At 44.9% G+C, this 68,931-nt stretch overlaps 8 protein-coding genes across 9 annotated transcripts in view; 5 read left to right on the top strand and 3 right to left on the bottom strand.

Moving 5' to 3' along the window:
* The first annotated feature begins 810 nt into the window (after positions 1-810).
* Positions 811-18,606, top strand: atg2b (autophagy related 2B). Its single transcript, XM_080012565.1, has 43 exons — positions 811-915; positions 1,538-1,908; positions 1,999-2,161; positions 2,294-2,446; positions 2,541-2,643; positions 2,733-2,895; positions 3,062-3,241; positions 3,375-3,471; positions 3,584-3,748; positions 4,244-4,389; positions 4,604-4,715; positions 4,872-5,115; positions 5,237-5,402; positions 5,532-5,624; positions 5,743-5,931; positions 6,532-6,805; positions 6,890-6,998; positions 7,088-7,289; positions 7,540-7,682; positions 7,760-7,917; positions 8,059-8,234; positions 8,355-8,505; positions 8,641-8,843; positions 9,577-9,657; positions 9,785-9,891; positions 10,015-10,107; positions 10,195-10,265; positions 10,355-10,431; positions 10,528-10,698; positions 11,129-11,261; positions 12,134-12,333; positions 12,432-12,661; positions 12,766-12,883; positions 13,426-13,617; positions 13,868-13,969; positions 14,127-14,205; positions 14,678-14,882; positions 14,970-15,039; positions 15,140-15,222; positions 16,330-16,451; positions 16,610-16,764; positions 16,854-16,988; positions 17,077-18,606. Exons 2-43 carry the CDS (start codon positions 1,747-1,749, stop codon positions 17,305-17,307), a joined length of 6,207 nt encoding a protein of 2,068 aa, XP_079868691.1. The 5' UTR covers positions 811-915; positions 1,538-1,746; the 3' UTR covers positions 17,308-18,606.
* Positions 18,607-25,947: 7,341 nt separating this feature from the next.
* Positions 25,948-28,485, top strand: tmed8 (transmembrane p24 trafficking protein 8). The gene is made up of 5 exons (XM_080011841.1): positions 25,948-26,003; positions 26,109-26,202; positions 26,399-26,686; positions 26,917-27,045; positions 27,802-28,485. Exons 1-5 carry the CDS (start codon positions 25,959-25,961, stop codon positions 27,903-27,905), a joined length of 660 nt encoding a protein of 219 aa, XP_079867967.1. The 5' UTR covers positions 25,948-25,958; the 3' UTR covers positions 27,906-28,485.
* A 964-nt stretch (positions 28,486-29,449) lies between these two features.
* Positions 29,450-33,555, top strand: LOC307238868 (uncharacterized protein; the record flags this gene model as incomplete). The annotated part of the gene is made up of 11 exons (XM_080012022.1): positions 29,450-29,511; positions 29,656-29,826; positions 30,388-30,481; positions 30,622-30,721; positions 31,463-31,585; positions 31,980-32,167; positions 32,313-32,509; positions 32,592-32,683; positions 32,765-32,819; positions 33,047-33,144; positions 33,332-33,555. The coding sequence occupies 11 exons, from the start codon at positions 29,450-29,452 to the stop codon at positions 33,553-33,555; spliced, it is 1,404 nt and encodes a 467-aa protein (XP_079868148.1).
* A 400-nt stretch (positions 33,556-33,955) lies between these two features.
* Positions 33,956-37,328, bottom strand: gstz1 (glutathione S-transferase zeta 1). Of its 2 annotated transcripts, none has more exons than XM_080012929.1 (9): positions 36,973-37,328; positions 36,635-36,686; positions 36,471-36,538; positions 36,293-36,373; positions 36,066-36,191; positions 34,931-35,006; positions 34,780-34,832; positions 34,252-34,301; positions 33,956-34,133 (listed from the first exon to the last, which is right to left on the bottom strand). In XM_080012929.1, the coding sequence occupies exons 1-9, from the start codon at positions 37,000-37,002 to the stop codon at positions 34,007-34,009; spliced, it is 663 nt and encodes a 220-aa protein (XP_079869055.1). In that variant the 5' UTR covers positions 37,003-37,328; the 3' UTR covers positions 33,956-34,006. The 2 variants fall into 2 exon arrangements, with proteins under 2 accessions (XP_079869055.1, XP_079869056.1); XM_080012930.1 differs by lacking the exon at positions 36,973-37,328 and adding an exon at positions 36,772-36,964.
* A 106-nt stretch (positions 37,329-37,434) lies between these two features.
* On the top strand, positions 37,435-43,685 carry aldh6a1 (aldehyde dehydrogenase 6 family, member A1). Its single transcript, XM_080012928.1, has 12 exons — positions 37,435-37,569; positions 38,027-38,068; positions 38,199-38,273; positions 38,782-38,943; positions 39,168-39,246; positions 39,718-40,020; positions 40,131-40,252; positions 40,691-40,880; positions 41,372-41,553; positions 41,868-42,047; positions 42,920-43,018; positions 43,111-43,685. The coding sequence occupies exons 1-12, from the start codon at positions 37,492-37,494 to the stop codon at positions 43,213-43,215; spliced, it is 1,617 nt and encodes a 538-aa protein (XP_079869054.1). The 5' UTR covers positions 37,435-37,491; the 3' UTR covers positions 43,216-43,685.
* A 254-nt stretch (positions 43,686-43,939) lies between these two features.
* On the bottom strand, positions 43,940-56,901 carry LOC307238867 (basal body-orientation factor 1-like; the record flags this gene model as incomplete). The annotated part of the gene is made up of 11 exons (XM_080012021.1): positions 43,940-44,039; positions 44,229-44,297; positions 45,067-45,171; positions 45,353-45,846; positions 46,363-46,507; positions 47,203-47,273; positions 48,887-48,967; positions 49,087-49,230; positions 50,857-50,922; positions 56,310-56,562; positions 56,858-56,901. The coding sequence occupies 11 exons, from the start codon at positions 56,899-56,901 to the stop codon at positions 43,940-43,942; spliced, it is 1,572 nt and encodes a 523-aa protein (XP_079868147.1).
* Positions 56,902-60,630: 3,729 nt separating this feature from the next.
* On the top strand, positions 60,631-67,866 carry entpd5a (ectonucleoside triphosphate diphosphohydrolase 5a). The gene is made up of 13 exons (XM_080012764.1): positions 60,631-61,150; positions 61,542-61,621; positions 61,888-62,031; positions 62,461-62,536; positions 63,043-63,078; positions 63,514-63,602; positions 63,707-63,786; positions 63,901-63,962; positions 64,060-64,161; positions 64,850-64,993; positions 65,130-65,186; positions 66,077-66,192; positions 66,320-67,866. The coding sequence occupies exons 1-13, from the start codon at positions 60,739-60,741 to the stop codon at positions 66,401-66,403; spliced, it is 1,482 nt and encodes a 493-aa protein (XP_079868890.1). The 5' UTR covers positions 60,631-60,738; the 3' UTR covers positions 66,404-67,866.
* Positions 67,867-68,390: 524 nt separating this feature from the next.
* The window catches only part of coq6 (coenzyme Q6 monooxygenase), a 13,275-nt gene continuing 12,734 nt past the window's right edge, over positions 68,391-68,931 (bottom strand). Inside the window, exon 12 of the mRNA XM_080012176.1 lies at positions 68,391-68,502. Coding sequence (XP_079868302.1) covers positions 68,473-68,502 — 30 coding nt within the window. The 3' untranslated portion in view covers positions 68,391-68,472. The remainder of the gene's footprint in view (positions 68,503-68,931) is intronic.

Raw genomic sequence — 68,931 nt, 5'->3', positions numbered from 1 at the left:
ATAAATAGATGGATAGATAGATAGATAGATAGATAGATAGATAGATAGATAGATAGACAGATAGATAGACAGAGAGATAGACAGACAGATAGATAGATATATGATAGATAGATGGATAGATAGATAGATAGATGGATAGATAGATAGATAGATAGATAGATAGATAGATAGATAGATAGACAGACAGACAGACAGACAGACAGATAGATAGATAGATAGATAGATAGATAGATAGATAGATAGATAGATAGATAGATAGATAGATAGATAGATACTTTGCAGCCTTGCTCACGTCAAAAAAGACTAATAATAAAGTAATAAGAATTTAAAAAAAACAACCAAAAAAAAAATAAGCCGTGTAATGGTGGGTTTAAATAATACCATTTATAATTTATATATATATATATATATATATATATTTTTTTTTAATAATTACTTCACTACTACACTATCAATCGTGGCATCTGCCAGTACGAAGCTCGTAGTTCCCATCTCTCCCATTGGTCTTGAACGCAGCATAACCAACTAACCCTGCATATTCTTTATCCCACTCCAGGGGGTTTTTCCCTCTTCAAAGTTGAGCAAAATGCTCAACACCGCCGCAGAACGCCACAGCAGCGCCGTTACCGGTGGCCCGCGTTGGCGCGCGCAAAACCGTTTGTTTAGAGTCTGCCTGCACGTAAACAGACATTGTCCCGTTCGCGGTTTCATGACCGGTACCCCCCGCCCCCTCGCGGAGTGACATCATGGCCCCGTCCGTCCCACCCGGCACGCTCGTCCCTGTCTGTGCGGAGTCATGAGCGTGTTTGTAAACAACCCGAACGGAAGGTTAAGGGATGAAGCAATACCTCCCCCTCTGCCCCTGGGACTCCGTCTGTGCTGCGGACTAATCGCATGTTTTACTTTTTGATTTCGGTGTGTATACATGTGTCACAGACGGTGTATAAACAACATTTACGTCTGGGTTTTGACATTTAGTTAGCGTTGTGCCTTCAAGTCGTTAGCTCGCATTGCTAACTGTCTAGCTTAGCTAGCTACGAGCAGCTAACCCCCTTCTTAACAGCCCTATTGTGCGTGATTTACCGATGTCCAAAATGCAGTTATTGATTTAAACCTGATTGTTATGGCTATGGCTGCGTCAGATATGCGTGGCGTGTATGAGGATAGCTATCACCGGTTTGTGGATTAGATAAATAGATACTTTATTCATCCCCGAAGGGAAGCTGCGGTGGTGCAGCCGCCTACATCAAAATAAACAGACAACAATGACAAAGCAACAAGAATAAAACATAGAAAGAAACTGGCGATATGGCGTAAACTTAAAAAATAACAAACATCAGAAAGATAATGGTGTTGCTGACTGCCCTGCTTTGTTGCGCATACATGTCAACAAGTCATTAACACGATCATTTGTGCACATCTGCGTTAGCGCATTAGCTGTTGTTTGGCTGCAGTTGTCTGTCAATAACATTTTGTTATGTCTCAAGTTACACAGCGATTATTGATTCATTTCTCTATTGTGTTTTTCATACTGCAGACGCAGCAAACTGGAGTCGTCACACATATCCTTGATTGTCAGCACATCTTCTGAGGTGTCACTTATTCTGGGGAAGAAAGGATGCTTCTCTTCACCCTCTCTGGACTTCTATAAGTCGACAGGATGACAAACCAATACAACCCACGATAAAATAAAGTGCAACATTGTCAACTAATTCATTGACAACCCATTATCTTAATTTAGTCAAGATGCCATGGCCATTTTCAGAATCCATTAAAAAGCGGGCTTGCAGATATCTTCTGCATCGATATCTAGGCAACTTTCTACAGGAAAAGCTGAGTTTGGATCAACTCAGCTTAGACCTTTATCAAGGCACTGGATCACTCGCACAAGTTCCGTTGGACAAATGGGTAAGTATAGGGTTGAAGTTGATAGAGGGAACATCACACTTCAAAAATGAAATAAAAAAATGACAGATCTAAAATTGTCCCTCCCTCCAGTCACTCAATGAGCTGCTCGAGACAGCAGATGCCCCTTTTGAGGTAATAGAAGGCTTCATCCAGACTATTTCACTCACTGTACCATGGGCAGCACTGCTCCAAGAAAACTGTGCACTGGAGGTCAAGGGCATGGAGATGGTTTTCAGACCCAGACCAAGAATGGGTAATGAGACATTAGTTACATGTTTATTTCTTAATAGAAAATGATGTCAGAATGTCATAGATGGATAGATTGTGAAGAATAACATATGGTATTTCATTTGACATACTGTGTTATTGTCCGTTCCTCTCACAGCTTCTGGCGTGGAACCCATGTACTGGTCCAGCTTCATGACCAGCAGCATGCAGCTCGCCAAAGAATGCCTGAGCCAGAGGCTTACTGATGACATGGGGGAGAGCTTTCAGCCTTTTGAGGGACTGGAGAAGTTTGCAGAAACCATAGAGACAGGTTTTTATTATCGTATACCACCTCCACATCCTTTACACTTCTTGATTAGGTAGGAAGCTTATTAATTGGGTTTTTCATATCCTTTCTCTTTCAGTTCTAAGGAGAGTGAAGGTGACCTTTCTGGACACAGTTCTGAGAATCGAACATGTGCCAGAGAATTCCAAAACTGGAATTGCTCTTGAGATTCGCATCGACAAGTATGTTCAAATGTTATTTACTGTTATTTATTTGTAGCCATTGTAAAGCCTTCGCTCTCGTCTAAGCTTATCTATTTGGTTTTGTTTAGAATTGTTTACTGCGATGAAACGGATGATGAGAGTCCCAGTGTGAACGTACACCAGCCCACCACTTTTGCACATAAGAACTTCCAAATAGAGGGAGTCACCATTTTGTGGGATGAGTTCTCAGAAGTGTCCCGAGCCGGTTTCAAATCCTCACCTACACCAGCAGTGAGTGGAGAAATGTTTTAGAATTCTGGAAAGAAAATAAATACATTTTGTTTATAAATTAGACTTTTTTTTTTTTTTTTTTTTTTTTTAATTATTATATATATTTTTTTACATTAATTTTTTTTCTTAATCCATCCTTATTTAAATACTTTTATTTTTTTTGCAGGAGACAGAGGCCAAGCTCTCTCCCAGCTGGAATCCAAAAATAATATGTGAGCCTCATCCCCAATTCACAGAGCCAGTGTCCTCTGCTACACCCTTTGAGTCTATGCCGATTGGGAGTCTTGGCGGTAAAATAGAGCTCTCTCTCACTCTGAAGCACAACTTATCCTTGCCTGGAGCTAAAGTAAGCTAGATATAAAACATTATTTTCATTTTCAATTCATATCATAATTGAATTAACATTTAACGTTATATTTTATGGTCCGTATATGATCTTATTTGTCATCACCATTTTTAATACATAATTTTCTTTTCAGCTGGATGTTAACGGACATATTGATTCACTCATCATTCTTCTATCCCCGCGACAAGTTCACCTTCTTCTTGACATGTTTGGAGCGTTCTCAGGTGGAGGTAATGTTGTGTTTGTTGTGGGTAGTTTGGTGTACTGTACAAATTACTGTTTAACCAAGGGGTATTTGAGAAGTAGATTAAACACAATATCCTTTTTTTTTTTATTATGAAGGAGCACAGGAATGGGCCAAGGACAGAAAGAATCGACCCATACAGCAGGAGGACGAGTATCGACTCCACATGGAACTGAACCGCTGTCTGAAAAAGGACACGGCCATCCCTGGAGCGGATCCTGATCTCTTTGAAAGCCACAATACTAGAACTGTGTCTAGTCGAGGTTGGGTTACAATATTACTCCAAATTTCTGTTATCCTGTATTTATAACAGGGCTCTTACCAGGTCTTTGAGGTGCGAGAAGGGAAATTTGTCCTCAGACATTTAAATACTGGAATACCAAAAAAATTGTAAATACTAAGCAGCCCCTTTTGTGCCAAAGTCGTTAAAAAAAAAAACAAGGTTGGAAATACTTATAATAGTAGATGTCAGTGAGATTAATAATAGATATTTATACAAATATAAATAATAGCCAATGACACTAAGATTATATTATATTTTAATTAATAAAGATCACATAGAAAAGTTTGTTTTGCGTGAAGTCCTTCAAAATTAAAAATTTAGTCCTTAAAAAAGTACTTGAAAGTCCTTGAATTTCATTTTGTAATTCCAGAATGAGACCGTATATAAGCTGTTGTGCTTTTACTGGCCTAATGATAATCAAATCATTTTTTTATTTTAAAATGTCCCCTTTTTTCCCAATCTGCTTTTGGTGCAGAGGAAGTGTTCTTTTCAATGGCTGACATGGACATGTCTCACAGCCTGTCGTCCCTCCCTCCTCTGGGTGAACCCCCCACGGTCGATCTGGACCTGTCACTCAACAGCAACTACTCACCAGGGGAGTCTCCCTCTGGCAACGCAAATGTACGGCGCTCGCAAAGATATCGAATAAATCTTGACCATGCATAAAGCTTGTTATTAGGATTGCATTTGTCCAAGCTGGGGTGTTCTGTAGCATACTATTTATGTAAGAAAAAATCAAGCTTAGATTGTAAAATGGTTTACAATGGGTCTTTTGGTCCAATATGTAGTTGAAGGAAAAGTCACTGAAACTGACGCAATATTTGTCTGTCCTTAGGCCATCTGGGATGATTATCTGGATGTGCCACGGCATCGAGAAAAGCAAACCATTGAAACTCCTTTCCAGCCACGGGATTCGCAGCTGCCACACAAACTACTGCGACAGATTTGTAAGCGTTGGGGAAAAGTGATCTACCCATTAACATTCCATATATTACACATTAACCACTGAATAATCATTGGACTCAACTATAAGATAACCAGTTTTGATCACAAAACAAAGGGCTCCTCAAAAATCGAAGAGTCTAAACTGTGTTCCGTTTCAGCCCATCCAACCAAAACACATGGTGACGAGTCGAGGCCGGAGCTGGTGTTTAAGCTGACATTGGGCAGTGTGGCTATCTCGGTTCTCCACATCGACCCCCTACCACCACCAGACGCGGCTCCCAACACCCTCGCCCCCATAGCCGCAGACTTCTTCAGCATGGTGGGCCCAGGCCGCCTCCAGCCCGCTGCTTTCCTGCAGTCTCGTACGGTATTCGACCAAGCCTGCCCCCACGACCACCTCAGGTGCACTTTTTGGAGGACTTACTTGCTTCCTATTTCTTGTGCTGCTTTTGATTAGTTATTTAGTGTGTCAGAGACTCCATGATTTCAAATGTTTTTTTCTGGCCTGGGCCTATCACCGTAGGTTTGTAGGCCAGGGGCTTAAGATCAACTATGAGCACTGTCAGGGCTCCAGCCTGCGGACATTCAGCACGGAGGTCTCCCTCGGACAGATGGAGCTGTTGGAGTGTCTGTTCTCCTCCGAGGGCCTCGTCCCCGGCTCTCGGCAAAGAAGGGTGCAGTACACCGAGGTTAGCTCCAAGTCTGACATTTGCACACATAGCACAATGCTCAGCTCTGGTTGGTTATTCATTGAAAAAAGGCCTAAAAGGTGCGTCTGGCATGCAGTGTGTCTCACTGGTCTTTCTGCAACACCTCAGCTCCTGATGTTTGAAACCACAGCTAATGCTGATGCACAATCTGCCGCCTGCCTTCACATGCTTTACAAACTGGCTGAGCGCAGAGGCCCCCAGGTAAACACTCTTCTCAGTATGGTGTAACACCAGCACCCTGGACAAACAAGACTCAAACAGGTCTCCCGACACCACAGTGTAGCATTCCAATCCACCGGCTCTGTGTTGCTCCGTGCAGGGCGGCCAGGTGCGTCTGAGCACCATCCCCAGGAAGGCAGAGATCCAGGTGGAGCTTGGCTCGGCCCATGCTGAGCTCGACATCAGCATCGTTGATCGCCTCAATTCACTGCTGCAGCCTCAGAAGTTGGCTACCACAGAGATGATGGCCTCCCACATGTACACGTCCTGCAACAAGCATGTCAGCTTGGTAAGAAATGTCAGGCCCTTTAGGGTTGACAAACTTTGAGTTTTATTTAAAACGCTCTCAAACGTGGAGCTTTTTCTTTAGCATACAAGATGAAAACACGTCATAGTATGGATAGGCTATTAGATAGATTATTAGATAGCCGGATTAGAGGGTAAATAAACAATTTAAAGTGGTTGAATATCCTTGTTGATTTAATCTGAGCATTTGTTTTAAGATTGCACAAGGCAACTCTGCAAATAAGAAATTAGTTATGTACCTATGTTGTTATTGAAATCTACTTAAGTATTAAAAAAAAAAGCGATTCAGGTTTTTCTAAATGCTTCTGTCAGTTTTTCTGTCTGAAGGGTGCTGATAGGGCGAGAAAGAGATTGAAATCCTACTTATCATAGTTTTCTCCCTGGGGAAAAAAGGTTCAATCATATAAAATATGATTTAATATGAGATATATTTGTGGAATAATATAGAATGGTCAACAATAGCAAAATTATGGTCATTTTAACCCAGCCCGAAGTTGGGGTTTCAAAACGACTGCATATTTGTACGCTTTAATTAGGAATGCATAACCCAGATTTTCTTGATGACCATTTATAAACTTCACAGCATAAGGCTTTTGCAGAGGTTTTCCTCGACGACAGTCGTACGCCCACCCACTGTCATGTCACCGTGGCTGTCAACGCCCCAAGGCTGCGCCTCGCGGTTCGCTTTCCCATCCCAGACCTGCGCTCTGACCAAGAGAGGGGCCCTTGGTTCAAGAAGTCCCTGCAGAAGGAAGTGCTCTACCTGGAGCTCGAGGACTTGGAAGTTAAGACAGAATTCATGGGAGGAAGTTCTCCTGACCAAACCAAGATGGAGCTCATTTTCAGGGAGCTGACTGGTATGTGACCACAGAGATTACAGTTTTCCAGCCGTCTTGTGCAGAAGTCTTTCAACTTAAGGGCTGCATTTTACTTCCCAACAGGGAGATTCCAGGAAGACAAGGACCACCCAGCTGCACGGTTCTTCAAGGTGTCCCACACCATGGATGGAGAAATGACAACGTCAGACAGCGGGAAATTTGATTGGCCAAGGTCAGCTCATCTGTAACCAATGCCAAACAATTAAACTCATTATGGAGCATTTCACTGATTTTAAATTTGACATTTGTTGCTGTTTACAGAGTTGTGCTGAAGATGAACCCCACCGCTGTCCACTCCATACTTGAACGCGTGACGGCCGAGGACGAGGAGGGGGCCGAGGACCAATCACCTGAGGAGGAGGAGGAGGAAGGTGCGGCCCACTCACTGAAGGATGTCTGTGACTTTGGGAAACCGGAACCTTCACCATTTTCTTCCAGAAGGGTGATGTACGAAAATGAAGAGGTGGGTGGTGACTTAATAGCCATTTCTGAAGAAACTCGACCAGAGCGAATGACTTAATTGTTGAATGTGTCATTTTGTGATTGTTGTTTAGATTAAAACCTCTGACAGTTAAATTGCAGTGGCCAAGTCTATACACAGTTTGCGACACAAAATGTTCTGCCAAAATATGTTCCATCATGTGGATACTCACAAATAAAAGACTTTTTTGTTTGTTGAACTTTGAATGGTGACCCATCCATTTTTTTTATAGATGGTCATTCCTGGTGATGTTGCTGAGATGACAGAGTTCCAGGAAAAAACCATGAATAATTCGCGTTTCATCCTCGAGCTATCTTTCCCAAATGTGCAGTTGGTGCTGCCCAGCAAGGCCTTCTATGAAAAACTACACAACCGGTACCGCATTTATAATATGATTCATATTTCTTCTTCTAGTACCGTTTTGCCATATTAAACCTCGTTTACGCGCTCAGGATAAACAACGACCTGCTGCTGTGGGAGCCCACGGCTCCTTCTCCGGTGGAAACTGTTGAGAACATGCCGTACGGGGTTGGACTCTCCGTCGCCAGTCAGCTGATCAACACCTACGCCAAAGATAGCTTCAGCCAGTTTCGCTCCACTGGCCCCGAGGGTATAAAATGCAAATTCAATAATTGCAGAATTTTCATTGATTAAAACTCGCAATGTTTCGACTGAAATCTCCCGTTTCTGAAGCTCTCGTTTCACTAGTAGTCCGTGTTACTCACGGAGATGCTCTGCCTCGTGCTTGCAGAGGACACGAGTGGCTCTGAAGAGGAGAACCTGCAGTACTACTCTCCAGCCTCGGACCCGGGCCCCAGGTCACGCAGGAGGAAGAAGCCCAAGGTCCAGAACAAAACGTCCCAGAGCCTGTTCTCCGTCGTCCTGAGCGTCAACCACGGCCTGGTGGCTCTCCATACCGACGCCAAGGTAAAACCTCAGACCTTTGCGGTATTATTATCTTGGGACCTTTTTTACCCCCAGGACCTTTGTGATTCTGTCCAGCTGAGTTTCCCGCTGGTCTCGATTTGACTTTGTTTTACTTCCCAGAAGGAGGATAAAACCGTGTTGAAAAACCAACACGGGGAGTTCTGGCTGGAGGTGAAGAACGCTGTGCTGTTCAGTGTGATGCAGTACGAGGGCTACAAAGACCAACATTACATCTGCTTTCACACCAGTAATTTCTGTATCTACCACCAAGGTAAAGCGGAAGGTATCAAATCAGCCTTTGAAGGGATAGACTTATTTGCCTACATATTCAACTTGAGTCAGCATACCTCCTCAAATGTGGCCGATAAACACGTTTTGTGTCGTCGTCTCGTGTTAAATCGCTCAGGACTTGTGGACGGAGACTCCACTGCCGCAGACGTCAAGTTACCGTGCAGGACTCGACCCCACTGGCTGGAGCCGGGCATCTACCAGTCAGACAACTCTCTGGACCGAGCGGGAACGCCCTCAGAAGGCATAGGCCTGGAGGCCCAGAGCATGCTGTCAGTGTCCATCAAGATCTCATCCCAGAACACAGAGCGCACCGTAAAGGTAGAGCAGAGAGATAGAGATCACTGCGTTGATAATGTCGGGCGACCACATGAAATAAGCAGTTATAATACACTGCAGTGTGTTATCCCGCCTGATTAATATGTTTGATGTTATTCAGCACGAGTCTGGGGAAGAGGTTTCATGGGGGGCCCCAGCAAAATGATGAGTTGTTAAACATAAACATAATTTTATTTACAAAACATTAGAGATTAGAGATTGTACAATAACGACTATTTTGATCAGAGTTCCACCGTTACCTTGGTAACTATCCTATAGACAGGTATGTTTAGTGTAAGTTTGAACCTAATCATATCGGACTCATCATATAGGAAATCTTCTCACATTGTGATCCCAGAGACAAAATCGTCTAATCTGACTGTGGCCTAATGTCTTTCAAATTTCGGATCCTTGTTGTGGAAAAAGTTGAGAATCACTGACTCAGATGGCAGGAGATTGATTGATTGATTGATTAATTGATTGATGCATTTTTTAAATCAAGCTGCTCACAATTGCAACCTGATAACCGTACTGCAAAACTGCAGCCTCTTTGCCAAATTAGCTTAGTCACCTCGAGAAACATCATTAAAAAGAGCAACCATTCTCATTCATAACTGTAGTTGTGGCTAATGTGTGGAAGCTTCCTCTATGATTGTACTTTTTTATCTTTTTACTTCCTTTCTGTGACCTACCTGTAAATGTATTTATGCATGTGGTTTGTGTTAAACATTTCCAGGAATTCCTTGTTGCTGTGGGAGTGAGGGGAGCCACGCTCCAGCACAGAGTGGTCCCTCCCAGCCTGGGCTGGTATGACCAGGTAAGGCAATCCACTCTACTGGACCCATTTCATTTTTTTGAAAATATTTATAGCAAAAGTGATAATAATTGATCAACTATAGAGACTCCTGATTCAATTTGATGCCTGTGTCCTGTGTGTGTGACAGATTGTAGACTTCCTGAACGTTTCAGACGAGCCTGTGTTGGGTTACACTGCTCCGACCTCCGTCACCACCCTGCACCTACACCTGTGGAGCTGCTCGCTAGACTACAGGTTTTGTGGAATCAACCGATGCTCTCAATGCTGTTTGGGGAATATAACAGTTTCACGTTTGTGGTGTGTGTGTGTGTGTGTGAATGAGTTTCCTCAATGCACAGTGTGTTTTTCTATCGGCAGACCACTTTACCTTCCGGTCAGATCGCTGTTAGTCGTAGAAACTTTCAGCGTCTCCAGCAGCGTCTCAATAGACCACTCTTCCTCTACACTAAGGTGAAAGACCTTCACTGAAACACAATTCAATGCAGTCAATGTATTGATTAACGCAGGTCTTTGTTAACTATTACGTATGGTTTCCAGGATAATCCTGGATGAAGCTGCTCTATTCCTCTCTGACAAGAGCAACGCTGTCTCAGTTAATCTAATGCGAGGTACGCTGACCTGCAGCGACGTCTTCACACAGGGATGCTTGAAACGTTCAAAATGTGAGCGATTTGATGAATGCTTTTCTGTTTGACAGATTATGTGCAAGTGGTAGACATGGGAACGTTAGAGCTGAGGATCACCGCAGTTAAACCCGGAGCAAACGGGGAACTGGTAGGAGTCAATTCATGGAGGCATGTTAGAAAGTTGTTCGTTCAGTGTCATCCGTGGATTATAAAGGCTCGTTCATTTTCTGTTGTCGGCGGCTAGTCGGAGCCTAGGTTCGAGCTGCGCTGCTCCAGTGACGCCATTCACATCAGGACGTGTTCGGACTCGTGCGCCGCCCTCATGAACCTCATCCAATACGTGGCGAGCTATGGAGACCTGCTGTCCTCTGCTGAGCCGGAGGCCAAGAACGGCAGTGGCACACTGAGACCTAAGGTCAGTAAGGACACAATCATGACACGTGCATAATATATAATTATCAAACTATTACACATAATAGTTTCATAATTGTTTAATTTTATACAGTTTTGAATACATTTAGAATGTATTCAGTTATTTGTATATACTACTTTCAATGTGTCTTTGAGACTGCTAGGTTAACATCAATTTATATTCATACCAGAGAATTTATCATTTTGTACCTTATTTTACCATTTGTTATTGTAATGTCTTAATTGTGTAGATTCATCAAATAATAACTAAATAATCAACAGATTATTAGAGTAGATAGAGATTATTATGTTTTCTATATATATATATATTTTTTTTTACATGAAGCCTAGTGTTTCAAATTTATAATTTCCAAATTATTCTTCTTGTCAGGGGAATTGTTGTCCTTCACTTATAAGAGTGTGTTTTTGGAAAGGTGGAGTTTCCCAGCCGGCCCCCGTCTCAGACCTCTCTGCTCCCAGAGAATGAGCAGCAGATGCTGCAGGACCTGATGAGTGAGGCCATGGAGGAGACAGACGGACAGCAGGCGCCGGGCGTGCAGCACAACGGTAAGATCCCTCAGGGAACGGCTTAGGAGGAACCGCTGCACATGACCGCTCATGATTGGTCATTCCCTCCAGGAAATGAAGCCTGAATAAGGAAGCTTTCAATATGTTATTTCAGGAGAAGTTTCTTCTGACTAATTGTTTGACTGAATTCATTTCCCCATTCATTGAGGAAATGAATGTGGAAAATCTATACTCCTTATGTTACTCATCAATTTTTCCTGCATTTCTGGCTGGATTGTGATGACTCATTTAGCCAACCATGAATTCCATCGTGTATTTGAGTTTACAGTTGGATCCAGTGTGTAGCAGAATTTCTGTTGAGATCCATTGAAATGAAATGTTCTTGGAAGAGTACATAGGATAAGCTATTGGAAGTCTGGTGATGTTGATGGGTCAGGGAATAGAGAAGATCAGGGATTAGAATTTTGGTTACCTAGGGAAAAAAAGGAATTCTACGCTTGAAAAGGCTTATTTCAATGGTATGAAACCAATATTCATGTAAATACTTTAAAATTTAAGGCGACAATCTGCTTTAAGCTCATATTGTTTGATTTTTAACCGAAAGATTTAGAGTACAGAACAAAAACAACAGCAACAGAAAATGTGTCACTGTCCAAATACTTGTGGTCAGCGCTATATTTAAGTATACCTTATATATTTTTGTCAGGTTCTATGGGAGCAAAATCATTATTGTTATCTAATTATCATTAAGTTGTAGTTTTCTTCGAGTATGTGAACAGCTGTCGTTCTTTGTGTTTGGTTCTCTTCATATCAACTTAGAAAGAAACTTTAATTTACCACCTCCGTAAAACAGCACGCAATTTCTATATATATGCTGTATGTTTTTTTTTTTTTTTTTTTTACATAAACAGGCATGCACGAAGAACAGAATGAGGACCATGACCCGCCTTGCTCCGATCTGTTCCTGTTTCCCAATGAGAGTGGGAATTCCACCCAGGAGTCCAGCCCCACCTACCCTGTACTTCACTCCCCACTCATCACCCCCGTCCCCAGCCTGTCCCAAGAGGTGGACGATTTCTGCATCCTGGACACACCCGGCTCGAGAAAAGAGGTAGAGATCTATGTGCGGTCACCGCCCGTAGCGCATTCGTTTACCAGGTTCATTGCTTAAAACGTTTCTGATTTTGACCGAATCGCCGCGCCTTCTAGGACCGGGACCAGGAGCCGGTGGTAAAGCTGCTCACCGCCGCTCCCATAGAGATCAAGGCCAACCACTTCAGCCAGCCTCTGAACAGCAGCGTCTCGGGCCGCGGAGCTCTGAACTTCCCCGTTCCGGAAGTGCGCTACCTCATCCGGGAGATCTCTGTCGTCTGGCACCTGTACGGCGGGAAGGACTTTGGGAATGTCACTTTCACAGCCTCTCCCGCCAGGAGCCGGGGGTGAGCCCTGCACCACATGTTTTTTTGTTTTTTTTACTGCTGTGAAAGGATCATTTAATGTATTTCGCTCAAATAACTACTCTGTTCCTTTGGGATTCTGGCAGATCTACCCCTCACAGCTCCCCCGCTCAGACGCCGCTCAGACAAGGCAGAGCAACCGGACGCCCCGGGGGGGGACGAGGAAGGAACCCAGACGTCCTGATGGAGATCCAGCTCAGCAAGGTGAATGGGCTGCGAGCCTTTATTTTATTTGGCTTCGGGTTTACCCTTAAAAAATATGGTTCTTGAATAGATTAATTGTTCCAAAGCCACATGCATCAATATTTTCAATTTGCTGTTGTTTGATTTTTGGCCCATAAAAAAGTTGCTTATACAACCGATTTTGCGGAAAATCTTAAAAGAGGAAAGAAAAGAAGTGTTTGCACACCACCACAAGATTAGAACATGCGTTATTTTTATTTCCAAAACCAAATGGATCGATGTTACTCATTTTCTTGACTGTTGACATCTGACACAGTTACTTTGGAAATTGTGTGTCATTTCACTCCCAACATAGTCTGGAATCCATTTTGAGTGGCCTTTAGAGAAGTCTTTTTTTTTAACCTAAAGATGCCTGCAGAGGCTCTGGATGAAGCTCTCTTATATCAACAGCAACACAACACATTCCCACATGGATTTAGTAGAGGTTAATCTTTCCATTCATTTAATCACAACTACGTATGTGAATGTTTTGTTGTTGTTTTTTTGTTTTTGTTTTTTCTCAGGTGAGGTTTCAGCACGAGGTCTACTCGCAGACCCCGTCGGCCTCCGGCACGTCGGCCGAGCAGCCCGTGTCCCGGCAGGTCTTCTTCGTACAGGACCTGGAGATCCGAGACAGGCTGGCCACCTCGCAGATGAACAAGTTCCTCTACTTATACTCCAGCAAAGAAATGCCCCGCAAGGCCCACTCCAACATGGTGAGGGACCGTGTCAAAAGCACAGTAAAGGTGCCGGCATGCTCAGCAAACACAACATTTTAGTGGCGACCGGCTCAAACGTCATACGGCTGGTTGCATCACGGTTGAGCCCCGAGGGGATCAGTTGAACTCTGTGTCCTGGTTCATTTCCTCACTGTATTGTCATGAACACATTTCCTGTTGAGCATGCTGGCAGCTGACTATCCTCGTTCTGATTTTTTTTGTTTTTGTTTTTTCCTTTTTCCCCCAGCTGACGGTCCGGGCTGTGCACATGTGCCCGGAGGCCGGCCAAGCCCCTCAGGAGTGCTGCTTACGGGTTTCACTGCTGCCCCTCCGCCTCAACATCGACCAGGTAGAAGAAGAGCACACGCCTCCAATAAGATCCAGCACCAGAAACCCCCCCCCCAAACAAAAGTCGTTCCTGAGACCATTTGAGTCAAATGCTGCGCGTTCTGCATCACATTTCTATCCAACATCTCCGTCCCACCTCCTCCCTATTTCGTTCACAGGATGCGCTCTTCTTCTTGAAGGACTTCTTCACTAGTCTTGCCGCAGAGGTGGAGTTGTTCTCTCCTCCCGAACAGGAAGGTAAACTCCGCTTTTTGAGGACGCCCTTGAAACACACTCATTCAATTCAGCGGTTTAGGATTTATCGGTGCCACGGCTCAGGGTAGCGTTTCAAGCTTTGTTACCTCTCCTAGAAAGGAGCTCCCTCCGGCGAAGTGATGGTGAGGCTGTGTACAGGTTTTGAACTGATTCATCTGATTTTTTTTAATTGAAATTGGAATGCTGGAAGATGAGATTCAAAATACGGTTCGCTTGGAAAGGCGCCGAATTCACATTTTTATCAGTTGCTCCATTTCTAACATTTGTCTTAATTGTGGAATATAACAATTGTACCAAATGGTCACGGACAGCTCAAATAACCGCGATCAGGTTATGTGACATTATGTGACAAGTGTGACAGCTCTACCGACTGGTAGATCGTGGGGAAACTTCCTCGTTGTGTCCGTGTGTGACCTCTGCTCTGCTTATTGGGCGGTCTTTTTTGTTTTTGTAGCTCTTTGCGTATCCATAAAGAAAGCCGCCGGACCAGAGACCTCCAGCAGCTTCTCCAAGCACATGAGCAGCAGCCAGGACCCCGCCCCGATCATCTCTGTTCCAGCGCAGAGACGCTTCAGTCACAACGGTCTGACCACGTCTGGGAGGGAGGAGCCCAGCGAAGCAGCCGCCTCGTCCTTCACAGACCAACCCATCTTCTTCAGGTTGACTGAAAATAAAATGCCCTCGCTCCGCTCCTTGTGTAAATCAACCCCGCGTAATCAACTTGTGTGATTTCATTGATCTAACAGGGAGTTTCGGTTCACCTCCGAAGTCCCGATTCGTCTGGATTACCACGGCAAGCACGTTTCAATGGAGCAGGTACTTAGGTTTTAAGATTGAACCGTATGAGAAAGAATGCAAACAGGCCTTTTTTTTGGGAGTGTTTTTAATCTGTGATATTATAAATGCTTTCTTTCAGGGAACATTCGCAGGGATTATAATTGGGTTAACGCAACTGAATTGTTCTGAGCTGAAACTGAAACGATTGTGCTACAGACAAGGGTGCGTATGAAATCAACACAAAATGTCACAGCTAAATCATTCATTAATTCATTCATTAATTCATTCATAATTAGTGGTAGACCAATATGGGTTTTTCAACGGCCAATACCAATATATAATGCCGATATCATATAGTTTTTTTTTCATCTGATAAAATACAACAATTTAATCATAATAATATAAGACACCAAATTGCTGAATTTTAATTAACTTTTTATTTCCTTAACACTAATGTTATTATCTGCATCCGTAGTGCAATTATTTTAAATAATAATGTATCAACTAAACAAATGTGCACAGGTAATCAAAAAAACAAAATGAAACTGAATAAAAAATGTATAATTATAAACAATAAAATAAATCATTATTAATAAACAACATCATATTAAAGTCTCCCCGTTCCAGAAGTGCAGGATTTATTTAAAATGCTTAATACAAGTTATGAAACAAACAAGGGTAAATAGATCTAAAATAAAAAAAACACTAAAAATCGCCTTGGGAACGCATGCACAGCGCAGCGCCGTATGGAGGAGAAGAAATAACTCCACTCCAATTCTCTTGAGTTAGGGTTGCGGTTTCGCCTCAAATGCAAAGTATTTCCGAACGGCTCTCCTGCTGTTTTCTATCTAAACCGGAGGCTCTACACTTGCCATCTTTAACGAGCTAACACCATAACAAATGAAGGAGAGAGTGGAGACGGCGAGGGAGGGAGGGAGGGGAGGCTACGCGGGCACCGCGGCAGTGTGTGACTGCCGTCGGAGAGAAGAGGGAACGTGGAAGCAGCTCCCACCGGTCTATCAATAGTGCGGAAAATGGGTATTGAAACACTTTCAAACTTTGAGAATTGATATGTGTAGGAAAATCTATATTTCTGACAACACTAGTCTGAAGACTTGTTTAAAAAAAAACATTTTATCTGCCTTGTGAGCGCCAGCATCGCCAGTGCCAATTATCTCAAAATGCGCAAATATGGGACCGATTAATAATGAGTTGGTCGGCTGCAGCACACAATTGCTGCTTTTACCTGTTGTGTGTGATTTGTGTGTAGAATACAAACTGTGAGTGGTATTTGCCTTCCCTGCACATAATGGTTGTTTTTTTCTTCAGGCTGCTAGGTGTGGACAAACTCTTCTCCTATGCAATAAACGAATGGTTGAACGACATCAAGCAGAACCAGCTTCAAGGCCTTCTGAGCGGAGTGGGGCCTATTTACTCTCTGGTCCAGCTGGGTGAGCAGCACCGGCATTATTCATCTAAACCCATTTGGGCCCCAAGACAAAAGTTTTCACCAAAGCTCTTAATTGTGTCACAACCAAAACTTCCTGGTTAAGCACGCACAGTTCCTCCTTTGACGTTCTGTGTACTTCTTCTGCAATGTTTTGTTCAGTTCAGGGATTTAGGGACTTGGTCTGGCTCCCGATAGAGCAGTACCGCAAGGACGGTCGCATAGTGCGCGGGTTCCAGCGCGGCACGGCTTCCTTCGGGACCTCGACTGCCATGGCGGCTCTGGAGCTCACCAACCGCATGGTGCGGACCATCCAGGTGCGTTTTCCTTCCTGTCATCGCGGCATCCGGTCTCGGCTTTAGACGACGAGGTTATCAGACATATAACGCACCCCTTCGACTTTCAGGCCGCAGCTGAGACCACCTACGACATGGTTTCCCCCGTGCCGGATGAGAGGGACACGAAAAGGATAAAACGCTTTTCCCATCAGCCGGTCGACCTGAGGGAAGGCGTCGCCAAAGCCTACACCGTCGTTAAAGAGGTACAGAGTATTCCGCCGGCGCCATCGCCGCGTTTCTCATCGGAGCCGCCGTCTTTCTCAACTGCGCTTTGCTCCGGACGTTCCGCAGGGAATCACGGACACGGCGCTGACCATCTACGACACGGCCACGCGGGAGCACGAGCAGCGCGGGATGACGGGGGCGGTGGGCGGGGTGCTGCGGCAGCTGCCCCCGGCGGTGGTCAAGCCGCTCATCGTGGCGACCGAGGCCACCTCCAACGTCCTGGGCGGGATGAGGAACCAGATCCACCCCGACGCGCGGCAGGAGGAGTCTCAGAAGTGGCGGCAGGGGGAGGAGTGATGCTTCACTCCCGGGGTTGCGTGAGGGAGGGGGGGGGGGGGGACGATGATTGTACAAAGTCCGCTGCCAGTATTTTGAGGTTTAAGCGGCCGCAGACTTCTCAGCACTTTCCTGTGTCGGTCTTGAAATCAAACAGAATCCCTGTGGTCAGAACGTTTCCATTTTGTTTGGGGTTTTTTTCCTCATTTTCAAAGACCCTGTGTAAATGTTTCCATTACATAGGACACGTGGCCCTCTGATGTTGGTGTGATTTGGCTTGTGTTAGCTCACTCCTCCCAACATTTCCCCCCCACAGTGCCTTCATGGTTATTGGCATTACCCCCCTCCCCCCACCCCCCGCACTTCGTGAGTAATGAGGGATTTACGCCAATCAAGGACCACACAGCTCTATGTGGATGACTTTCTCCAGGAGAGTCGGGGAGGCATTCTTTGCGAGTAATGATCGCCGAAGGAAAAGGAGGCTTCCCTCTCGAGAGGCGCAGACACGGCTTTGTCTTAATGGTTCAGCGTACAACTCGTCTGTAGATAGTCGTTCGACATTTTCTTACCCTGCTCCGTGTCAGAAAACACTAATATCTTAGGCGTGACGTCCCCCGGTTTATCTGATGAGTCGTGTACGTGGGCTTTACTTAATTTAAGTATTCAGACGCGTTGCATTTCACGCAAATGTAATGTTGAGGAGTAAAAATAGTGACAGCGGTGTAAATGTGATTACAGTTTCATGTAAATTTATAAACCGCACTTTCAACATACGTCAAATGATGCGTGAACGCGTGAATAATTACTTCAAGAATCGGTGTCGTCGCCGCCGCCTGTAATTGTTGCAGGTCGATGCAATAATTACAGGCGGCGACAATGACAAGATTTCATGAAAGGTTCTTTTCTTATTTAAAATTCAGGTTTGAGAATTTTTTTTATTTTTTTTTTTATGTTTCTTTTTCTTAGTCTGCTGCTCACATTCTGGAATTGTTCACCTTAATCTCACAAATCTCTGCATCCGCTTAAGACATGAGACCGCCAATGTCTTAATGTCTTAAAACTTAGACGGTAACGCAGCGGCTCAGGATGCAAGCCGGCATTAAAAACCCAAGAAGAAGAAAACCACGCGCTTTGGATGTTTAATATTTTGTTAAAATATCGATACGGAGCGCAATGCATTGTAAGCTGCAATGTTTCAATCTGCACACCTTGTTTTTTTTTTTGTGGAAATTATGGTTTGTTGTACAGTGTACAGATTATTTTTTGACTTTGTATTAAAAGCATGAGTTGTTCTTTTAAAAGAAATAAAAAGTGTTAAAGATCACCAAAAAAACACTGTAAAAAGGATCTTTTCTCCATTACATTATTTCCTGCTCTGTAAAAAGTAGCACTAACAGTAGAATAAGCCGGGTGAAGACATTTCAAGTCAAAGAGTTTTTGACTTTAAATGTTGCGATTGTCTCATGTTTGTACTACACGGTTTGAAGTAAAAGCAATGTAACCCTTATAACCTGGAAGCTGGGGTTTTGTTTACAGTGGTTGTCATGGGGATTGAGCCCACTTTGTGGATCATACTTTTTCAGGTCATCTGCTTTATTGCGACAACGACATTTAACTTATTATTTCTTTTTTTATTTTATTTTTTTGGGATGGACCTCGCTGATGGTTCGAGCACTCTTCACCTTGAGTGTGGTCCGACAGGAAACGGGAGAGAACTGGGATGCCTTCGTGCGTGCAGGGCTGCACTAACTAGGCGGGTGTGCGCACGCTGCTTTCCTCAGCTGACGTTGTCAGTCTCTTAAGGCAATTTCCCACTGATGTTAGTTCTTCAAAGTTTTCCTTTACGTCGATCGCGTCATTGACATTCAACCAACTCTGTTTTAGAAAGCACTGCGCCACGTGCGCCAGAGATGGAGGGTGTGCGTGCGGGGATACTTGGACCGAGGCTGCATTGGCAAACACCTGCTCGCGTCATTTCTCACGCCTGTTCTTAAATCATTTTGACTTTCCCCGCAGCGTGGGATCTGACCTGGGATCCCGGGAGGCTCAACACTTCTCTTCCGCCTAAAAAAACCCCCCCCAAAAAAACACACTGGATACTGTGGAATTCATGGCGCAGAGTTTTATCGGTTGGTTGCGTGCGTCTGTCCACGCCCACCGTGAGTAGGTGACATTTTTACAGATCCATTCCCCTGCTTGTTAAAATCCTTTATTTAACTGAACCGGAACAGTTTTATTGTTGAAGTGTGAAACCTAACCTTTGGGGACTTTCTTTTGACCATTTAGGGTGAGTTGATCTGTTGATATTGGATGAAGAGAAACCAATTCTTGATATTTCATTGAAGCCTAAATGAAAATATGGGCTTTTCTTTTCTCTCCATCTTTCAAGGCCAAACGACGGAGACGCCATTATCCATCTTTCTACCAGGGAGCTTAAATATCGTGCACTGCATCTCCACGGCATACTGCAACTGGCAAAAAACACTGCCTCAGCCGAATGTGAAATGTTATTTATATTCGTAATAATAAAAATAGTATTATTTTTATTTGCGTAGTGCTATTCACAATGCCGAGAAATTTGGGATTAACAATGCACAAATCAAATACGATAGTAAATTATATTCTATACCAGGTGAATGAATGCAGGAAAAATAGTCACAATATATTCAATTTCCGAGAGGTTTATTGGCATTTTCTCCCCATTTTTGTTCGACAAATCTTCTGGAACGTTTTCAGGCTAAAACTATCCGAAAGAACGGCAGAAGTTGCAAACGCAGTTGACGTCTTGTTGGAACCGGGTCGTCACAAAGATCTCGTGGTTCAACTTTCATCCAAATCGATCCAGATGTGGAGCAGAAGTAAGCGGGAAAAACCCGCCAAATTTGACCCAAATTTAGCCAGGTGGTCGTGTGTCAGCGACATGACAAACTATCTGGAAAAGAACAACGGCAGAAGCTATAAACACGGTTCAAAAAAAACATGAATGCACAGAAACTCATGACCCCCTTGAGTGGAGTCCACCCGACTGGGCGAGTAAGTGATACGTTCATGTACCAGGAACACGTCGGAAAAATAGAACCCGTGAAATTGCAATTAGTAGTAATTGTAATAGCAGAAATATGGCAACGTTTTGCGTATTTCATGGAAAGGTAACCTATTGAAAATGTAGTCCAAGGAAAGAAGTCATTACTAAAATTACCTAAGTTTGATTACCTTCGTAAATCTCCGTAAATACATCACTTCAACCCTGTGACACAAACAGCCAGTCGTACAGCAGGTGCTTCCTTCGCTCTCTCCCCGGCCGCGGCGCTCTCCTTGAACTCAAATCGCATTCCTTCCCACCTGAGCCCGACGTGGCCTCCATACCCTGGAAAAGGAGAGCGATTAAAGAAAGAATCCGTGGTAGGAGAGAGTCCCTCCGTCCCTCTCAAAATGTCCCTGCATATAATCACAGAGCGCAGTAATATGTACCTAACATGACTAAACTGGAACCTGTGTTGCTGTCTGCGGCTATATTTATTATTATTTATTATTATTATTATTATTATTATTATTATTATTATTATTATTATTATTATTATTAATCATAATAATTTATTTATTTATTTATTTATTTATTTATTTATTTATTTATTTATTTATTTATTATATATTTTTTTATTATTATTATGTAAAAGTAACTGAGACTAGTGACTCAAGGGGTCCAGTTTATTCGTTTTAAGTACGTATTACAGTTTTCCGGGTGCTGTGAAACACAGCATAACTTACAAAAGTTACAAACACCATGTACTTATGCCTGGACCACTTAACATACGTCTCTGCATGTTGCTCTTCTGGCATTCAGTTTAAATATCCCTGCAGAACGGTGTTTTAAGAATTACGACCGTTCCTGGATGACGGAGTGCGGAAAGAAAAGAAAAGGTTGATTCCTCCAATGGTTCTTTGAACTTCCTGTGGTGCGAAAACACTTTTGGATGAAGATAGTTTCCTGGGTTTTGGAAAATGCAGCACAAGTTACAGTTTTCCGAGTTTCCTTTAAACGCAACCCCAGCTGAAGTTCAAGTCCAAGTTCAAGTTCAAGAGATTATTTGTCACATACGTACACATACGGTCGTACATATATGCAGTGAAATGTCATGACACCTGGTGATTACGCACAAGCTCTATAACCTCGAAAAATACTCAAATGTGCGTCATCGACACGCGGTGCTCGCGCAGGCGGCCGCAAGGGGCGGTGCCACAATCCCGATTCTGGGTTCTATAATTATATAATAGGATTAATTGTCTGTGTTGAATTAAATATACATCTAAATCCTCCTAAATGTGTTTACATTCATAACAGAATATGGAGGCCATTCATCATCTTGAATGATAGGAAAGTTTCCTTCAAAGGTTCTGTTGTTTCCCCTTTATTTCCAACGTTGCAATTACATACAGATCTTTTCTTGCTGAGATGTTCTTCCTGTATCCTCTTGAGTGGAGTTTTCCATAGTGTCTTGTCCACATGAACGTGGAGCGGTCCTATGACTGAATGTGACCTTACTGTTTGACGCTCCGAAAACAGGAACGGAAGCTGTTGCAGGAACAAGTTGTCTGTTTAGAGCTGCAATATACGGGGTCCAGTTTAGTCGTCTTAGATACGTATTACAGTTCTCCAGATTCTGTGCAATGTAGCACAAGTTACATTTTTTTTTGATTTTTACGACCACTCAGAGACGAAACCGTGGATTTATATGGCATTGGTTCATAATGTTACAAATTGACTGTTAACACGCCAATTTTCTTTCAATTTCTGGTGACTTTGAAAAGTTGTATTAATATTTCTTGATACAAATGTAGATTGGAGTAAATCAAACTTGGACGACAATAAGTTTGAAATGTACCGATTTCAGCCAGACCTCAACGACCATGGGTTTTTTGAATGGCGCTATATAAATTGAAGTCATTATTATTATTATTATTTTTATCAACCAATGATCATAACGACAAAATGGACCCTCAATGACAAAAAATCTCCAATAGGTCAGTTACAAATAACAATCATATAATATATTAATAGAATATAACAATATTTATAATAGCTGAGCTAGCAGCCCTTATTTTGTTTATAACTTGTAAAATAGAGTGCATTTGGAAATTTGGACAAGAAATGACAAGACATGTACTGTAAGATAATTGTTTTATGAAACAGGTGGCCAAAACGTCTGGACAAAATAATCAAACAAATATCACAGTATTTACAAAGATCACACGACAATAAATACGTGTATATTATTAAAATGGCAATATTAAGTAATGTGAAAAAAAAAGAAAAGAAAATGGACAACTTGTATTAAGTTGTGAATGTAAACAGTGTTTATAAACATTATTATAGGTAGTTGTTTAACAAAAAAAGACAATGTTTGGGATGCACATTTTTATAACGACAGCTTGACATTTGCGATGTATGTGTTACAAAAACGAAACCATCTTAACAAAGGTAAATAAAGAAATGATTCACCTTCATTTTTCCTTTTTTTACCATTTTCCCTAACTTGGTAATGTCAGTCACCATATTGTCATTGGTGTAGCTGACACGGAAGTAACCGCTTGTGATAAATTGTCGTTGGATGGCTGAAATGTTTGTCATTTCGTTGGTAATTGTGTATTTGACCAGGTAACGGTGCATGACAGGCATTGTAATAGTTACTGTGACATCCAGGCGAAGGTTGCATTGCATCATTGGTGACTTGTAGACTTCCACTGATGCTGCGGTTGTATCTCTCCCTGAGCTGGAATCTGTTACTGTTTTGACGGGTGTGGTCGTCATCGTCAGTGTTGAAATTTTCCTGACTTCCCCCACACTCAGAGCACGCACGTTTGTTGGTCAAATTAGTGGACGTTATTATGCCCGCTACTTCTAACAGTTCCTCCTCTGGGAGTTTCAGGCGAGTTTCGTTCTCTGCGGCAGATGAGCAGTCGTGTCTGCAATAATAACTGTAGAAATTGCAGTTTTGTTTCATGTGTTTCACGACCATGCGTCTTCATTTTTCTGGTGATTTCCTTCGTTTTCACTTATTGCAAATGATAACGCCCTAAAGAAGCAGTGACCATGGGCCACAATGGATTTTGTTTCACAAGGGTCGCCCATTAAAATAGCTTTATCTATTCCAAAATTATTATTTGAATGACAGATGTTGCATTGTAAACAAAGTTCATTTTGTGGATATATTGTCAAAGGAAGGAATTTAGCCTTTGTATTGTCAGATTCATTGACTATAATTACATCAGTTGAACTGATTTCTTTATTTTTTATCTTTAGTGCTGTCAGCAATATTTGAAGTTTTAACACATTTGTGTGTGACTTTTTTTTTTAAGTCATTTGTAGTAAATATGTTTTGTTTTTTTCTCAAACGATCACTTGTTTGTTGTGGTTCTTCATGACACACCCTGTATCTAGTTTCAGTATCTTCACCATTCATATGTTCATTCTGCATTTCTTCATTGTCTAAAACATTTTGGGTATGGCCAGTAGTGACAGTAAATGAGTGAGTTCTTATCTTGTCGTCTCTGGTACAGTTGCTGGCACAAAACATGAATCATTAACTTTATCTTTCATTTCTGCGGGGTGGAATCCATGTCTTTTGGTTTGCAGTATTCACCTGCTCGGCGTCAATAACATCTGTCTGTAGTCCAGTGATTTAAAATATCTGATGACTTTGACTGAATGACTTATCGGTATTACAGAAATGACGACAGACAGATGCAGTGTTGTCCCAGCCACAGAACTATTGGCGAGTCGTACCCGTGCAGCCCAAATGCAGACCACGATCGCTGCTGCAGACCTGCCAACCTTGGGAGAATATCACACATTAGGATATACCCCCAAAATGCATCATCTCTTAAAGTTTATGAACATGTTTACCAACTCGAGATGCACCGATTGCACTTTTCTTGGCCGATTCCTATTTGATTATTATATATTATAAGTCTGACCTGCAGATCCTGATTTGTGATCTGCTGTATGTCGATGACAAATACATCCCCTAATCTGATCACGCTCACGTGATTGGGCAGCTGCACAGACGAACTACCGCTGCAATTCAGTTACTACAATAGTGAGATTACTGATTTTGACACTGTTTGTTATTGTTCATTATTCGCGATGGAACAATAACAGAACATGAAACTGTCACCGAGTTCCACTAAAATAGAATATGGGACTGTCACCAAGTTTCAGCAGAACTCAACCTGTAACTGGACACAATATATAACTAACATGGACATGTCCAGTTCAAACTTCAACTGAAAGTCTATTTCACTCCGAGTGCAAATATGGCTGGGCCCGTAATAATTATAATAATAATATTTTAAATTGTATTCTATATATTGTTTTAAAATAATATTTATAATTATAACAGAAATAATAATAATAATCATTTTTATTATTTAATTGTTTTTATTATCATAATAATAATAATAATAATAATAACAATAATAATAATAATTGTTATTATGATTATGATTATGATTATAATAATAATTATTATTATTATCATCCTCATCTTCATCATCATCACTTCACTATATAATAAGTACATCGTCTGACTTCTAAAACCTTCTCAACCGCTCCGACGCACGTTCGTCGTTTTTCGTCAATATTCGCCAAAAACGCGGAAGTATGAAAAGCTCGGCTGTTGTGTTTTCTCTGCAGCAGCAGCAGCGGCGGCGGCGGCAGCTTCCATGCGCCGCGAAGCAGCAGCAGCAGCAGCAGCGATTCACACTCAGCGTTTATCGTCCGGACCCATCTTCGCCTGTCGCGATTCCTATTTCGGGGTTTGATCCGATCGTCGGAGGCTCGGCGTTGCGCGACGTACCGACTTAAATTCGGCGGTGTCGGCCGCTCGGTGTCGCCGGCCTACACCGGTGCGGTCGCAGTAGTTTCGGGGGCTTGTCATCCCTTTCCCAGAAGAGGCGCGGGGCGGGGATTAGTCTCTTTTTATTTTTTATTTATTTGTTTTTTGTCTCTTGGTGTTGATCTCGCCATTCGGGAGCAAATGGAGAGAGCGGACGCCAGCTCGGAGCTCCAGTCCAGACTGTCCTCCCTGTCCGTGTCCTCCTTCCCCGGGATCACGCCGAACGACGGACCGCTGGACAGGTAACCTGTTGCGGCAGCAAGAGCCCACTTCCAATTGCGATTAAATTGAATCGCGATTTCAATTGATCATATCGAGTCTCTGTATCATATAGGATTAAAAAAAAACAACCCAATTGTGTGAATCTATCTGTGGCATAAGTCTTATATTTACACTGTCAGTGTCGGAAAACATAGAAATTCAGCCTCAACCCATCTGATGGAGACGCACTGTAGTTGACCTTTGATTTATGGCAAGGTTTCCAAATATTGGCTCAAATTTGACGCGAATTTGGGATGGGAACCGTATTGTTTCCGGAATACCGCGGTTTTTCAACAACATCGCGATTTCCTCGATTAATCGGGATCGAGTGACTACAGCTCTACTTGCTTGATCTTTGGTGGAGCTGGAAATGTGAACACTGGGCGTTTGCATGTGAATGATTCAACCCAAAAAAAACAAAAAACCGACGTGCGCTGTTAATATGACTTATGCATTTGTCTGCCCAGGCTACAGAGCACAGATCTGTCGCAGGATTATTCCATCAGCAAACCTGGAATGGATCCGACCTCCGGCTCGGGGGCTTCCGGGAAGCACGATGAAGTAATTTCTTTGGCGTTTGGCATTTGTTGACCGTAAATAGGACGCGGCGATCTCACAAAAATAGACCTTTAACATTATAATCTTCTGTGGTCTGCTTGCTTTCAGGGTGATCCGGAGACGCCGGCGGAGCAGAGCCCGGGGGGAGAGGCTGAGGAGAGCAGCTCCGCAGGGGGCTGCCGGCTCTCCGGCGAGATTAAAGGTGATGGCCTGCTGGGTGAGCCGCCCGGGAGGTTTCCTACCTTGCATCTTTAATGCGGTTCCAAACATCAATTATCAATGTGTTTTATTAAGTAACCCACGGATGAAACTAATAATCTGTCTGATGGAAACAATTCTCGTGTGATATTATGCTCCCCGTCTCGACACGTTTCAATTTGTGGCATTTCCACAAAAAGCCCAAATGCCACCCCTGAAGCCTCCGGCGACGTGGACGTCGGCCACGATCAAAGAGCTGAAGGCCAAGCTGCGTCCGGAGAAGGATAGCATGGTGACGGTGTACAGGGGGGACATTATGACCGTCCACGTCCCGACCGTCCCCGAGTGCAAGCGGGTGTGCTGGGAGTTCGCCACGGACGGCTACGACATCGGCTTCGGCATTTATTTCGACTGGACGCCCGTGGACAGCCGCTCCATCACCGTCCACATCAGCGAGTCCAGCGACGACGAGGAGGAGGAGCTGGAAGGTCAGTGGGCGTTTCGGAATTTCAGAATGCCTGAAAGGAGCCGCGACGACCTCCCGACCCGCCCGCGAATCGAGTCAGTCAACATCGACAGGGCGGCGAATTACAAACGGATTGGGTCGTAATTCAAGTGATTTAAAAAAATCTGACGCCGCCTACTGTATGTGTTAATGATTGATTTTGAGGTGTTTGTCTTGTCTGTTGACCGTGTGACGTGGGGCTCTGTGTTGCAGGACCGGTCAGCAGCGGCGACGTGGAGAAAGGCTCCAAAACGGTGACCAGCTCCAATCTGGGAGAAATCCTCCCCGTGTTCCGCCAGGACAGCCACCTGTCCGTCCAAGGGGGTAGTCACGAATTTCCAGGTGAAGGCACTTACCTCCTGAAGTTTGACAACTCCTACTCACTTTGGCGAAATAAAACCCTCTACTATAGGGTATATTACAGTGCCTGAGAATGTTAGGTCGTCCAGGAACGCGCGAGTCCCCCCCCCCCCCCCCCCCCCCCCCCCAAAAAAAAAACAAGTAAACTCCCGAAGAACTATGAACTATTTTTGATTCTTTACTTGGTTAAGAAAAAACAAAACAAAACAAAACCTAACAAACGGAATAAGTAATGATTATCTATAGGCACATCTATTTTTTACCATGCCTCGAGGCCATGTGCAGTTTTTAAGAGCAGAGAATTTTAAATTCAACACTTGCTTGAATATCTTATTCAAATAGATTTTATGAAGCCTTGCAGAAGTGCCATGTGCCCATACGCTTCCTGTGCAGTCGACTAAAGCGTCCATCACAATTGTATATCGTCTGCAAGTGTCTTTTTTTTTTTTTTTTTTTTTTCTGTGGTAGCACAATCAGGGAACACGCGTGGAAGATTATTTTCCGGGGCCAGGTGCTGAGGCAGAAATAGGAGTCGTTTTGTTTTTTTTTCCTGTTTGTTTTGTGCGTGCACCTTGTATGATTGTGACCTCATTTGCTTTGGTTCCTCACCTGTATTCACCTGTATTGCTTATTGATGAAACATAGTTGTTTTTTTTTTTGTTTTTTTTTAATCATTTTAATTTAATGTATTCATGTTGCGCTTTTTGGAAATGTAATAATCTACTAATACTGTTCCAGTGGAGTCTGGTGCTTCACCTCTGTCGTGTCTTTGGTGCCGTGTCGAACCGAGCGATGTCAGGAAAACGCTCCATCCGCCCGTGAGGATATTGAATGTTCTGTAGCAAGTGGTAAAGTGAAGCAGAGTGTTTAGCAGTCTGTTTTTTTATGACACAAATAAAAGCCGTCCCTTATCACATAAGGCTCTTATTATGTAAGATAGATTCAATATTTGCAGTTGCCTTGCTCCCATGATGTGGTTCGTGAGCCGAGCTAAGAGGGGGTTGTTGGGCCACCACCGCCGCCCGGGTCTTTCATATATCTCTGTCAATTAACCACAAAACGTTTATTTTGTTGTATTTTTTATTTTTATTTTTATTTTTGTTACATCTGCTTCACCGTCTGGTGTAGTTTCACAACACCCCCCATTTGGTTTTCACAAGACCCCCCCCCCCCCCCACACACACACCCCAACCTGGTTCCATTGACAATATATCTTCCAATGTCCCGGAACGATGGTCTTTACCTCACCTCAAGCCGCGCTGTACGTGCATGTCTCCAAAGATATCCATGATTCTTTTGCTGCTACTGATGTATACAACTTGTTTGCGCCCGATTTAATTCTTCCCGGTTGATGGCTTCACTGTACTTCTGAGTCATGTCAAAGTTTATTTCTGAAATTTGTATTCCATAATAAAGATAATATTCTCGATGTAAATGAGACGCAATCTAGTGTGGAGCATGGTTTTGTTTTTATTTTAAAGCCGAGTGCTGGATGGTGGAGGATAAATCCCCATGATCAGAGGTTGGATCCCAGTTGAGCAGTTGTCTTTGTGTCACCAAAGACCGCGTAGCCTCGTCTCTGTTCCAGGATTAGAAGGCGCTTGACACGCACGGGACCATTAGTCCCGTGTGCTTCCATTAAGTTGGGGGCACCGGGGGTATTGATGTAATTGTTACACAGGTTGTGATGAAACCGGCTTTATTCTCAGCTCTCCCCTCGGGCTCTCCCCCCCCCAGAGCCCCCCAGAGTCCCCGGAATCACATCTAGTGCCGACGCGGCCCCTTCAGTTTCTTTAAAGTGGCCGTCCATAACACTGTCCCCACTGGGCGGATTACCCAGCGAGACCCAAGAGTTGAACGCTTTGGAAACCATTGTTTGCTTGTCAATAGCCGGGTTTTCGCCTTCGCCGTCGCTCTAACGCCGTCGCCTATTTTTCTTGGTCCCTCGAGAGGGCGGGGATATGGTTTTTTGTTTGTTGTTTTTTTCCCGCCTTTTATTCTTTTGGTCAATGTTCATCCTTATCGGCCAGCGCTAGCCCCGCTGCTCGCTCACTGCGCGTGCCCCATCTTTGCGTTGTAAAGGCGGACCCCGCCACCAACGACGGTAACAGCATAGAGAGGCGCACTTTTTCAAAAACAAAATGTTTTATTTGAATGGCCGTTTCTCATAAAGTGCCGTAGAGGGCCGAACACGGGATTAAAAAAAAAAAAAAAAACCAACCCAAAACAACAAAAAACGATCCTACGGATTACCACTTTAAATGAGCCCCCCCCCCCCCAACGCGTGATCAGCAGGTGGTTCAATCAATGTGCGGAAGCTCGGAAAACCCGCGCCCCCGTCGAACGCACCGCGGTCGGCGTCGTGGCGTGAGGCTGGAGCGGCGACATGGCCCGGTTGGAGTTCTTCGTGCTTTGGTCTCTACGTGACGCCCCCCGTCAGTTCAGTAGGTACGGGGCCGCTTTGATTTTGTTGTTGTTGTTTTTTTTTTAGCAAATGAGGCATCGTGCACACTCCAAAAAATAAAAATAAATATTTCGACCCCCGCCCCTCCCGTTGAAATGTGTTGTTTTGCTGGGGCCCCGTCTCCCCAGCAAATCCAACCGGAGGTGCTTTCAGGTCCACGTCCCGCTGCCGTTGCCCAGGCAGCTGGTGGTCTTCGGGCTCGGAGAGTGGACGAGCGGCGGGGCAGCGATCTCCGTGGAGGTCGTGGTCAGCGAGGAGGTGAAGCCCCAGAAAATTGGCACTCTGACGTTTCAAACCAGGTACACGTCAGGGGACGCCCAAACTGGGGTCCCCGGCCCCCTAGCGGGTCCGAAGCAAAGTTTTTTTTTTTTATGTATTTATTATTCGTGTTGTTTTACTTAAAAAAAACATATTAAAATAAAAATTAAATATTTGTAATACATTTTTTTATGATATATACACACACACACACTCAACATCGTTAATGTAGTGTTTCTCAGCCTGTCCCGTCAACCACACACACACACACACACACACACACACACAAAAAGTCACAAACATGTGTTTTATTATGGCCTACTAATAGTATTCACTTTCGGTGTGAAACTTGAGCTTCTTTTGAGGAACACAGAAATGGTATCCTGGCAATTTGATTTTGCAACACGAGACACATTTTTCAACACATTTTTATTTATTTTGGGAATTTGAACAATTCTCACGGCGCAGCGGTTGGAAAACCACTAAAAGCACACTAATGATGGTGGGGGACACGGTCGCTTTTTGTGAGATTGGCCCGGACTTTTAGATTTGATGTAGTGTGTGTGTGTGTGTAGGCCCACTCCTTGTGACTCTGAATACAGGTGCCTCACCTGGGAGGGGGATTGGGACTCTGACGTCGTGGCCGTGTCCGCCGAGAAGGGAAGGAAAGGGATGTACGGGAAGATTTTGCTCACGGTTTGTGGAAAGGTTTGCGTCTGTGACCCCCATTCGAGAAACAAGCGTCTTGGAACACGAATGTGTCTCGGCGGAAGTTTGTCCTTTACATCTTCTCCTCCTAATTTTTCCCGCGCGCCGCCAATCGTTGTCCGCCGCAGGAGGAGGACAGTTTCGTCAGCAGCACTCCACTTGTTCCAAAAAAGCGCTTGTTCCTCGAAAACCACCACGGCGCTGACCTTTCGCACAGTTCACACCAAAGTGCTGAAAGTGAAAAGGTAAGACGTGGGGTTAGTATACAGGTTTGTAACATAAGTGTAGTGTCTGTGTGGCTATTTCATCACAGTAGAATATAGTACAGTTCAACAGTTTAACATTTCTCTTGTTGCACATATTTTAGATATCTCCAAACTCCTCACATTTGGGAGACAGTGTTTGCTCTGCTGAACTCCAGGCTGATAAAACTGAAATGAACGACTCTGCTTTTGAAAGTAAATACCACATTTCGTCTAAGGTGAGACTTGTGGATAAATAGTGTGTGTGTGTGTGTGTATGTATGTATGTATGTATGTGTGTGTGTGTGTGTGTGTGTGTGTGTGTGTGTGTGTGTGTGTGTATGTATATGTGTGTGTGTGTGTGTGTGTGTATATATATATATATATATATATATATATATATATATATATATATATATATATATATATATATATATAGCATCTCCTGCTTTATAGGGTGTGAATCCCAAGCGGAGGGTGTTTGCTATTAAGCGAGGCCAGACCACGTGGAGTTCGGAGGAAATGGAAAGTCTTCATGATCAACTGGACCGAGCACCGAGCCCCAAGAAAAGGATGCTGTTGGGGACGATCAGCCAAGAGAAAAATACTGCACCATTAAGAAGAGAATGTCAGGGGGAAAAAAAAAAAAAAACAGACCTGAGCAATTATGACATTTTGATTATTGTTTTTTTTGTTTTGGAAGCATTACTGATTGTTTCCCCCCCAGTGTGTCCGTCCAAGCGCTGGAAGCACACCATGTGTTTGAGTGACCCCGACACGGCTCTCGTGATCGGAGGAGAAACGTCCGATCAAAGCTGCTGCAAGGACACTCTGTGGAAGCTTGAGATAGGTGCGAGAGTGAAGCCGTCCGATCTCTGCGGATATTTACGCTCAGCAGGAACCGTTGACGTGACAGATACGAAGCGACAAAGCCGTGCCGTGGGTTTTGAAGTCACACCCCTGGCTCACACCTCTTTTTGTGGAAGAGCGCCTCGCTTTGCTCAGTGAGACATCGTGAGCTTCGTCGCGACGTTTTAATATTGTGTTTTATATTGCCCGGAAGGTTTGATGGAGCTGCTTTATGAATGCAAATGAGGGTCCTTTGCATCAAACGAGTATCTAAAAGCATTAAGGAATCTAGCATTGAAGCAAAATGGGGAAGCTATGAATATGTCGTCTGTGTAATATATCTTCCACTATTGACAAACTGTAGCATGGTGAACATTAATTTACTTTCTCTTCAGAAAATGACTTCTGGTTTCCCATGGGCTCCTCTACCTCTGGACCAGTGCCGCCCTGTGCCTACGGCCACACGGCGACCTACGACCCCGACTCAAAGGCGATTTTTCTTTACGGGGGCCTGAGGGAGGGTCAGTGCTGCAGTGATCTGTACATCCTCAACACCGTGACCTGGACATGGAAGCTTGTGGCTGTGGGTTTGTCTCAAGTTGTGAAGACATTGCATCTCTTTGGTTTTCATTTCCGCCGCTAGTGGCTCTTTGATGGCCTCGAAGTAAATGAAAAGATATGCTGTCTAAAAAAAAAAATTATAATAAAATCTGTGTATTCCCCTTCAGGCAAAAGGAAATGTTCCAACTTTGACATATCACACGGCAACCTTTTACAAGAAAGAGCTATTCATCTTTGGGGGCGTTCAGCCAAACCGTCTGTCTGGGAGTAAAGCTTGCAGTAATTCTCTGTACATCTTCAACCCAGAGTTTGAACTCTGGTACCAGCCCATCGTGGAGGGAGACCGGCCGCTGCCACGGTTTGGGTTAGTGGGATTTATGACGCTTTTCAGAAGAAGATTGCGGGAGAGACGCATTGCTTACGTTCATTCAATGGGATTAAAACAGGCACTCCAGCACCTTACTCTCTGACAAGTTGCTCATTTTTGGCGGGCGGAATACTGCAGCGTACCTCAACGACGTCCACATTCTAGACCTGGGTGAGGTGGGAATTCAACCTGAACATGTTGTTTTAAATTTCTTTCTTCCGTGCTCTAAAACCATTCCCTTATTTAATGAAGGATTCATGGAGTACACAGCTGTGAAATGTGAAAATATGCCTCCACTGCCTCGGGGGTGAGCAGCTAGTTCTTAAATCCTAGGGTGGGGGGCCTTGCTGTTCCCATCTGCTTCTAGTCTTCTAGATGTCCTCGCGGACCTACTTTGCCTTTAGTGTGGCTTATCACAGTTGTCAATTTGGATACATCTTATTTACTGTTTTCTTCTGAGCACTTAAGTGTAGTTAAGCTGTATTGGATTTTATTCTATTAAGATTTACTGTTGGAAACCTCCCCCTTGTGCAGATTTCACGCATCGCTGCCAGTAGCAGGCAACAGGGTGTTGATCAGTGGAGGCTGCAGTACTGTCGGAGCCCTGCAGGACGTGCATATCTTCAACATGGGTGAGTCCTGTTGCTATTACACTATATATAAGGATGGATGGATTTATCCTTGCAGCTGTCTAATCATGACTCCAATGGCACATTAGAAGCACCATCGATTAGCAGTGTCTAGCGCGAGTGTAGAAAACGGGGTGTTTTTACATTGAATACCAACTTTTTGTCCCCCTTCCCACCGTCCTCTCATCAGACACCAGCATGTGGAGCACGGTAGTGTCTCCCCTGCTCTGCTGCAAGCCTCGTGCAGGACACACCATCGTCCGATTGGACCGCCCCCTCATTGAGAAGCATCAGCATTGCGTCAACACCCAATACACACTATTGGTGTTTGGTGGATCAGACAGTTTAGGGACCTTGTACAATGACACGGTCAAGTGTCTGGTGGAGATCCCTGCTGACAACTTGAGACCTTGAGAGAGAGAGTGTGTGTGTGTGTGTGTGTGTTTATTTTCCCCGGAAGGGAAACTGATTATGAATGTGGTATTTATATCCCTCTGCAATAGAGAAAATACTACTGATTGCCTTTTCCATTTAGTAAGAAGCTCTAATATAGAATTTCCTTCAACCTGGCTTCTACGGGTTCATAATGTATAAACCTGATAAAGTATTTTTATTCACTGTTTGAGCATCCTTTTCAGAGATCGCTATGCCAAAATATATAACCTTATTTTACCATCGTGCATTTGCGAGGGAAGCGCGAACTTGTAAGTCCATCCAACAAATCTGGTTAAACTCAATATATAATGTTAAATAAAATATTTTTAACTCAAGATTCTCCAGTTCCTTCCAAGGCATAATATTGAAGCAGACAGAGTTACTTCCAAAACTCTTTATTCAACAGCCGTGGTGATACCGACGCATGACGCTACACACGCAGGTCTGCAGGTGTGTCTGGTTGGCAAATCGGATGGCTCACCCTGAACGCCTCCATCTTCACTAAGGTCTGATTCAGCCTGTTAATGGTTGGGTATTGCTCAACATCCACTTTGAATCTGTAAAGGAGGTGACAGTGATGAGTATCCATCTACATCACTGTCAGATGGGTTTTTTGGTAAAGTCATTTATGCAAAATTGATGTCATGTGCCATCCTAGCGACCGATTAGGTTTACCTCTCTGCATTGTAGACTTGTGGGACAAGACAAATATCTGCCATGGATATCTGAAATAGATGAGGGGCGAAAGGTTATTGGATCAAAAGTCTTAATCCTCCACAATGTTTTACAGAGAGTCGATACTTTATTCATTCGGGAGGGAAATTGCAGTGTATAGAATTTCTTTTAATGGCCATTCCATGGAAAAATGGCTGTACGTTGGTTGTAACTGTTGTATAATATACACTAAACCTAAAGATAAACAACAAAATATAACCTAAAGATTACAGAAAAATGAATAAGAAATAAGTGACCCAAAAATAAAACTGAGAAATAGGGTGTCATATACAATAACTAACAGGAATAAAGTTAACAGTGAACCAGAAAGCTGAACGATGAGAACCTAAAATGTTTAATGTAAAACAGACCGAATGACAAATACATTAAATATAACCCTCAAAAAATAAACCTTAAATGAAACCGTAAATACAATGGCAATAAATCTCAAACGTTAGAATGAATGAATGAAAGAACGGGAGATCTCACCTCGTCCCCTACGCAGTACATCCCGGCGGTTTCTTTCAGAATGGCTTCCAGGGCTGTGGGAGTAGACAGGGTAAAAGGTTGTTTCTCAGAACCAGAGGTCGAGAAGCGACGGAATAACTTGAAGTGCACATACAATTGTGCCGATACAAACCTTGAAAACCGCGTTGAATGAAATGCTGTGCCCACTGCACCTTTTCTGCTCCGACTTTCTGAATCACATACAAATTCTGAAATGACAGTGGGGTTAGCTCTGGATGTATTGGATGCTTTTTGTGTGTGCGCAATGTCCACAGCCCATCTGTCTGAATGCTCTTCCTCAGTTTTACCGTTTAATCCATTCAGAGCGCTGTTTCCCAAAAATTCCTCTACCACGGCGCACTTCATACATTTAACGAATCCAATGGCAAACCACTGTCTATGAAGAAGACCATCCTGTTCAAAACATCAACCATGTACAGTGTCGCTGTGCCTATCATCGTGGCCTCCTCCTAATACAGTAGTTCTCGCAAGTTATTTGTTCGTAACAAACAAATCCTTTGACTCAAATGAAACGTCAGTCGGGCGGGTGGGTCAATCTTTGTCCCCATAAACTAAAAATAATCCATATCACAGGGCTGGGCTAATTCATCAGTTCCAGCCAGAAAAGCGGCTCTGCTTTCATCAGAGCAAGCTCACAATTCAAACGGAATGCGAGAACTATTCATAGTGATGAAAGGTTTGACTTTTTTTTTTTTTTTAAGAGATTTGGTTCTTGATGAGTCAATCGGTAAAGAGTCGTTCAATTTGAATAGATGCAAACGATCGATGGGATGATTTATTTAAAGGGGCAGTACGCAACTATTGCGCTGCTTTCGCAAAAACCACCAGATCGCTTCAGGTTTTCCTCAGAGCGCTCTGTGGAAATGATCAACAACACTTTGTAAATAAGAGGAGAAAGAAGCTGAGGAGGTAAATTGAAATATCCACAATTTTAGCAAAATTGTATGTATTTTGGTTGCGCAATCATAGACATTAATAGATGCAGAATTGACTGCATCAGCTGGTTGCTGCCATACGTCAACGTCGTCACCATATTGGAACGGGCAAGACTGACCCATAAACAAACAGCGTTTTTTCACATTGGTTGAGACGCTTCCTGTGACGCGCTGCCGTAAATGTTATCATTTTCCCGGGTGTTTGTACCCGGTGGCATTCCGAATGCATGGTCATATGGCGGCTTAGAGGGAACCGATCTAAACGCAGGTGGTGTGAGAGAGAGCGAGAGAGAGAGAGAGACTGGTGCTCGCCTGCAGAGGCTGTATCCCTGAGGCGATGACATCACAGATCATCCGCACTTGGGCGCGTTTCTTGGGGTCTGCGGGAAGGAGCCTGGGCCCTGGACGGGTCTCCTCGATGTACTGTATCACCGCCAGCTGCGGGGACAGGGGAGAGAGGAGCGGGGTCTCATTACACCCGTTGGCAGCAAAAGGAAAAACAAAAAGCTAGTCGACGGAAGAACATCCAGAGGACTCACTGACTGGGAGAGGGTTATGCCATCAATTTCAACCGTCGGCACTTGTCTCATGGGGTTGAGTGTCTTGTACTGATCCGTGAGCTTTAGTCAAAACAATAATAATTAACGAAAAACAAAAACATGGACGAGAGGCCGCGTTTATTTCATCACTTATTTGTTGGCACGAATCTGCATCTACCTGCTGACCCCCGTCCTTGATGAGATTGACCGGAACTTGTTCATATTCAACGCCTTTAAGAGCAAAAGCTGGAAGGAGGAAAGTCACTGATCGTTATAAAAAAAAAAAGTTTGATTGCAAAAAAAAAAAAAAAAAAGATCAAACCGTATGCAGACAAGGCTCACCGATCCGGACCCTCCAGGAACAGGAACTTCTGAAGTATCCATGAAGAATGGGCTGAAAAGAAAACAACACAAAAACAAAACATCAGCACAGCTGAAAGGCATGACTAAATCAACGTGCCCGCTATGGTCTCGTTCACCTTATTTTCAGACGCCATGTTTTCCCAGACAGTGATACACGAGCCGCTGGGAAACTACTGAGAGTTTTTCCACCGGGAAAGCAGAGTTATAGCCAATGGCACGCTCCCCTAAAATCCCTCCTCCCCGTTGGCTCCGTGACTAAGCACTTCAACGGGTTCGCGTGGGCTACGCGAGTGCACTTGAGGATCCATCGTATTCACCTTGGCAAGGCGGCCGCATGACGGATGCATTGCAGTGGGAGTGATGATTTGTTTTGTTGGCCGCTTGTACGGGTGACAGATTTAGCGGGGAGGCGTCGACCACTTATTCCACGTTCCGCCGCGGGGGCAGCCCACCCGCTGTTGGAGATACTTTACCCGCGTTAATAACGTGGATAATCACCGATAACTTACAACAACGACGCCTGTGATCCCCCGCGGCGCCCGGGGCGACAGCAGTTACGTAAGGTCCTAGCAAGAAATCCACCGGGACCCGACTTTATCCAATGGCCAGCGTCGTTCTGCGAGTGGGGCGGGACTCTCTGAACTCCGACAGCCAATCGGACAGCGGCCGGCCAGGGTGTAGCCAATAGACGTGCGGGATTTGTGGGCGTGTACACCAGCAGCCCATCACACGCCGGCTCTCTCTTTTAGAGCCCGCCCACTGCTAGACCACTTGTAGGCGAGCCAGTCAATGCCACTGCCTCGCTCCTGTAACGTGATTTAGGCTTTATAAACTATATGAACGGTTATAAAAATAAAAAAACAATAATTTTCAATATGGCGACGACTGCAATGAGATCCCTGTTGAAGAAAAGGGTAAGGGTGCACCGGAATTGACCAAAAGTGTCCCTCCGTTCTAATGTGTAATGACTTTGTCCGGTGCTGAGTTATCGTCTGTTGTGTTGGGCTACAAGGTGCGATTCGTTTGAATGCGTCGCTCATGCAAGTTACAATACGTGGAAAACAAAGTTGCTTTAGTTTTGCAAGGCTTTGTAAATGTGTCTGAGCAAGTTGTTTGCCCTTTTGGAAATGCAAACCCTTCAACTGTCATCCATCCTTAACTTCAACTCCAAGCTCCTTCTGCACACTTCACATTAGACTTTGACCCCTAATACGTGTGAATAACCGTTACACAGTAATCCCGTGCAAGGATAGATTCATGTCATTAACATACAAACAATTCAGTGGGTGGTTTTTAAGGTTTCTCGCAGGTTATGTTCTTTTTAAAACAGTTCAGAGTGTGCTGTGACAACCTGTTTCCCCCTCTCCACAGGTCCCACTAGATGTTGGCCGCATGTGCTACTCTTCCTCAGTGGTCAGTAGATTCAGGAAGATTTTTTTTAATTTTTTTTATTGATCGTCGTTATCGATCATCCTGGCTTGGGATGAAAGACGTTATTCAACATGGTTCATGGTCACGTGTGATGTCACCTCTGTGCCCACAGCCGACCACCAAGCTGTTCATTGATGGGAAGTTTGTGGAGTCCAAGAGTTCCGATTGGCTGGATATTCACAACCCTGTAAGTCCTCAATTATAAGTGTTCGAACAGTGTTCAAATGTTTAAAGTGCTATTTTTTTTTTTTACATAATTCTGCATAGTGGTTATACTGTTTACTTATTGCCTACAATAGCCCAGAGTAAAACATCTATAGAAGAACAGGTTTCGTAGTTGTTTTAGGATAATGCAAAACTCCTATTATACAATTTGTCAGTTTGTCAAGGTGGCCTCATACACTATATTTTTTTAAATTCCAAGACCCACAAGCAGAAACCTGAGCAGCTCCTTGTATGTGAAATAGAAAGCCAGTTGTACCAGTTGTATCTGTGATAAACTCTTGACCTCTTGACCTTTGAATGACCTTCCAGAATGCAAAGTCCAAGAGGGACAGCTGATAATGCTAGCCGCTATCACATTGATTTACAGGACTGTCTCTGCGTGCAGCAAAGCAGTACTTCCACTGTTTATGTTAATAACCTCTCTCACCGGTCTCCCCACTGAAGCCTTCTCCCCTCTGCTCGTGCCGCAGGCGACAAATGAGGTGATTTCCCGTGTCCCTAAAGCCACCCAGGAGGAGATGTTGGCCGCTGTGGACTCCTGCTCGAAAGCCTTTCACTCCTGGGCCGAGACCTCCATCTTGACTCGGCAGCAGATCTTTCTACGCTATCAGCAGCTTATCAAGGACAACATTGTAAGCCCCAAAGGCACAATGGCCTCCAGTATAGTGTGAAATAACCTCCGCTTATGTTCATTAGAGATGACTGAGATCCCTTCCTTCCATGTGTTGTTGAGAATTTGCACAGTTGTTTGTTGACCAAATGTTAATGTTTCTGCTCTTCTAGTGCCAGGTAACGCAATAGCTAAATTGTGATCAGAGGTCGGATTAAGGGATTTTCCTTCCTTTGTACTTTTCAGAAAGAGCTTGCCAAGTCAATTACCTTGGAACAGGGCAAAACCCTTGCAGATGCAGAGGGGGATGTTTTCAGGGGACTGCGTAAGTTTGATACAAACTCACTCATTCTTGCACAATGCAATACAACGGGCAATGTAAAGGTTGCCTATTGACCTGCATAAGCTGCCACTTGCAGCAGGAATAGTTAATCAGTACACAGCAAATGGGTCTAGCTCACTTGTGAAAAGAGCGCTTCATTCCACAAGCCCTATAAATGACTGGCACTAACTCCAATTTGTGGTCCGTCAGTCTCGCCCCTCTGGTTTTGTTTGACAGGTTGTGGCATTTGTGAACATGACTATTTCCACACAATTATTTCTTGGCGAGACCCACTCTTCCCCCTTAATGCCTCCATCTGGAGTTTTTCCGCTGTAGTTTTGTAAAATATGCAATGTAATCTTTTCCTACTGTAGTATAGAGATAACTGTACGTATATGCTATCAGCCCTGAATGAGTCTGATGTGGTTCAGTTTGATGTAAATAATGCATCTGGGACTTTCTTCCCTCTCACAGAGGTGGTGGAGCACACCTGCAGCATCACCTCTCTCATGCTCGGTGAGACCCTGCCGTCCATCACCAAGGACATGGACACCTTCACGTACCGCCTGCCCATCGGTGTGTGCGCCGGCATCGCCCCCTTCAACTTCCCCGCCATGATTCCCCTCTGGATGTTCCCTATGGGCATGGTGTGCGGTAACACCTACCTCCTGAAGCCCTCCGAGCGCGTGCCCACCTGCGCCATGCTGCTCGCCAAGATGCTGCAGGACGCCGGCGCGCCGGACGGAACGCTCAACGTCATCCACGGCCAACATGACGGTGAGATGTGGTTAGTTTTGATCCGTTACATCACATGCCTTCAACTTGATCCTTTTTACTGCAATAGTTGCTCCACCTGAGTGATGTGACTTTTCTGTCTTCTCCCTCAGCTGTAAACCTCATCTGTGATCATCCTGCCATCAAGGCCATCAGCTTCGTCGGCTCCAACCAAGCTGGAGAGTATATCTACGAGAGAGGCTCCAAAAATGGGAAGAGGGTTCAGTCTAACATGGTAAGTATAGTAGTGTGTCGCGTGTTGTACCATTAACAGCTGGCGGATGTTAGAAATGACCTGAAGGTGGCAGCATTGGCCAAAGAATTCCTTGAACTTGCCCCCCTCCAAAATTATTTCTCCTCCAATTACTGACAACAGGCAAAATACAGAACAGAGAATTAAGACCCATTGCCAAAGGCTTTATGTTTAAAAATATATATTTTTGGACTTTTGCCTAATACTTTTGTACAATTTTCATTATATCGCCTCATATACAAAATGTGAAAAAGACATCATAAGTTGTGAATATGAAAGAGAAATGAGATTTGCCCATTAAACGTAATCGTCCCCGATATTAAATAACATTTTGTGAAATTATAGGCATCTGTCACTGACCGTTCTCTGTCAAGTGGAGATCAAATGGTGGAAAGGTTAACCGCTTTCTGTGTACTGTAGGGCGCCAAGAACCATGGTGTGGTGATGCCCGATGCCAACAAGGAGAACACTCTCAATCAGCTTGTGGGTGCGGCGTTCGGGGCAGCAGGGCAGCGCTGCATGGCTCTCTCCACGGCCATTATGGTGGGCGAGGCGCGCTGCTGGCTGCCTGAGCTGGTGGAACGTGCCAAGGCGCTGCGCGTGAATGCAGGTGCCCCGCCCTCCCTCCTGAACACCCGTTTATCCCCGGGAGCCTGCGCTGTAGCCCTTTCGCAGGCCACCCATACCGCCCTAACCGCACCTCTTGCCTTCTTGCCCTACTTGAGCTTCCCATCATCCTCGGCAGAGAGAGCGTTTGTTGAGTCAGTCACGCTGCAAATTTGTGGCCAGATCTGCGGCTTTGTGCTAAATAGCGGGAGCATCAATTCCTTTGAGAAAGGAAGTTGTGGAATCTCTCTCTGGAGCGACGGACGGAATCATTCTCCCTATTTTCAGTGATATGAACTCTAATTTCTGCGGCCACACTAGAAACCGTTAAGTGTCCACTTAGGAGGGAGTGCCTCCGAGTTCCCCTTGCCGTGGCTTCCGCTTCCTTGCGCTTGTGGCTGAATATGTATTTGAGTGTTGGCCTTCTTCTTGTGCGCCTCTCGTGCAAGTGCGAACCAAGAAACCTTATACCTGGTTGTTTTTGGGGCCCGGTAGGTGACCAGTCTGGTGCAGATGTGGGGCCCCTGATCTCTCCCCAGGCCAAAGACAGAGTCAACAATCTGATCCAGAGCGCAGTGGATGAGGGAGCCAACATGCTTCTGGATGGCAGGAATGTCAAGGTCAAGGGCTACGAAAACGGCAACTTTGTTGGGCCCACGGTCATCGGCAATGTCACAGTACGTGTATTCATCTCCTCCCGTCCATAAGGAAATCGAAACGATTCATCCCTTTTCAGCAATAGGCGATTGTGGCGCCGCCCCTTGCGGTCGCCTGCGCCGGCGCTCCGGTCATAAGTAGCTACTGTGTTCAGTCTAGGACATATTGTGTGCAATCACCGGGTGCGTTGCATTACATTTCACTGCATATATGTATGAAAGTATGTATATGTATGTGACGATTAAACCTCTTGAATCTTGAACGATAAAGTTCCTCGAAACCCAAATGCATATTTGTGTTTGACCTGAAGTGACCTCGTATTGTGTTCTCCCAGACCCAGATGAAGTGCTACACTGAGGAGATCTTCGGGCCCGTGTTGGTTGTTCTCGAGGCCGACACGTTGGACGATGCCATCGGCATAGTCAACAACAACCCCTACGGCAATGGCACAGCCATCTTCACCACTAATGGCGCCGCCGCGCGTAAATACACTCATGAAGTGGATGTGGGCCAGGTCAGTGTCTATATCCTCCAAATGTGTTCTTGTGCTCTGGGAGAAAAGGAGACATTGACGGACTCTCGTAATGTGTATGTGGATATTCTGAAACAAGAAGCACATCACACTTCACTGTTTGAAAATATATACATATATATACACACACACACGCAAAAATAAACAATTATTATTTTTAATGGCAGGTACAGCGGTGTTTGCTCCCTCCCCAAAATATACACATTGGAAACCCCTTCCCTCCCACACCCAATTGAGGCTCCAAATAGCCACGGCAAATATGTGCCTTTTTAAATCCAAACGGGGACATGGAAAGGTTTCTCTCGGTGGGATTCGACGCAGGGAAATCTTCAATTAATCTCAGAAGGAATTCCGAGGAGCGCGATTGTGAATATTTGAGCGCAAACACGGGCAAGCGTCCGCCGTGTTTGTTTGATTGTGAGGCTTAAGTTATGCCCTGTGTTTGCTGTTCACATGTCGGGGAATGCTGTGCCGGCCATGTGCTGCGCTCCTCTCCAAACCTCCATGCAACCAACACCAAGTTTCCTCTTCCCCCCCCCCCCCCCCCCACCCCCCCATTGAACCTTGGCCAAAAAGGCAGGACCAGTGTGTCCAAACGTATTTCCCGCAGTTTCAAACATTCTGAAACAGCCGTGCCAGTTTGCAGTCTTTTCAAAAACAAAATGTTTGGTTTAGTTCTCTCTGCTTCATAACGCCATACTCCATACTCAAAACTGCAAAACGAAAAACATTTCAAGTTTGTTTACCGCTGCAGTGCAAAGGGTGCAGGACATCTCTCATTACCTTACACCTGACTCATCTGTTTCACAATGTTTACACATTGTGCTAACGTGACTGTTTTTTTTTTCAAACAGATTGGAGTGAATGTTCCAATCCCGGTGCCGCTGCCAATGTTCTCCTTCACCGGATCCAGAGGCTCCTTCCGGGGTGACACCAACTTCTACGGAAAACAAGTAGGTTCCAAAACTGGTATTCCTGTTCCTTTATTTAAACACATGGGTTGGTATACAGTAAGGTGTTAATAGTTCCTTTTTTTTTTCTGCAGGGAATCCAGTTTTACACACAGATCAAAACGGTCACTTCACAATGGAAAGCTGAGGACGCGACCTTAAGAAGTCCCGCAGTTACCATGCCAACTATGGGACGCTAGGTGGCTTGCACTAAGCCTGTCGGGAATGATTTGTAAACTCAAATGAGAAAACCACTCTGCCGCCGAACTAACCCAGAGGGCTGACGGTAGATATCACTCCAACACAGAACGTGGTATTGCCGCCCACTAGCATTGGAAAGTAAATTAAATTAGATTCATAGATTGATACATTATAGTGCCTTCTGTGAAGATTTTATACAACTTTTCAGAGTCTACTTCTGTAATGTACAGTGATTTAAATAATACAAAGGACGTGTCCAATATACTAGAATATAACACCTGAAATGGCCTCCTCTATTTTTCAACCACATCCACAGAGTATAATGAAGATTTGACGAATGTATGTTACTATGGACACACTGTTCTCTTATAGCAGCCACTCACAAACACTGTGTTCAGTTGTACGTATATCTATTTATCATAAAATATCAGCACTTTGTGGTCAAAATGTTAGCGTTTCAATAAAAAGCCGTGTGTGTGTGTGTGTGTGTGTGTGTGTGTGTGTGTGTGTGTGTGTGTGTGTGTGTGTGTGTGTGTGTGTGTGTGTGTGTGTGTGTGTGTGTGTGTGTGTGTGTGTGTGTGTTCAGTTGCGCCTGGGTATGCTTTTTATTTTTTTTCTCCCCCCTCACCAGGAGCACCGACATAATTCTGGGATGGTTTTCTATGCAACAGCATACAAACCCCAAAGCGTGAACAATGGAAGCATCCCGAGTGGGACAGATTGTCATGTGGTGTGTATATCCGGCAGGCTGTTTGGGTTGGCGGGCAGGTTGGACACAGGCGCCTGGGTGATGAAGGTCACCAGGGATGGCTCCTCTGTAATTCTAACAGACAGTCTTCATTATGCAACACTAAATGCAACAGCCTGATAAATCACGCAGCGATCACATCTCGCAGTCAACTGCTTTGTCCACTAAACATGCAATGCGGTCCCAATAAATCTGTGCGGGCTTTGTAATTACAAGGAGAAACTATAACTGTTGGATTCTCATGCATTCCCTGTGGTGCCTTACCCAGCAGCATTGCTGTCAATTTTGTTCTTCTCCCAGGACGCGGGCAAAGCCAGAGCTTGACCGGGTTTCCTGTCAAGAAAATGTAGAATTGCAATGAGGTACATCATTCTGGAGAGGCCGCGTTAAAGCACAATGGTATGTCTGCGCCGTCGGGCCTGCAGCGGCCTTTTGAAGACGCTGCGAGGCGCATGGACCGGGGCGCCGTCAAATGACCCTTCATGCTCGCAAAAAGCGGCGTGTTATTCTGCTGGACTAGGTGCCAGACCACCGCTAACATGAATACACATCTTCTGGGCCCCGCCTTAAACCCATACATTCAGATCTCCTGCATACTGGCCTTTTTGAAAATCATGTTACCAGCTGCTCCCTGACCACAAGCGTTCAAAGAAACAAAATAAACTCCTAGTGCACGTGAAGCAGGGCCAATAAGGCTCAGGCCAAAATCGACGTGACCAGATGTTTGTTTCCAAGCACACGACTCTGCGGCCGGGCCCTATTTTTACTATTGTGCCCAGACTCTTTCTTCAATCTTTTTAAGCAGCTGGACGGAAAAGAAAATTGGTCGAAGTCTAACTGATGTTTTATGGTATCCTCTTCTTCTGAGAAAATGGCTGTTTAAGACATTAAAACGAGGGAGGCGTCACCGCCGGAGGATCAGACTGTACTACTGCAACGGTGTCACCGCGTTTTCATCTCGAGGGTTCATTGTGGCCTTTGCTTTTGTTTTTCTTGCCCGGCGACACCGAATGGACGTGTCGTCTTAGCCGGACAGCGACCTGAAAAAGAGGGAAGGGGACACAAGGCCTCACTTGCGTACGGTCACCCCAGAGATGTTTACCTCGCTTTTTGTCCATTCATTTTGGCGAAGAGCAGCCGAAGAACTTTCTCCTTTTGCTCCCAAGTGAGGTCCGAAATGTCCACCTGGTTGCCCTGTAAATGATCCCTTCGGTGCAAGAGAGAATATAAGGGAATTCATGTGAACTGCATGCATGGTACATTCTCATTGGCTTTCTTTGAGTGTAAGCTGTAAACTCAGTAGAATATTGCTGATTGGTTTGATTCCATACATTGATGAACAAAACAAATACAGTAGATGGTTGGGGAGCAATGGAAGGGGGCCTCACCACTTCTCCGCCTCCTCCATGTCTGAGTAGACGCCGCCGGCGCCGTGGGGTGTTTTGCGGAAGGTGCGGATGAGGGGATAGCTCTGCCTTCCCGCCATGGCCTCGCTCATTCTGGCGTTGTAGGCCTTGAGGGCCTGCTCCCTGTGCTGCGACCTGCCGGCCTGGATCTCCCGCTTCACCTGACCCAGCGCCAGGTGGAAGAACCGCTCCAGCTCCGTGCGCTGCTCCACCACGGCGCCCGCGAGGCGCTTGACGCGAGCGATCTCTCCCTCCCGGGCCGCCAGGGCCTTCTGCACCCTCTGCAGGTGGGCCTGCCCGGCCCGGTCGCTGACCAGAGCCCTGCGCGAGACCTCCCCCCTCTCCCGCTCCAGCTCGCCGGCCGTCAGCTCCAGGCCCTGCTCCAAGGAAACCACCTGGGATTTAAGTTTGGATATCTCGTGCCTCTGGGCCTTCAGCTGAGCCGCGTTCTTCCTGATAATCAGCTCATCTGTGTCCTGGGTGGGAAGGGTGAAAGAGTCAATGGAACAGCTGAGGTGGGTCAGGTGAAGCTTCATCTGTACGTTTACATAGAATTTGCTAAATTGCAAAGTTTCCTATTATACTTCACACCTTTGCTTGTTTTACGTTCATTATCAGGGGGGAAAACTGCAGGTGGCCAATATTTGTTTGTCGAGAGAATCAGTGCCGGAAAATGGAGAGGGGGGGGAGGGGTGGGGATACCACTGAGTTGGAACCCAAATGCCAGTGGAAACTCACCGCAACCACCAACCACTGAGAGGGTTGGCAAGTCGTCGAGGAGGTGAGAGGAAAGTAGAACCGCAAGCAAAATACAGACGGTCAGAGCAAGTAAACAGCGCAGGGGGAAATACTACCAGAAATATGGTGCCGCGACCTGACAAGTGTTCATGAAATAATTGAAAATGACTTTTTTTGGGGGGGGTGGTGGGTATGTACGGCCTCTGTCCAAGGGCCGCCACTAAATAAAGGTGAGGTTCTTGTTTGCAGGGAACCTTGTTCAGGGCCATGGAGGCCTTCTCCTCGGCCAGCGACATGCTCAGCTTCCTCAGCTCCTCCACCTCCTTCACGTGATACTTCAGAGCTTCGTTCAGGCGAACGTTCTCCTTGAACACAGCGCGCGACGCGTCGTCCAGTGTCCTAATAGATGAAGGCACCACAAAAAGGGCGACAGTCAGAGACCGCATGTCAATACCCGCCACGTCGTGTTGCAATTGATTGTCATCTGTAACCGCGATTTTTCAATCTTGTCTCAATTAAGATTGATGAGTTACCAAGTTAGACACTATTTGGCCTGCCCTGACTAACATAACTGTTTGTCAAAATAGAATCAAGCTTGCATTAAACATTTGGCGATAAGCATGTTGAACAGACTGTGATCTTATCACGTACTGTGACTAAAACCGTTTTCCAGTGTCTGTAGCTTCCGAGTCTGTTATTGAGAAAATGACTTTCAAACCGGGCCAAGTCTGATTCTCAAGGACAAAGTCGAGCGTTTACACATTTACATCCTTTCCTCCACCGATGACTAAAATCGTCAGGGCCACACAAGTATCAACGTTGATGTTTTATGGACTCCGGGGTGGGAAAAAAATAACCAAACACAGTTTAGGAAAAAGTATAATTCCAATGTGTTTAAAACTAATAAACAGGAGGTCTTCCGCACACGCTCCCCAGAATGGACGGCATCCCGCCACACTATCTATCTGGACAAGGACAAACAGGTGTGGTTAAGATAATAACCGGAGCCTGTTTTTCTTCCTCCCCCCAGCTCTGTCCGGGCGTACTCTTAAGATTAAATCTAGGGTGTAATGGGCCGGCGGAGACACACTCACACAATGGCGTCGTTGTGAGCCCGTTCTGCCAACTGGGCGATCCTCTGCTCGGCCTCCTTCTCGAGGCGGACCTGCCGAGTGACACCGAGGGCCTCCAGCTGAGTGACTTTAAATAATAACTCTGACGGGCGGTTTCGCAGATGGGGCTCAATCTAAATCAGGACTAAAGGAATCCTACTTCCATGAATCCAGAATTTGAAAATGCCTTTCTGAGACGTTGCTTAACTGAAGATTAATGGTTCTAGGCTTGAAAGCATAGGGCATAGTTGGTAATTGCCTTGAGCCTCGTGCATTAGGGGGCCTCGGGAATTTGTGTGGATTTTTCCTCTGTCACTCCAGCGATTGGCACTGTGTAACACTCACATCCCACAAGTATCCCAATAATTAGAGTTAGAAAAAAAAGGCCCTTAGAGAACGTACGGGGTGGACACGGACATGGTGGACGGAGGAGAGCAGAAGTAAGCAATGTCTAATATCCGTCTCACAGATGATGTCTGTCTGAATGAGCACGACAATTTTAACAGACAGCTCCGAGGTCTTTCAAAACTTCAGCCGCGCATCGCTTTCTCTCAGACCCCCTGTCACCATCCTCTCCAGCCTTGATTCCCTGTCTGTCCCTAGGTCCCTCTGTCCCTCTCTGGCTCCCTCTGTCTGTCCCTAGGTCCCTCTGTCCCTCTCTGGCTCCCTCTGTCTGTCCCTAGGTCCCTCTGTCCCTCTCTGGCTCCCTCTGTCTGTCCCTAGGTCCCTCTGTCCCTCTCTGGCTCCCTCTGTCTGTCCCTAGGTCCCTCTGTCCCTCTCTGGCTCCCTCTGTCTGTCCCTAGGTCCCTCTGTCCCTCTCTGGCTCCCTCTGTCTGTCCCTAGGTCCCTCTGTCCCTCTCTGGCTCCCTTTGTCTGTGTCTGGTGTCACGTCACATCCCTGTCACTGCACACCTGTCCCCAGTCAGTCAATCTCACCACCTGTCTCCACCTTGTTCGTCACTCCTTTTGTATTTAACCTGGTCCCATTTACTCTGTTGGGGTCGGTTCCGCGCATGTGTCCAATGTCTCTGTTCCGGCAAGTCTCCTTGGTGTGTACCCCAAACTCTCGATCCCTGATCCTCTACCTCCACCTCCACCTCCACCTGCTCCTGGTCGTGGTCCCTGCTTTCTGATTCCCTGCCTGTCTGCCCATTAAACCCCTGTATAAACTCCTAAAATGGTGTGTCCTGCGTTTGGGTCCATCTTGACCATCTTGACTTCATCCTTAACACCCACCCATCGTTCCCGGAGGTGACAAGTTCCCCCCCCCCCCCAGACACACAGCAGCTGGATTTGTTGTTGCCAGGGCGGAGTCAAACCGCTCACCCGCCCGACACCCGCAGACGTGTACCGTGCGCACGATTACACCCACTACACTCGGTGCAACACCAACAGGCAGCCGGGTCGCCCCCACGCTTATCCTTGGTCTCTGGGTGCTTCAAAACGCGCACTGGTGTTGCCGGCTTTCAAAAGTCCACCTGGCGTCCAGCACTCACCCATGAACCACTGCCTATGGTACTATTTTAAACAATGACTGAGAAAGGCCATTTCAATGAATCCAGCTCATCAAAAATGTGATTTGGTCTGAGATCAGCCCTAATCCTGTGTCTGCGAAACCGCCCCGGAATGAATCATGGGGTAATTTACGGGCAGGATCTGACCGTACCTTTTCGCGAAAGAATTTTAGCTCCATCCTCGACAGGTTTTCCTTGTGGTTCTTGTCAGCGACACACATGCTTTCTTTGATCTGCAGCGGAGGAAAGGGTTCAGCATAGTAGATCACGCTTACAAATATACACTCACGCGCAAAGGCGAGGCCACGCAATCGAAGCATTATGTACGTCACTGGTCGGACCGACTCCTCACGTTGATGAGCTCCTGCTCCATTTGGGCTTTCCTCTTCTTAAACTCCCTGATTTTCTTGAATTCGTCCTGGATCGTGTTGAAATCACTGGCTCTCTTTTTAAACCTCTCCTCCAGCTCCTGGATTTGAACTTTGTGCTCTTCGACCTGTCACAACAATAACACGATTAAATACAAAAAAACAACAACACTCAGTCATAAACACTAAGACATATGAACTCTATATGAACTGTTTGCCTGGACTGTTGCAGAACAACAATAATGCAGAATGGCAGGCAAAGGATATCTCTTCGGTTTCCACGAAACAGTGAACTCCCACTGGTGACATCCGGGGTCATCACTGTGTCTGAGCGTTCACACGGACCGTGGCCAAGTCCCAAAGGCGAGTTCCGCCGCCATTAGTCAGACGGCATGCCTCAAGCCTGAATGAGCCGTTGCTGCGGATTCACCAGTCACGGCGAAAAATGCAACAGTGACCAAAGTCGTGATTGGCTAGCAAAACAAACAGCCATGATGATGTAGATGATGACTAAATTAGAGGGTACAAAGGATCTGACTACTAGCTTGGGCCTAATTGTTATTCTTTGGATAACTGCATCTGCTCCGTGCAACATGGCTTCTCCAGTGCTGTGCGTCACTCGGTTTGCAGGATCCACACCATGCTGGCGATCCATCAAAATTCCGATATTTTTTTTATAAAATTTATATTTAATAATTTATCAGTTCATCAGTCCACAGTGAGGTAAGTGCAGCTCGGGGCCTCACTTACCTCACCGGCCTAACGCTTCGCTAAGTGGCCTCGGAAAACTCTAAACCATATTAGAATGATCTGACCGATGGGTTTTCCCTCCACACTTAAAGTTAAACCGTTTCCCGACTCCTCGGACGAAAAACAGTCAAACTGCTTTTGACAATGTTATTTCCATTAGCTGAGTCCATTTGCAACATGAACTATTTTATCGCCTCACAATTAGAAAACTGCTTTTGGGGAGGAGGGTCGGGGCGGGCGGGGTGGGCGGGGCGGGGTGGGGGTCTCTTTAAGTCATGTCTTCAGATTAACCGCACTGTTACTTTCCAACACCGGTACATGTGACAGTTCCGTGCATGTCGAAAATAGAGATGATTTTAAGCTGCTCCAGACTGAGGACAAATGCTTTTTGGATCCAATTTTACCAGCATGAAGTAATATCCGGAAGATGGAAAACAGCTGCAAGTAAAAGTTTTGCACATTTTTCCTTTCTTTAGACTTCTTAAACTTGATTGGCGACTACGTCTAAATCATAAATAATAAAGTTAGATAAACATCACAAATATTAGTGGTCGTTTGGAGATTTGGGAATGTATAAAATATAATGAATATAATGAATCCAGTGTGAATAGCAGTCTTTGTCAGACCAATGCAAATTAAAAATGTGCAATTGAAAAAAAAGGTTTCCCTCTCCTGAGGGCTCTAAGTAAGATTAAAATAATTTTGGAACCAAAAATCTAAGGGTTTACTTCATTGTTTATGGCTCCTGTGATTGTTGAAATGTTTTTCGCCATGCATAATAAATGTGAGTATAATTACATAGAGCACAGCTCTATGGAACAGCACATTTTTCAGATATAGGTTTTAATCTACACTCTTTCCGCACTTGGAGCACAAAGCATTAATTCACTCTCGGCTGACGGACAAGCTTGCATCTAACTGAGATTGGCTGGTGGAGCTTTACTTGTTTTTCCAATAAACATTCACAACTCTTCAATTGTGGCTGTTTTGAAAACATACGGTACCATCTTCTGCTGCTCTGCATGTGCAAGAGCCTTGTGGCTTCTGAGCTGCTCCTCCAGCCTCCATATCTGTGAAAGTGGACACAATTCAAATAGCCTCAATCATGCAAAGAAAACACATTTTATAGACATCAACATTTTGTGTTTTTTTTCTTCATCATTCTTGTCAATGAAACATATGCTTTCACAACATATCCAGCAAAAAAACATTAAACACTAATATCAAAAGATTAAATGAAATTTTAAATATTGAATATTGATAAATACCAGCTTCATACGTTTTGAAAAATGGAATTTATACTATAAATAAATAAATAATAACATTCAGAATTCGGAATATACTGAATATACCAGTCATAGCTGTTTTTTATGCATGGAGAGTGAAACCATATACACCCCCCCCCCCAAAAAAAAAATCACTTAGTACTGTATTTAAAATATACTAGAATAATAAGCCCTGAATGAGCCCTATTGCTTTTGTTAATAAAAAAACGGACATCAGTTGTCTATGGATGTCATGGATCCACTGCACTCCAAAATGCCGTTGTCAAAGTTTGATTCAGATCGGTCCATTATTGTGGAATAATTTGGTAAAAAACTGTATTTTCTTATCATCACCGCAACGTGCCCGCATGCGCAAATGACAGCTCAGCACAGGTCACACAATAGCCTTGCAGTCTAGTGATTGGTCAGACCTAGACTGCGACGACTGATTGGTCAGATTGTAATTGACGTCAGAACTTTATGGATGTCATGGAGCTGACGAACACACAGACAATCTGAATAATGATTTGTATTCGGGGCAGTTCCAACATGGCGTCGTTCGAGGTTCAGTATTGTGGATGAGGTCTGTGATCAACAATCGCAACCTCACCAAGATGGCGCCACGTGCAGGCGTAGCCCGCAACTGAGAGAATCCTGGCGCATGCACAGATAACGTGAGTCAATAACCACAACCTTACCAAGATTATCACGATTGGACTTCTCAAGGAATATGAGATAAAAACTCTCAACCATACAAAGTATTATTAAAGGTATTATTTTATTACTATTAAGCATTATTATGTTTGAAAAAAATTAAGTTTAAATAAATATATTTGCTTCTGAGGACAACTAACACGTACCAGAGTAAGTTCTACAAAATACAACCCAATTATAGACATTCCAGAGGTATCAATGCATACAATCTTCCTGAATTATAATTACTGGTAACAATAACCATAAGCAATTACACAACACAAGGAACATGTATTTATTGTGTATTTTTTTAAATTTTCTTTTCTTTTCATCTTCCTTTCATCTTTTTGTGTTTTTTGGTTCCCTTCCAGATGTTTCACGGAAACCAAATTCCAAGTCAGAAAAGAAACGATGGGCAGAACATGCTGCTTTAGAGGTCAGCCACTCTCCTCTTAAAAAAAAAGACTAAAATACTTTCTGAAACCTCTGTACAAAACTCTAAAGTAAGGACCGCAAAAAAACTCAGAAAGAACGACTGGAAGGATGCCCGCAGAAGTTGCTGCAAAATTTCTGACATTTAATACAGATGACGTTCCTTTGAATATACCTGTTGATACCCCACACACCTGGGTGTTAAAAGGCTCATTTTGGCAGGGGGATGCACGGTTTGGGGTCCTCCAGGAACAAGCAGTGCGCAGCTGTCAGTTTGACAGCACTTAAGTGCAAGACCCAAAAATGTTTTGACATGGACAGCGAGTGACCTAGATGACGTTTTGATAGAAGGAACCAGCCTTTATCTGGACATGAAAACGTCTGGTAGAATTAAAGGCCATGTTGAGGAAGAGATTATATTGCAATATCAGAATTTACAGGGCAACGTACCTTCTGTAAGACAACATTTGCATCAAACGTATGCTGAAGCAGTTACTGCCGGTATTTGTGTTGAAAATTATGACTTTGCTCACAACCAGGCCGGAATGAATGCACTTCTGCAGTCACAAAACACACCGGAACAGTGAGCTAAAGCAGACTCGTCCATTGAACTTTAACCAAGGGCTGACTACCCTGGACGCCGCCTATTCCTGCCTGCAGCTATATTTATTATAATATTTTGTAATTAATCCTTGAAGAAAATGACAATATATTGACCTACTGCAAAAAAGTATAAGGAGTCTTTCATATTATTATATTATTGATTTATTTATTTATATATTTTGTTTTATTATCACTATATTCTAATGTTGATTCATTCAAATATAATGTATATACATTTTTTAACATACTGTACTGTATATCAATATATGTTGTGATATACACCGATCAGCCACAACATTAAAACCACTGACAGGTGAAGTGAATAACATTGCTCATCCCGTTCCAATGGCACCTGGCAAGGGGTGAGATATATTAGGCAGCAAGTGAACAGTCAGCTTTTGAAGATGATGTGTTGGACGCAGGAAAAATGTGCAAGCGTAAGGATCTGAGCCACTTTGACAAGGGCCAAAGTGTGATGGTTAGTCGACTGGTTAGAGTATTTCCAAAACGGCCGGTCTTGTGGGGTGTTCCCGTCAGTGGTGTAGTGGTGCCTGGAGAAGCGGGTATGCTCAAAATCTTTGCCAAAAATGTTTTTTTTAAGCAGCCTGTCCGGCAAAGGATAAATGGCCTGTCATAAGCAGTGACATATAAGTAAAGAACATATCTTCAAACGTGTCCCCTTTAATCACGGGGCATTTTTGTTTCGTTCAAAAAGAACATCTAAATACATCTAAACTAAAAACGCACTGTTTTTATTTGTTTTATCTGGAGGGACGGGGCATGGGCACACTGTTTTTATTTGTTTGATTTGGAGGACACAGGGACGCGCAGCAATGCTGAGCAGAGATCGCGGGTGCACTGATTGCTCTCTCTCCAAGTCTCCATTACGCACAGAGAGGGGGCGATCAAGGTGCAATTTGCACCCCTGTCTCCCCTCTCCATGCGTATACGATCAACGATCTGGACTCGCAGTAGTTCGCTTTCGATCGCTTTTCAGACCCGACGTTAAGTGACAAAAAAATATAAATTAAAAGTTAAAAAATAAATAAATAAATAAAAATAATAATAAAAATTATAATATTGTGGCAGTTTCGCTTGCCACACGCCACCCAAGTGACGTATTCAGGGCCTTCCGGCACAGAGACACAGACAAAGGGGTGGAAAGCACAAATTTATTGTGGAGAGGGGACTTGATAGAACAAGCATCAGAGCAGATGGACACAGGTCATGACAGCGCTCCTCTCTCCTGAGTGTGTGTGGGGATGGGTGTTTTACCTGTTGCCCGTAAAACCAACCAATGAGCAACAGGTGTGCAGCCACACTGATCCTGGGTCCCAAATTACCTAGATCCAGGCGAGGTGTGGCTGCTCAATTCACACCATCCCTACACCACAAATATTAAAAAAAAGAATAATACAAAATTAAATATACATATATATATTTGATTTATTATATTTAGTTATGCAGCATCATTGTCGCAATTCATCATTTATTCACCTAATCCAGTTTTTAATGGTTGGTTCTAATCGGATCTCAGGACAAATGTCCTGGGTCCAAACGGGTTCGGGTCAGAATTTTGGGATTCGTTAAGACCTCTAGTCTGGTGTCGGCGCACCGATAATAACCACTACAATGCGGTATGTACGTCACCTACAGCAGCGGGTCCTTCTTGGTCTTCCACCTGGTGGAAAACCTTCTGCACCTTCATTTGGTTAAGGTTTACAAGCCCAGGTGTCTCCTCACTCAGAAGCATCACTTTTATTCAAATTAAAGCCTCGCAAAGTTGACATAAAGACAACAGGAGGCTGATTTTCCACAAATAAACACCGGTGAGTGGAATGTATGTTGTCTTGATTTCTAGAACAGCCCATTCACCGTGTAGAATATGTTAAATGCTGCCATTTTGTTAGAGAGTGCTAAAAGTTTTGAGTTGATCAAGTGACGTGGACGTGGAAATGATACCGAGTCTCCATTCATAATGTACATTTACGCAGAAAGGCAGTTTAGCCCCATGCCTTTCCAGCTAGATGTCAAACGGACTGCTCATGCACCCTGTGACACAACTTCCAGTGAAACTGTCGGACACGCCCAGCGCTCCACACAGCACAGCACACTCTGCTCCAGATAGTGCTCCAAATGCAAGCAGGAGGCTCAAGGAACATTCAGCGATGAGAAGTGCTGCAGCAACCTCAGCACCCCACTTCCCATACCTATGGGAACATTTGCATTTATCCACATGCAAATGGATTAGCCACTCATGTGCTCAGACAGTCTCCCTCTCCCTGCGTATATCCTGCACTACACCACTGGTTCCCAGCATGCAGTGGTTAGTACCGACCAAAAGTGGTCCAAGGATGGACAACCAGTGAACGGGCGACAGGGTCAGGGACAAGGCTCATTGATGCACGCGGGGACGAAGTCCAGCCTGTCTGGTCCGATCCCCCAGAAGAGCTACTGTAGCACAAATTACTGAAAAAGTTCATGCTGGTTATGATAGAAAGGTGTCAGAACACACAGTGCATCACAAGCTTGCTGTGTATGGGGCTGCGTAGCTGAAGACCAGTCAGAGTGTCCATGCTGACCCCTGTCCACCACCTAAAGCACCTACAATGGGCACGTGAGCGTCACAACTGGACCATGGAGCAATGGAAGAAGGTGACCTGGTCTGATGAATCACGTTTTCTTCTACATCATGCAGACGGCTGGGTGCGTGTGCATTGTTTACCTGGGGAAGAGATGGCACCAGGATGCACTATGGGAAGAAGGCAAGCCAGCAAAGCAGTGTGATGCTCTGGGCAATGTTCTGCTGGGAAACCTTGGGTCCTGGTATTCATATGGATGTTACTTTGACATGTAAGTAAACATTGTTGCAGACCAAGTACACCCCTTCATGGCAATGGTATTCCCTGATGGCAGTGGCCTCTTTCAGCAGGATAATGCGCCCTGCCACACGACAAAAAAATGTTCGGGAATGGTTTGAGGAACATGACAAGGGGTTAAAGGTGTTGACTTGGCGTCCAAATTCCCCAGATCTCAATCCGATCGAAACTACTGTGGGATGTGCTGGAACAACAAGCTCAATCCACGGGGGCCCCACCTCGCAATTTACAGGACTAAAGGATCTGCTGCTAACATCTTGGTGTCAGATACCACAGGACACCTTCAGAGGTCTTGTGGAGTCCATGCCTCGCACTCCACATGGAGCAGTTTTGGTGGCACGAAAGGGACCTACACAATATTAGGCAGGTGGTTTTAAGGTTTTGGCTGATCGGAGAATGTAAGGGCTGGCCAAAGAAAGGAAATTAAAAATGTAGTAATAACACATTAAAATATACTAGAATAACAGAAAATTATGCAGTATGGTCATAATATTTGTGCGTATATTGACCATTCAAAATACGTGTGTAGTCTTCAAACACACACAAATGTAATGTAAACAATGCAAAGTTTGTTTCCGTGTTAACCTTGTCGTCCTGCTCGGCCTCCCTCCTCTTCACGAGGCTGATGACGTCCACCATGTCCTGCTCCGCTCGGTGCTGAAGGGCGCTCAGGTCATTGTTGGCCCGTGCCAGGCGCCGCGCCGCCTCGCGGTACTCCACGCGGGATGTCTCCGTCACCTCCAGCTTGGCCTCCCACAGAGCGGTGCTGGCTTTCACCTTCTCCACCTCCGACTCTTTATCTCCTTTGGACTCCTGTCTTCCTTCTTTCTTTCCCTTCCTGTCGGGCAATAGTGTAGGGGAAATGCCTTTGAACAAGTGTGTTGAAAAAGCAAATAATGTACCTATCCATCTATCTATCTATCTATCTATTTATCTATCTATCTATCTATCTATCTATCCATCTGTCTATCTGTCTGTCTGTCTCACTCTGTTCTGTTTAAAATCTCTTTCTATCATCAATCTATCTATATAAATCCATATATCTATCCTTCTTTCTATCCATCCATATCTATCTATCTATCTATCTATCTATCTATCTATCTATCTATCCATTTAGTTTTTTATCCACTTACCCGCCCTTTCCTTTCTTCCCTTTCGCTGTTTTTTTCTTCACCATTGTTACAGAGAACAGGTATCTTAGCGATGAATGCAAACAATGTGTTTCTTTTCCACATAAACAGTAAAAATGTCTAGTTTTCAACTTTTCCTTGTTAACTCGCCGTTAGCACCAACAGCGGCCCCGGGGAAGTTGTGTTTGGAGTGGCGTTGCTATGGAGACGCTGTCACCAGCTGATTGTACTGGGCAGTGTGGTTTTCTTTTGGCCGCCTGCTTTTACGACCTGCTCAAATAACACAAGCATGACACATGTATGTTTAGAAATCTAATAGGATATTTGATTTTAATTACCAATATGATTGCCTTCTTTTGTTCATTTTATGCCACTATCATAGCAAAACATTAGTTGTAATAAAATGGGAATAATACATACCTACACATTGCAGAATAGATAACTATTGACATCGTTCATTGGGACATAAAAATTGTTATCCTGACACCAACCCAACTTCATGGGAACGCCCTCATTCACATTCTATTTACGGCAACATTTCTAACATTGCTTTTAAATTCCTCTTAAACTCGGATAGAAATATGATGGTGGAATGTAACGATTTTTACAGAAGATTGTAATCTGCTCAAAAATGTTTGCGGCCAGGCGATTATTAAATTATTGTAACAGCTCTCATATCTTTTGAAAAGATTGCCCCTGGGATACAACGTCCAATCTGACGCATCCAAACCTATTCCAATCACTTAATAGGGGGAAGAATACACTCATGTTGGCTGACCGGTGAGTGTATGCTCGATTTGTGCGCCACTGAACGATTTGCAGTAAATATTGACACTGGACAATTGCATACATGGATGGTAATTATGGTTTTTACAGGTTTGTCGCCATCAAACAGGGTCACATGATGTCCTCCTACACGATCACAAATGCTAACGCTCTGCACGGCCTTGTCCTGAAAAGAACTCTGAGCTTCTCGCCGCTATATCCATCCAGAGCGGGCGGTTGTTTTCTTTGTTTTACTTTACATAAGGCTAAAATAAGAATAATTTCAGTTGAAGGTACTTACATGTCATATCAAAAAAAGAAATCATGTCTCGGTCGCGCATATCATGTTTCCAGCTCGGTCTCAGCTTTAAGGACAAGCTGGAAGGAGACCAAAGAACATCCTCCAACACAAAGTGGGTATTGCAAAATGTGAAGGTAAAGCTACTGTAAAGTAAATCATATAGGCTTAGCTTTTCTGCGATGGCTTATGCACGGTTTGAAGACTAAATTTAAAGGTAATTGCTATGACAGCGAGCAGAGAAAACTGAAATAACCCTAACTGTTCAAAGCTGTCATTATCATTGGCATTGTAATGACAAGGTTTGGGTCTCTTCAATTGACTTTTGGGGGTAGGACACCCACAAACACGACATTCCTGAGGGCAATGTTGCAGCATATTAATAATAGATTGCACGGCTTAGATTACAAAGCTGGGGTCGCATCGCATGCTTTACCGCATTCTGCTTGCTATAACAAAACACCAAAATTATATGCATGCGACCTGTTCTTAGGAAAATTCTGTTTGTAATATGATGTGTCATGCTATACAAGACCACCTTACATGAAGATGCATGTTTAAAGAAAAACGGCAAAATTGGATTTCGTTTTGGAAATATGCTATATTATGCCCCAAACCACAAAAATACAGAATTCCCACTTGGGGATCAATTTAGTTAAGTTAAACACATATTCTTTGGAAGTTTCATTTGGTGTTCATACGGCAGCACATACTCTAATTGCTATTTGAAAATTGGTATTTGTATTTGAAAGCCTTAATTATTCCTGTTATTCATGGTAAAGGCTCACAGAGTGAAAATGTCATTGATGTCCTATGACAAACGCTTGGCCCATAAATGTAATTGAGGTGCACGCGAAATGACCTTGACGAATCACTTTTACAGAGCATGACCCTAAGGATGTTCGCTTGACCGAACAGTCACACTGACGCCACTGCCAACAGGATATCTGCTGGCACGAGTCAAGCAGAGGTCTTGCACATGCATGCTTTGATAGGGGTGAAAGACCATTCTGGTGAGCCGCAGGATTGAAGAAAAAAGTAGCCACGGTATTTAGAAAAGAGGAAGGAGGAAAGAAAGTCCAATATTTTTAGTCCAAATTACAGTGTTTGGAACAGTGCTGTGCACAGCCGAGTGTCCCGGGATTGGAATGGCATGATGGGCGAACGCTGGTGCCAAGCCCCACCCTCCCCACATTGTTCCTCCAGTGGACCTCCTCTCTCTTTCGTGCCCCGTCCGCAGGACCTCCGCCCCCAGCGCCTCGTCCCCTCATCCTCTGGATGGTGCAGCCTCACTGCTCAGTCCGCGCCTCACTCACCCACTGATAAGCATCTTCACCCATAGAGAGACTGCAGGGTTTGGGGTGGGGTCTAAATGCATCATGTCTCAGTTCTAACAGGGTTTCGTAGATATAATTGGGGTTATAACTGTGGCAGTGCCATAGAAAAAAACCCAGTTCCCATCCAAACATTTTCCACTGTACTGGCATGTCCTCTGCCTTTGAACATTACATCGCAATTCTTTAACCTGATGCACTACAGCGTGGTTTTCAAAGCCTTGCCAGCCGCCCACCTAAATCGGAGAAACAGCTACACATGCTTTTTGTGCATTTTCTCGTGAATGTCTCGCTGCCCAAATAGTTTTTTTTTTTTTTCTCTCTCCCCTCACAAGGCCTGTGGTTAGCAATGGGACGAGTGGGAGTGAGATGATTGCAAACATTCTCTTAACTTTAATGCCAGTTGAAGAGCAAGTCAAATCCCCTTGAAGGTGCTGATGTTAAAAGGGGGTTTCTAATTCAAGATTCAAGATTCAAGATTCAAGAGCTTTATTTGTCACATCCATATACATAGTCATTTAGGCATGTAGTAAGTGGATAGACAGGCATTTTATACAAGCAATTGAATTATTTTGTGAAATCCATAACAAAAACCCATCATTAAATCCATTTAGAAACTTTTGTTATCTTTTATTCACTTCAATTTCATTAATGTGTTTGTCTACTTATTTAATTTCTTTACTAGTTAACATTTGAAAAAAATGTCATTTCAGTAGAAATGGCATTCGTAAACTAAAACTGGTGCTTCTTTGTACGTGAAAAAAAGAAAAGCTTGCAATTAACAGGTCATCAGCTGTGAAATAGAAAGTTTGTTACATCACTGCTAATTTAGGGAAGAGGCCAAATCTAAATTATAAGCACTTGTGAGAGTAAAAAAGGTTGAAGAGTAGTGGAGGAATTCATGAGGCAAGTTACTCTGCAAGTCTTCATTAAAGACGCTCATAAAGTGTATTTTAAGACCATCGCTGCTACTTTCTGTGTGAGCCATTCATTTTGATGTCACGATCCTATTTTTTTTTCTTTTCTTTTAGGGCGACGTTCATCTCCGTATTACCCACCAAAGATAGAAGAGTAGAAAGAAAAAGTAGCCAATAATGATCCCCCACCCCCCCAAAAAAAAAAAAAAAAAAAAGGAAAAGCTGCTGCTGAGCAGGTAGTGTGTCTCCAGCTCACACAGGAGGGGGGACTCTCCAGGGAGCGGGGACGGAACGCCACAGGATTGGTGGATGGCTGCTGTTGGCGTGGCCCACTGCCAAGCCCTTATGTCTTTATATACTGTAAACAGATGAACAGACAGCCCTGAGTTTGCTTGGCGTCTCTCCTCCTACTCCGACTGCAGCGAGCCGCTCCACAGCTGTGGTCTCCCAGGTCTCCCAGAAGAGGCACCGTCTGAACACTGACCTCTGCAAAAGGCTTGTCCCTTTCCCTTTTTTTTTCCCCCCCCCTAAACTCCACCGGCTCGCTCTCTCCTCTTCGGCTGCAGAACAATGGCCACGCACAGGCTGCTCCTGACCGTATCCGTGTGGCTTCTGGCCGGGAACCTCGTAGCAGAGGCGACCTACTACCGGCACCACCGCTTCATCCCCCACTACCGCTACCGCGAGCACTCCGCCAACCTCCTGCCGGAAGTCTCCAACCCGGCCCCCGAAGCCTCCCAGCCGGCCACTCCGCTCAACCCTGAGATTCCTGAGGTCTTCTATCCTGCGCCGGAGTCTCTGCACCCGGTGCCTGAAGTCTTCCACCCGGCGCCTGAGCTCTTCCGCCCTGCACCCGAGCCTTTCCATCTACCCGAGGGTCTCGCCCCTGTCAACATCAGCCGCGTCTTCTTTGGGATCATGTTTGACGCCGGCAGCACGGGCAGCAGAATCCACATCTACAAGTTCATTCAGAAAGACCCAGGTCAGTGCTCCTCTCTCCTATTTCCAGTCTCTTTCTCGCTCTCTCCGTCCCTGGAGCTGGTAGGGCATCACATGCTGCCGTCTCCCAAAGTGTCTCTCTGACGGCTGCTAAACCATTCGCTGTGTGGTGAGAAGACAAACATGAACTGGGCAGGGTGTGGGGAGAGAGAGAGAGAGAGAGAGAGAGAGAGAGAGAGAGAGAGAGAGAGAGAGAGAGAGCACGGATGAGACCGAGTCAGAGTAGCCGAGCAATTATTTCCCTCTTTGGCCGCACTCTGACGTTGCTTGGCCGCAGAAATATTTTCGTTACGAAACTATTAGCGGACGTCCAACTTGTTGTCTTTCTTGGTTTGTTTTCTGACACAATCTTTTACCTCCCTCTTTTATTTCAGTTGAGCTGCCAGTCCTGGACAATGAACTGTATCATGCAGTGAAGCCCGGTTTGTCCGCCTATAAAGACAACCCCGAGGAGGTACGTATCCCTGTCATGGCATAGGAAGGTGCACGAATCTCAATTTTAGAGAATAAATAAATGAATTAATTAATTTATTTATTTATTTATTTATTTATTTATTTATTTATTTATTTATTTATTCATTCATTCATTCATTCATTCATTCATTCATTCATTCATTCTTCTTTGGCTCTTCCAACCCTTCAAGTCTCCCTGTCTTTCTGGTAATTGCTATGTGCTTTTAAAAGCACATGACGGTAACAGGACGTCTATCTCGTCTTCAGGGTGGAAACACCATCAGACAGCTGCTGAAGATCGCCAAGAAGACCGTACCGGAGGCGGAGTGGAAGCGGACCCCGGTGGTCCTGAAGGCCACGGCGGGTCTGCGCCTGCTGCCCGAGGACAAGGCCAACGCTCTGCTGGAAGAGGTGAGGCTGGGCTTTCCCTCTCTCTCTCGCCGCCCTCAGACGGTTCGCCAAAGCGCAGGACCCAAAACCGCTAAGTGCTTACAAGTGTCCTTGAAAAGAGGGCACGTCTGCCCGTTTGGTGGCCGTCTTGTCGCGTACAAGCAGTAGTTGTGGGGTTCTGTGGAGAAGCCATGTATGTCATTTGAATGATCAACTCAGGGCTACTGTTCCACCATGCATGTGGTCGAGAAACCTGTCACTCAAAGGCCGTCGAGCCGCAGCCTGTCTGCTGGAGTCTGCGTAGAGGATCCCCAGACAGAAATACAGCATTCAGTTTGATTAGACTGAGACTACAGCCTACGTAGCTTGATGTAGACTACACACCGTGTGGTTTGGTGCAGCGGCGTCGGTGGATAATGGAAGTAAAAACGTCGGCGGTTGTCTCTGCAGGTGAGGGAAGTGTTCCACGAGTCGCCTTTCTTCATACCAAACAACAGCGTCTCCATCATGAACGGAACAAATGAAGGTACGTCATCTTTTCTGGTCCTCGATGCTATTATCTCATAGTTGTTGTTTTGTTTTTTTTGATGCACCTACCAATGTTTCCCTCCTAAAAAAAAAACTCCTCTCACAAGAGGTTGGCTCGTAACTCGCCGATACCGTAGACTGCTCCACACCCAGTAATTTCGCCTGATCCTGCACAGCGCTCATTAAGACACCCTCACGGGGTTATGTCTCATCACCCAATATGTGTTTTATTTATCATCGGCGCTTTATGAGCGCAATAACTCCACATCTGAGACGCGTGTAATTACCTGGGCTGGTCTGCAGGGCCTACATGTTTGGCTGCCACAGCTAATTTCATTGCCGCCTAATGAGAGACAGCTAGACGAAACCATTACTCATCTGGAGCTTCCAGCCCGCTCTCCTTTGGCCGAAAACCTGTTTAAATAGCTGGAGCGTTGAGGGATTAGTCGCTGGAATAATTGAATTATAACGCTGATATATATTTTTTTCCTCCTGCCGGCGTAGGGGTCCTGGCCTGGGTGACGGTGAACTTTCTGACAGGTAAGACATGGCGGGGTGTTTTGGGACACTGGTGTTAATGGTCCACAGGCTCCAATCCGAGACTCTGTGTGTACACAGAAACCCGAGCGGCGAGAGACTCCAGTCCCCCCCCCCCCCCACGTCTGACAATCTGAACTTGAATCGTTGGCCCCCGATCCGGTGACGACGGTGTGCGATGTTCCCCCACGTTTTACTGCCGCCGTCGCCGTTATACGATTTTATTCAGCTGAAATTGAGCCGTAAACCGAGTATCTCATTTAGTTCAAATGCTGGAAGCGCGCCATCTCGTTGTGACTCAAGCGGTCGGAGAAATGAATGAATCCTAAATAGACCTTGGTGACTAATCCACGGGGTGGTATAGTTTTTACAGCGGTGAGGACGGATGGAAGCGTTCTGTATTCACTGCTGCTGCACATTTCTGTCTTGTTGCATCAGGTCACTTGTATTCCAACACCAAGAAGACAGTCGGGATCTTGGATTTGGGCGGAGGATCCACGCAAATCACATTCCTTCCCAAGTCAAAGGTGAAAAAACAACCAAACAAAATAATAATTTGATATTTGTGGAGAGCAGAAAAGTGACATTTGAAGATGGACACAAAACGAAACATTTGTCTTTGTTCCAACAGAAAACAGTCTTTTCCGCTCCGGCCAGTTATATCGCCAAATTCAACATGTTCAACAACACTTATCAGCTCTACACGCACAGGTGAGTTTACAAAGCATTGTGGGTAATCGTAAATATAGTGATGTAAATATCCATACTTTTTTTTTTTTGTTTGTTTTGCCATGAATAACCGCCATCGTCTTCTCCTTCATCCAGCTACCTTGGGAATGGACTGTTTGCAGCTCGATTGGCAACCCTCGGGGCCCTGGGAGCCGATGGTAAAACATCCCAGCGTTCCTATCAGGCTTTAATTTGTCCTTTATGCCTGATCAACAGACATTTCATTTCCACTTTATATGTAATGTTATTTATCAGGTCTGGACTGGAAAATCTTCACCAGCTCCTGCCTCCCAAAGAAGTTTCGGGAGGATGTGGCCTTTGGAGGAATCACCTACAAAGTGAGCGGAGTTCCAGACGGTAAGAATAGAGTTTGGGTTTGAGGTTTTGGAGTGCCCCCCGCCCCAGCCCCTGACCCCGATCTTTCATATCCAGTCAAACCCTGCATTCCTGACCGAGTTCAAGTACAGTATATTAAAGGTGGGAAAAAGAAAATTCCCGAAAGATCCGGCTTGCCAAACACGTTCTGTCATCCCCCCGCTCCCTCCCGCCACCTCCAACGCTCACACCGCGGCCAACATGGGTTTGAATCAAAAGGAAACAGTCAGTGATCTTCGCAAATAAGGGCAGCGGCGCCGATACCGCAGCCCGGTAGCCGAGAGATACCGAGCTGATATTTTTCCGCTCGAGCGGCTTGATCTCGACCGCTCGCAATTATGTGGTAAAAATAGGCATCCCAGCAGGGCCGCGCTAAGTGCTGCCCTTGTCAGCACATGGTTTCTCTGGGTCAGCCCTAACCAAAAGCGTCCCACGGGTCCCATGCGAAAAAGTGGTCGTGGTGGGGCTTCCCCCGCGTGACTCGCTGGTGAGCCCCCAACTGGAAACCCCGCCGCGACCTTTACACTCGGCATTCCACTCTCCATCGCCTTTCCGACCGCTCGGATTTGGCTCCGGCGGAGGCTCCCTGACTGTGCGGTGGCACTACGTCGGCTCCGATTTTGGTCTTGCGCCGCTTCCGCTGAACTCCCTCCGCTCTCTCTCTCGCCAGGCTACGCGGGATACAAGCTGTGCTACTACGAGGTGATGAAGGTGATCAAGGGCATCGTGCACCAGCCGTACGAGGTGAAGGGCAGCAGCATCTTCTACGCCTTCTCCTACTACTTCGACAGGGCCGTGGAGTCGGGCCTCATCGGTGAGTGGAGGCGCCGGGAGGCGATGGACCCGCCCGTCCGTCCCGTTCCTGTCCGCGCTGAACAGTCTTGTGTTTGTCAGAAACGAGGTATTCGACTGTTTTTTGTTTTTTTTTGTTTGTTTTTCTCTCCCGCAAGATGGCAGTCGAGGCGGCGTGGTCGAAGTCCGGGATTTCAAGAAGAGGGCCAAAGAAGGTAGCTTTTCTTTTTTGCTATCTCCTCTACAATGAAGGGTTATAGTGACTCACACACCGTGCGGTACGAGCGAGGAGCCTCACTGTTTATTTACATATTTAAAACCTGACAATCTGACCGGGCTTAATATAACCACTGAATTTCCCCCTGCGAGGCAAACGCACACAGGCCGTAATTCACAGAGGCGGCACACCTTGCATCCAGCTGAAATAACATCCCCAAACATTTTAAATTGCAGTTTATTTGGGCAAATTCGACCCATGGAATGTGCTCGTGTGTTTAGCGTTGGCTCATGGATGGAGACAGATCATATAGACATACTTATATACACATAACGTTGTACTGACACTGGGTACTGCGGCCTGTGATGTACGAGGCTGTACTCGTGAAACACTCAAACTATTCGGAGGCAGAACGAGATTTACTTTGCATACTCGGTGTGTTATGTCAACTTTTGTGTTGAGACACAAACGTGGCTGTCAGGTCGGTCTGGTAACAAGTCCGCGCCGGCACCTGAGGTAGAGGGTTGTCTGCCCGGGCCCCTGGAGCTGCGCGGCACCTGGCAGCCACACACCACTTGTGGGCTGACACACACTGAGACCCACTGTGCACCGTGTGAAACACTGCCGCCCACCCGCAGCCTCGCACTGACCCCCGCCGCTCGCCTCGCACCTACTTGCCCGGCGGGCAAAACAACGCGCAAGGGGGTCATCCTCTAATCATGTGGCGCGCGGGTGAGAAAAACACATCGTTTGTCATCAGGCGTGTCACCGTTCCGTAATAGCGCCGTAATAACTCAACAAAGGGGGAGGTCTCAGTTTGCCCGCCGCAAGAACCCCCGCCATGCCGTCTCCCGCGCTGATACAAAAACTTTCTCCTTGTGCTTGCAGTGTGCAACAAGATGACCAAGTACCGCGCCATCAGCCCCTTCCTCTGCATGGACATGACCTACATCACCTGCCTGCTGAAGGAGGGCTTTGGCTTCAAGGATAACACTGTCCTGCAGGTGAGACGAAAAAAACAAAACAAAAAAAACCTGGGTTAAGACACAATCGAGGCGTTTGCCCCGATCCGCCCGGACGGAGGCGACACACTCAAACCCGAATGACGTGATGTCCCCTTCTGCTCCTCAGCTAACCAAGAAGGTGAACAACGTGGAGACGAGCTGGGCCCTGGGCGCCACCTTCGACCACTTCCGCAACCTCAACATCCACTAGGGGCGGCTCCGCGCGACCGCAGCAGGCACTGAGAGGGGCGACCCGGCACTGCCGGGGTCCCCCTTCCTCAACTCAACCCCCGAATTAGCTTCACCATCACGGGTCCCCCCCCCCCCAAAAAAAAACAACTGAAAGAACTGTTGAGCGAGAAAACACTATTTTTCAAAGGCCAGCTATTTCTACTGTATGTCCAGCCCATCGATGGTGAGCCGACGTTATTTTTGTACGCAAAGCGTTTACATTTTTGCGACGTTCTGGGTGTCTGATCTGAAATGCTGTCTTACTCACCTACCTTTAAGTGTGCGATGCAAGAAGAGCAAGAAGTCATGGTATTTGAGCAAATTGTTGGTGCTTACTGTGGTCCTGGTGCACACCGTGCAGCACAGTGGAATGTGGGGAAAACAAGGATGCCGGTAATGCGATCTTAGGTTGTTATTTTCCAAATACTTACGAGTTATTATTTGAACCGAAGCAAATTTTTTTTTATTAGGACAGGGCCAAATCATTTTCCATTAGTTGATGCAAGGGCATAATAACTTTTGGAAACAGTGTAGTTCGGGAATACAAATAGCTTGTTTTTCTTCAACTTTGCACATAACACTTTAATAGCAGATACTGTAGCTAAGACATGGTCTGCTGCTATGGTGTCTTTTACAGGCTTGTATATATTCATCAAGGAGTATTCAATTTGCCATGACTCAGGGGAACCAAAAATTTAAAGGGCGTGAGTGTTAATTCTCACAAAGTGTAAGGTGCACGATAACTGAATACTGTTGTATGTAGGAAGCTTGTGCCTGTATTTTAAAGTTTTAAAGTTCAGCCTTGTATGCTTGTTTTGTCTACAGCAGAACAGCTCCCAGGCGAGGAGCAGTGCTAAATTGTTGTTCCTTTCAAAATCTAAACAACATTTTAGACTAGCAATTGAGCGACCTGTCATCAAGGTTTGCCAACCAACAACATCATTTACCGACGTAAAACAGGATCCTTTTTTTTTTTTTTTTTTTTAGAAACAGCCATTATGTGCGAAAAACAACAACACGTAAATCCTGCCTGATTTGTTAGAACATTTTTTTTTTCTTGTGAATTGTACAAATATTTAAATAACAATAGATTATTGAATTATACAGTATTTAATGATATTAATGCTTGTTTTCCGATAACACCAAAACCTTTCTGTATAACTGCTCTCTAAGCCATGCCATTGATTTCCAGTATTCAACATGTTCACTAACTACTGCTGTATATACCATTTTGTAAACTGTTATTTGTGAATACGTTTTGACAAAAAAGGCTTTTGCATTGCAATCGTTTTGATGTGTAGTTGCTTCAAAATGCCTTTTTGTTTATCAGTCGAATAACCTGATGACCGATCAATGTAAATTGTTTTTTTTTTTTCATGAAGACTTGTCAGTGAAATGTGGGTATACTGCACATGTATGTTTCAATAAAACATTAAAATGTGATTTCTGCACATTTGTACTTATTAAATAAGGCACTGTCAATATTTACTCATATAAACAAGCAAGTGGAGGTCAACTTAAACACTTAAAATTTTGTATGCAAAAATTGTTCCTAAAAAGCTTAAATAATAAGCATTATTCATTCATGAAGCAGATATTTAAATAAACCTGGGCTTTGTGCTATGTGTGCCTGCCGTGGTCATTGTGATACAACTGCCCCATATGGCTTTGACCATTTAGTTATTCGCTGAACCAAAATCAATGCTTGACACTACAACATGCGCTGCAGGCTCCTTATCAAAATGAAATATATTGTGTTAAAATATCCATTTGACCCTTGCTTTATTATGAAAAAGCTAGAATACAGCCAAATCTTAGAAAACCTATCCCATTTTGTATCCTCTTCGACAGTCAATGCTGCTGGACAGTCCACCGTTGAATTTATATTTTCCACCCTCCATGCAATGTCAATGTGTGCTTGACAAGGACATTTCTACTTTTACATCTTAAGGAAACGAGAACTCTGGTCATGAGTAAAATACAATTTTATTAATTTACACTTTACATCCCACTTACAAAGACATGGCGGCCGAAAGCCGTTGGAAGGCTTCACTTGCTTGCAAACGCCATGATCTGCTCCTGTGGAGGCAAAAGCGAAAAAAGGATCGGGTCAACCTCCGACCTGCAGCCGTCTAATCATGTGCGGTGTGTTAAAGAGCGAGAGCCGCAGCGCTCCTCGATAGAAGACCCGTGCATGGTTTACTATGGAACGAGAAGCGCTGAGCTTTGTACCCCAACAGTGAAATGCCTTTGCGACCAGTTACAGTCTCTCTGGTCTGAATCACTTAGTAGGGAATAAAGACGTTTCACATGAGTGGTCGGTAATAAAAGGGGTGTGAAAACACAAGCCAACATGGCTGTCCGCTGCCCCGGGGCCGGCCCTGCACCCCACCCACACTTTCGGTAACACTAAATTTGGGGCTAAACTTAGATGGCATAGTAGTAGGTTTCGGAACCCTGGAAAATTATAGACACGACTGGAGTAAAGCCCCGTGTAATCAGAGCGCC

The sequence above is a fragment of the Zeus faber genome, assembly GCF_960531495.2.
Source record: "Zeus faber genome assembly, chromosome: 13".
NCBI lineage: Eukaryota > Metazoa > Chordata > Actinopteri > Zeiformes > Zeidae > Zeus > Zeus faber.
The sequence above is the reverse complement of the archived record's forward strand: the minus strand, read 5'-3'. Positions and strand labels throughout refer to the sequence as shown.

Excerpts from the sequence above, each read along its gene's own strand:
- atg2b (XM_080012565.1), top strand. The coding sequence starts at position 1,747 with ATGCCATGGCCATTTTCAGAATCCATTAAAAAGCGGGCTTGCAGATAT. Across the intron at positions 6,999-7,087 it reads GGGAAATTTGATTGGCCAAG|AGTTGTGCTGAAGATGAACC; the intron begins GTCAGCTCATCT and ends TGCTGTTTACAG. Across the intron at positions 15,223-16,329 it reads CGATTGTGCTACAGACAAGG|GCTGCTAGGTGTGGACAAAC; the intron begins GTGCGTATGAAA and ends TTTTTTCTTCAG.
- tmed8 (XM_080011841.1), top strand. The coding sequence starts at position 25,959 with ATGGATCCGACCTCCGGCTCGGGGGCTTCCGGGAAGCACGATGAA. Across the intron at positions 26,004-26,108 it reads CTTCCGGGAAGCACGATGAA|GGTGATCCGGAGACGCCGGC; the intron begins GTAATTTCTTTG and ends GCTTGCTTTCAG. Across the intron at positions 26,687-26,916 it reads CGAGGAGGAGGAGCTGGAAG|GACCGGTCAGCAGCGGCGAC; the intron begins GTCAGTGGGCGT and ends TCTGTGTTGCAG.
- gstz1 (XM_080012929.1), bottom strand. The coding sequence starts at position 37,002 with ATGCATCCGTCATGCGGCCGCCTTGCCAAG. Across the intron at positions 34,302-34,779 it reads TGTACTGCGTAGGGGACGAG|ATATCCATGGCAGATATTTG; the intron begins GTGAGATCTCCC and ends CATCTATTTCAG. Across the intron at positions 34,134-34,251 it reads CAAGTCTACAATGCAGAGAG|ATTCAAAGTGGATGTTGAGC; the intron begins GTAAACCTAATC and ends CCTCCTTTACAG.
- aldh6a1 (XM_080012928.1), top strand. The coding sequence starts at position 37,492 with ATGAACGGTTATAAAAATAAAAAAACAATAATTTTCAATATGGCGACG. Across the intron at positions 37,570-38,026 it reads GATCCCTGTTGAAGAAAAGG|GTCCCACTAGATGTTGGCCG; the intron begins GTAAGGGTGCAC and ends CCCTCTCCACAG. Across the intron at positions 40,881-41,371 it reads GGCGCTGCGCGTGAATGCAG|GTGACCAGTCTGGTGCAGAT; the intron begins GTGCCCCGCCCT and ends GGGGCCCGGTAG.
- entpd5a (XM_080012764.1), top strand. The coding sequence starts at position 60,739 with ATGGCCACGCACAGGCTGCTCCTGACCGTATCCGTGTGGCTTCTGGCC. Across the intron at positions 61,622-61,887 it reads ATAAAGACAACCCCGAGGAG|GGTGGAAACACCATCAGACA; the intron begins GTACGTATCCCT and ends TCTCGTCTTCAG. Across the intron at positions 63,787-63,900 it reads TATCAGCTCTACACGCACAG|CTACCTTGGGAATGGACTGT; the intron begins GTGAGTTTACAA and ends TCCTTCATCCAG.